The sequence below is a fragment of the Schistocerca americana genome, chromosome 4 (assembly GCF_021461395.2).
Source record: "Schistocerca americana isolate TAMUIC-IGC-003095 chromosome 4, iqSchAmer2.1, whole genome shotgun sequence".
Classification (NCBI taxonomy): domain Eukaryota; kingdom Metazoa; phylum Arthropoda; class Insecta; order Orthoptera; family Acrididae; genus Schistocerca; species Schistocerca americana.
In genome coordinates, this window is record NC_060122.1 from 708,929,080 (window position 1) to 709,001,168 (window position 72,089).

At 42.3% G+C, this 72,089-nt stretch overlaps 1 protein-coding gene across 1 annotated transcript; it reads right to left on the reverse strand.

Moving 5' to 3' along the window:
- Positions 1-4,212: 4,212 nt before the first annotated feature.
- Positions 4,213-11,006, reverse strand: LOC124613718 (synaptic vesicle membrane protein VAT-1 homolog). Its single transcript, XM_047142438.1, has 6 exons — positions 10,958-11,006; positions 10,228-10,302; positions 9,175-9,366; positions 8,893-9,103; positions 7,318-7,499; positions 4,213-4,260 (listed from the first exon to the last, which is right to left on the reverse strand). Exons 1-6 carry the CDS (start codon positions 10,994-10,996, stop codon positions 4,213-4,215), a joined length of 747 nt encoding a protein of 248 aa, XP_046998394.1. The 5' UTR covers positions 10,997-11,006.
- Between the last annotated feature and the right edge of the window lie 61,083 nt (positions 11,007-72,089).

Below are 72,089 nucleotides of genomic sequence, written 5' to 3' on the forward strand. Positions count from 1 at the left end.
CCAAGGATACAGAGGATAATGCAACTGCAGAGATTTATCTCTGGCATGCGTCCCGTGAGACCCACGTTCCCAATTTCTCGTCCCGCACTATATTCGTTGTGCCCCTGCCCATGACACTCATTACTCGCGGCTTTATCGACTCCCGTGAGAGTTAGGGCAATGTGTGTGCATCCGGCTCACCGGCCATTTGACAACCTACTGTGCGGGAAACTAATTGTGAATAATTTGGGCGAAACGGTATCAGCTTTAGAAGTGACGTGTTTGTTTTCATTGACCACTCATACATGGCATTACGTCAGTATCGCTCGGTTATTTAGTCATACAACCGTATTAAATATTACCGTGTTACGCCATACATTCACCTAAGTGCAAAGGCAATTCAAAAGCGTTTGGAGGTGTGTCATTGTAATGAAGTTTCCCTGTTCAGAATGGTTGATTGTTCTAGTGGAGGTATGTACTAGACATGGCAGATTCCAACTACAGCACATTGTTAAGGCATGTGTCAACATTTTTCAGTTTCGGTGCGCTTTTTTTAGCCAGTAAACATCGCATGATAAAGTATCAGACTTCCTTTACTACAGCACCGATCCGCTACCACGTATCGGCGCAGCGCTCGAAGACTCGGTAGACTGTTCTACCCCTTTGTAACGAGCTACGTCATACGTGTATCGATGCAAGGTTACTGCAGGTATCTGTTGACATCTGGGTTAATTTAGCAAAGATTTGCTTTGTGTGTGGGGCTTTGCTGTTGCCACGCGGCAGTCAGCGTGTTATGTATAGTTGATTATGGCTCACACTAATTGGAAGTACGTAAAAAATCGAGTAAGTAGCGGGCAACGAATGATTAAGTAACCTAAAGAATAAATGCTGTACTATATCAGGGAATGGATAGGGTCGGGAACGTTCTACTAAATAACCCTTCGAAAACCACTGCCATTAGAAGAAAAATGAGAAGTGTGGCATGCTAACATTTATGGGAAGGACTGTCCTAGCAAAGGAGAATAAAATGAAGTGCTACATCTTTAAAGATACTTCAGCTGTCAACTGTTCTAGCCGATGGACGTTATTGATTACGTCTTTCGACCTCTATCGTTCTGCTCTGCAAGAGCGTCACGACGCTAACTGAAGGACTAACCTCGTGTGGCCGCTGCAGTCCGTTGTTACACGTTATGTTGTCTTACTTTGAAATCCAGATGTCTTTTTCCCTCCATTTGTACTGAAATTAAGCAGAAGTAGACCTGAATGCCTTGTACTCCCCCATGCCTTGTACTGACGGTGAGAATTTGATAATGCCAGTATCCACCTTAAAAAGGGGTGAGTGCAACAATCTAATCAAGGTAGGTGTCCACACTTGTTCCGAGGGACCAAATTAAGGAGAAATCTCCGTGGTCGTGGAAAGAGTCAATACATGAAATTATAACACTATAGTAGAAACATAAAATGAAATATAAAAATATTCAGGCGACAAGTCTTAAGTTTAAATAAAGAAAGTCTATGTAACACTGGAACTTTCTTACTTTTTCAGCTCCTCCAGGAGCTCCTCGACAGAATAGAAGGAGTGAGCCATGAGGAAACTCCTCAGTTTAGACTTAAAAGTGCTTGGGCTACCACTAAGATTTTTTAGTTCTTGTGGTAGCTTATTGAAAATGGATGCAGCAGAATACTGCACTCCCTTCTGCACAATAGTCAAGGAAGTGCATTCCACATGCAGATTTGATTTCTGTCTAGTATTAACTCAGTGAAAGCTGGTAACTGTTTGGAATAGGCTAATACCGTTAACAAACGACATTAAAGAAAATATATACTGTGAGGGCAATGTCAGAATTCCCAGACCACTGAATAGGGGTGGACAAGAGGTTCTCGAACTTACACCACATAGCTCGAACAGCCCGTTTTTGAGCCAAAAACACCCTTTTTTTAATCAAGAATTACCCCAAAAAATACCATACTACATAAGCGTATGAAAATATGCTAAGTAGGCTACTTCTCGTGTTAAACTGTCACATTTCAGATACTGTTCTAATGGTAAATAGAGCAGCATTTAGTTTCTGAACAAGATCCTGGACATGGGCTTTCCACAAGAGCTTACTATCTATCCGAACGTCTAGGAACTTTAACTGTTCCGTCTCGCTTATAATATGCCCATTCTGTCTGATCAAAATATCGGTTCTTGTTTAATTGTGAGTTAGAAACTAAAAACTGAGTCTTACTGTGATTTAGCATCAAATTATTTTCCACAAGCCACAAACTTATTTCATGAACTACATTATTTGATAATGTTTCAATATTACACACAAGATCCTTCACTACCAAGCTGGTGTCATCAGCAAACAAATATCTTTGAATCACCTGTAATACTAGAAAGCATATCATTATATAAATATGAAACAGCAGTGGCCCCAGCACCGACCCTTGGGGAACGCACCACTTAACAGTGCCCCCTTGCGACTGAACATCACTACCACCAATCTGGAAGGAATGAGAGTAAGTGGTAGAAGATAATGGAATGTCGAATGAATAGAACAGAAACATACAAAAGGCTCAGGAAGACGCTCAAGACCACAATATGACGGAGAGCCTTCAGCTGAAATATCAGACACCACAGAGAAAGTGGGATTACATAACTGATACTGCTTTATGAACATGAACAAAGCCGCAAGAGACTTAATAGCTCTCCGCTTGAAAGTGTGTGTACACAAATATAACAGAAGGCGGAAACAATTCAGCATATTTATAGGAAAAACTGGAGTTACTTGTTTTAAGCGGTGATGAACATTTTCCGCTTAAAAACATTTTAGCAACGATAGACTACTCTGAGAAAATCTAATGTTTGCACCACGAAGTATATGCCACGCCAATGAGCTTACAATTACAGGCTCCGCGGCCTGAAATTACTATGAGTAATTACGTTTTAGAAGTAAATACCTCTCTTCTCGAACAATTAGACTTAATTGCCAAAACTTAGCTCTCTCCTCATGGAAAGGTTCGACACCCCTATATCATTGTACAAGAAAGATCGAAGAACGCTATGACGGAGTAAAGTATTCCCATTAATTTTTTTGAGACTAAACTATTTCCTGTAAGCAACGGATATACTTCTTTAACATTTCATGTGCAACCTACAGTCCACAAAGAAAGTAATGTGGGAAATCTTGCTGTATCGCAGAAAAATGTCTGGAAGATTAGTACAGGAACGGAGAGTGGCCGCAGAAAGTGGAACAGAATTACCTATGGGGTGCTATCACCACGAAAGAGATTTGCAAATTCTTGAAGTACCCAGCATTCGCATGGTGTCTTCCACTTACCAATCTTGCATACTCAAGGTGGCTGAACTGTACACACTGGTCTAGCTTTACAGGTTAAGCTTACTCTGCCTAAAGATAGACATGTTTTACCTTCGAAGAACCGATACAGATATGTACGTCATGTTCACTACATGACGTTTGTGGGGTGGGGTGTTTCACACATAGAATCAGTAACTCGCTGCTCAATTTTTGTTTATTATAAACTTCATTAAAAGTGCCTTTTGGCTTTATAAATTTACAGCACCGGATAATATGCAATTGCTACTTTTCGAAGTTTTACCACGAAGAGCCATTAAAACCTTAAAACTTTAGCTGAAGTATTTGTACTGACGGCACCATATAGCCTGAAATTCCCAACTGCGCTTTATCAAGGAGCGCTGACATCAGTTGTACCCTCTGCGACAGTCTCTTCTGCTTGTTCCAGATGAGGTTCGACCACCGTTGGTTCCGCAGAAGCCGCGGGGTCTTCCTTCTTCACTTCTGGGTCAACTTCTTTTGGCTCCTCCACTGCTCCTGGCTGTGCCACTACCGCAATTTGATCTTCCACAGCTGGTGTGTCTGCTGCCTTCTGCTTGACCTCCAGAATCACTTTTCCGAAGTTCTCACGTCTGCATAGTTGCGTCATGCCTTCAGCCACCTGCAAGTATCCAAATGTTACAGAGGAAAGTTTTTCCTATGGAGTTTATAAATATTTAGCACAGTGTACTTACTTTTTCAAAGGGCAGAACTGCGTGAATACAGGGCTGTATTTTGGCACTGCAATACAGCTTAAATATTTCATTTAGAGATCGCTGCACTGCCTCCGGATGAAGGTCTAACCATATGCCAATGTTCACTCCAGCTATGCAGTAGTTTTTACTAACTACATCCGCAGAGGACAACGATCCGATATCCCATTTAGGTCGCATTAACCCCCATGATGTATATTTTGAGTATGTAACCGTGCTGTTCGACCCTGAAAAAATGTCATTAACAAACTATGTTAGAAAAGCATACAGCATGAATGCTTGCAGCCTAACTACACCTATTTCTTAAGAAACATTGTACGCTTTCAATGTATCAAGAAGATGAAGCAGGAAAGTAAGACACGGTGCTATAAACAACTAGTTTTAAACAAGAGGACGCAGCAACGGAAAATTGTCGTGCATGAATTAACACTACGGATGAAAAGAAGACCAACAGTTATTCATTTCGTTTGGTGTTATCGCCCAGTAATGAGAGGACAACCTGTCTAGTATAGTGTCATTCAATAATTTCATTTCATGCTCCAAATTATTTTACCTTTCCCGATTCATGTTAATGCTGTTTGTATCTTTTGTAGCATTATTTTTCTATTAGCCTTTGAGTCCCAACAACACAGAAAAATTTTTCACAAAGTAACTTTTGCTATCAGTAACATCACATACAAGAAGAAATTTTCGAACGTAAACAGACATTCGTGTTAACCACCGATATTTGTCAGTGACTCAGTATTTTGCTTTATGTATTTCGAAGCAAATTTGCATTTTGCCTAGACAAGTCCACATCTCGTTGCGGTCATGAAGACGATGCTTCAAACTGATCACAATCCTGAATAAGCAAAAATGGATCTAAAATCTAATGTTTTATCAGAACTTCATGATACTCCCTTAGTCATATAGCAGAATCCTTGCGCCGTTTGGAACTTTGAACGCTGGAAGTGACTGCTACGATGCACTACGTTCGTACCTCGTGTCCATAGACGTGCCAACAGCATCAGCTGTTACACTCAATGCACAGGTATTATTCAAAAATGGTGATCAGGCGGAAACCACCGGTACTCAAAGGATCAACAAGTCCTTGGGGAAAGGGTTGCAGAGTTCTTCACACGTTTACAAAGCCCTAGTTAGACCAGTCTCACCCGTACCTGATACGACTGGTAGAAGAAAGAATATCCACAGGAAAGTAGAGCGTTTCTTTGCAGGTTCATGTGTGAAAAAGCATCAGATTCTCAATTTCCGTGGCAGACGCTGCAAGATGCTTACTGTTCAGATTCCGAGGGCAAACGTTTTTTTAGAGGAGTTAACCAGTACACTACCTCCTATGCATATATTGCTGGAAACTAAATGTAAAACTACGAAGTGGAGTTCACACAGACTTAAAAACAATTTTTCTGCCCATGAATCTTTAGCGCCTAGGACAGCATCGTAGTAAATTTAGTACCCTCAGCCACACGCGGTAAGACGGCTAGCGTAATATACTGCAAATGTTCCTGAAATATGCGGTTGCGCTGAGTCACGTAGTTGATCTCAACCTATTTAACGGTCGAAAGATATCTATTCGCTAATTTTGTCTGCGAAATAGTGGGTTTTTTATCGCCTGTACAGTAACTTTGAACTCGTCAAAATACAACAGATCCTACAAACATGTATCTCAACAGAGCCGGAATATATTCTTAGAGAATCAGGCCAAAGGGACGAACTTGCTAGTGAAACAATACGTTTGTCTTCACAAAAGGCTCTACGTGTCACGCCAAATATGACAGCCTTGCCCTGGACTGAGACATGAGTACACCGACACCGTCCTAATTTAACGCTACCAGAACTCTTCCCCCAATTTGGGAGAGGGGAGCCACACTTGCTGCACAATGGCTCCAGGAAATTATTGCTGCACTGAGCTGAAACGAATGCCGGCGTACATAATAGCAACATTTATCACGTGGTTATCGAATTTGTAACAGGTTGAGGAAGGCTAACACCGCTTTCCACCCTTACTAGCCCAACGTTTTTCCTACACTGGTCGGACTACGCCGTCGTTACCTTCGACTTCAAATTCTCTGCATATTCGACCTACAATTTTGTAGTGGATATTAGTGACTATCTGTTGCTTTTGCTGACGCCCGAACATTATCACAGTATTGCATGTCATCACATGCTCCGTGGAGGTTACGTTACCATCGTTACACTTTTGAAGCTCTTTGGCGCTAAATACAAGAGTCATAATACAAGAGTTCACAGCATTTTCTACACGAGTTGGTAGGCCACGTTATCACAGATGAATTTCCTAATGAACATTCTTACACTATTACGTCATTTTAAAACTATGGGTTGTAACAGTGCGGTAATTTTATTTCATTCTCGACGGATACATCATGTTTATGACAGGAATATTAATACATTTAAAATCAGAAATTTTGTATAACTACCGTTTAGGAACCCCTTTACCATTATAGTGTTGACTAGAGGTTAGTATGGAAATTAAACGGAGCTTCGTAAATTCAGGAAGTAGAAATTTTATGCGTTTGGAATGGAAGAACGTTTACTATTAAGGGGACAAGAGACATTGAGCAACTGAAAGCTTAGATGAAAACTAGTCGACTGCATAAACTCTTACCAGTAGAAAGCTAATGTTAAAGAGATACCGACTACGGCATCTAAGATTAGTTCACCATGCGCCCAAAGTAACAAAATTGGGGGCATCTCAAGACTATAATGCTGATATATTTGACATAGGTTACAGACATGGAGAGAATGATAGTTTCTCTTTAGACTAGTTTCATTCTATGTCCCCTTAGAGTCCGTCCTAAGTTATGGAATTTCAGCTGCTCTTTGCCTGTATTCATAACCCTTTATCATTAACACTGCACTGCCTACGTTACGCGATGCCTTGTGTCATACCAATGACACTTCACCTGTCTCTCGAAGATAATGACTAGCAACGTGTACTGTTTATGAGATCAAGACTAATTCAAGGAAGTATTTAGCCGATACTGCAAATACTAAATTGTTTTACAACGAATCTACACCACATCAGGAGTCTAAGGAAAGCGTTCTGGCACGAGAGCTATTATATTCACAAAGGCATAATGACTCCTGTTTAATTTTCAGTCTTATGACAGCACTACTGTTCATAGAATAGCTTCTAAGTGTAGCAAGAGGCAACACTATTGTTACTGCAATGCTTCTCTTTTGTACTTACCTAGCAGTACCAACTTTCCGACAGGCTGGAGAATTTTTAAACACTGCTCAAGATCGCTTCCACCATTGGTGTTTACCACTATATCAACACCTTCAGGGTAATCTTGCAATATTTCATTAACATAGTTTTCATCATGACGGAACACCCGCTTCACGCCAAGAGAACGCAGCTTTTCGTGCTTTGATTCAGAAGCTGTTCCTACAACTTCGACATTGTCCACTGCCTGAGCAAGCTGGACGAGTGCCGTGCCGACACCACCTGAAATGAGACGGGAATTTATACTGAAGTAACGAAGATACTAAAAACTGACTTCAGAGCCAGTGAGCTAAAGTAATGGAAGCAAGTATTAAGCAACGGATTCCGAGTTTGCCAGGCCTGGCCACAAGAGCTAATACCGGAGCTTGTAATTCAGTTTTGCAGCTGGTTGTAGGATTTTTATTTGTATTTAATGGGATTTACATCCAAATATTCCATACTGAAATCGCGAAACTGATGTGAATGTAATGCTGTACAATTACGAGTCCTGCGTATCTGCTTTTTTATTTTAAAGTAAAATATTTCAGTTCACCAGGTCGCTTAGTCCATTGAACGTCTTGTGATGAACTTTAATGCCTATGTTGTCGGCAACGTTTAAGACCATTTCTAAACACCACCATTAAAGTTATATTAACTATTACAGATTCTACGTACCACATTAGCGCAGTCGCCTGCATCCCGTGTATCTAGTTGTATTTTATCTACGTATACCGTTAACATCAGCTTATTAAAATTTAGGAAAGCTCTTACAGATTTTTGCTTAATACTGTTCCCACGGGTGGACGCTAATTAGCGATTTAAAATAGCTAAATAATTATCCGCAGTCAACCGCACTAAATTTTTAAGCAATTATCTTACAGTGTACTCGCGCAGCTTTTCCAAAGGACTTAACCCTAATGCTAAATCTATCACTTAAAATATTTTCCCTTAAAACGTCATACAAAACTAATTTCAATTGTTTCAATCTAATTTACCACAACGATCATTACACCATATACACGGTTTCCACTTGCTATTCCTATTCTTGTTTTTATGGGTCTACGTAAGTTAAATTTTCATAATTTGTCAGGCGGACCTATACCTTCCCAACACGTAACTCTGAACTAACATTTCCGCGTTACCAGCCTGTTTCCTCTAATTGTTGCAGCTGCTCCATCTTGAGTCATTCTGACTAATGACTGCTGCGCTTCATAAATATTTTGTGTTTATAAGTTACAGCTGCAATGTTTGTTAACTACAGGTGGTAGATTACACTACAGGTTAGGATGGAATGAAAATTTCGGTGGCAGACGAGCATAATGTTTGACAACGTGTCAAAGTCAGACATGATTTTATTTTGTGCCCTGGCAGTTTCAGCACGATCGCTGGTCACGTTTCCTACTGTGATGTCAACGAGAAAGAAAACCTGAATCCCCTATCTGTCCCAGTTAATTTATGCTCGACGTCGGACGAGACGATGTCGTTCCACTCTTACGCTACGCTAGGTGAGTACGATCAAACGCAGCGACATCACCGCAAATGCTATATATGATTACGTCATCGAAAATGAAAAAAATTTGCACTAGTATACGAGAATGAACATAGTGAAAAATTTCATCACGTAATTACAGTTTACCTGCGACCGACTGCATAAATACTTTATCCGCGTTAGCAAGGCATCCGAATTCAAACAGGCAGAAGTGGGCCACAACGAAGTTTAGACCAAGACTGACGGCATCTTTTAGGCTAATATCTTCTGGCAGCAGAAAGCAGTACTTGCGTTGGACGTGGACAACATGCCTAAACAGACCACCTTGCATTTGCAGACAGAGCACTTTCTGGCCCGCCTGTAACAAAGCATCAGAACATTAGCTTTATTCCGGAAAACTAAAGAAGTGCTGGAGAAAACGTGTCTTACCTGCAGATCGGTGACTGCTTTGCCCACACGTGTTACGATGCCGGAACATTCACTGCCCATGATAACCGGGAAGAGTCTGTTCCTTATTATACCCAAGCGCAAGTAGTGGTCTGTGAAGTTCAGGCCACAGTAATGGACTTCAACTTCGACGTGGTCGTCGCAAATATCTTTCTGCAATGGCGCCTCTGTTACCTGAAACACGAATATGCAACTGTATTTCGAGCCTATCACGATTAGACATTCGTTTAAACATTTGGAGGTTAACAGGGCCTCAAATTCAGGTTATTTGCAGAAGAAGGAAAGCTTAGTACTACCTTGGCTATAAAGACGCAGCAAATATGCTTTGTGGAAGAATCACTTTAGAGAATACCCAGGTAACGGGGATAATACTGTTACTCTGTGTTTAGTAAATAGACAAAGTTTCGTGCGTAACTTCTGAGAGTCATTTGCAATAAAGACATTAGGAAACATTCAGTAGTTTACTGTGCTTGACTGCAGGAAGATTATTGGCCAGCGGTGATGGAAATTATTGGGTTTGTGCTTTAAGCAGATTAAGCTACGGCTCATTCATCGCAGCAGCAAAGAAGTATCGCTATCTCCATTTTTTTGCAGTTGTAAATGTTAGAAAATTCACACCTGCCCGCATTTCATTTCGATACAGGAGGGTTCTCATTGTGAAAGAGTGAGAAGCTACAGCCATGAAGTGTGAATAGACAACATTTGAATAAAACTGGGGCAAACAGCACGGCAGTTTCTTGAGAAGGGAAGCTGTATCCTATCTGACTGCTAAGTCCCTGTAAAAAAATAGTTATTACCAATACAACATGTCGCGTGTTATGCCACAAAAGTATTTTGTCTGAGGACGGACTATTCTGCTCTAGTGGCTGTTTAAGCTTTTTTCTTATTCGTTGTAAGGCGACAATAAGTCGCTCAGAAGCAGAGTAGCGAGTCCATTTAGTATCTATGGTTCTCGAAAGGCAGCTAATTACGTGAATTCGTATGTAGTAGAAGAAACATTTTACCATTTAAAGGAAATACGATACGTTGGTTTACCTTTATTCTGCTGATACTGCCATGCGCTGTTAGTGTGACCGACGGTACCGGACGTGTGAGGTCAGTTGAAGGAATCTGCAAACATTTTTCGTATACCAGTATTTGCAAACAATTTAAATACATTAATTTTTTTATATTCGAACCACCTGCAACTGAACGAAGGCGGTATTTGTTCTATCAGACCTTTCTACTCCATTTATTAAGGAATCAGAGGTCGTGTATGTTCTACACAGCCACTGATGAACAATAGAACGCAAAATGCGTCGGCACAGATCAGTGATTATTTGGTGCGAACCTAAAGACGGAGGTCGATAAACAAACACTTGAGAAATTTAAGTCAGCTTCAACACAGAATCTTAACCGTAGCCTATTTCTACATCACATCTATCATTCAAAGTTCGTATGAAACTGCGTACTACCTTCGACAGTACCACACCAATAGTGGTGTTAAACGTGTTGCAGGCGGCTCGAGAAGCTGAACTCGAGAATAGCAGTGAAATGGCCCTGTAAGTTGTCTAGATACGTGCTCTACATTCTACACTTATTTTTTATTACTACGTCAGCACTACACAACGTTAAGCCATCTAAGACATGTGGAGCTGCTAAATTATCCACAACGGAATGATGTGGAAACGAGTACCATCAATAAACAACCGATATTAAACTTCTCTGGCATAGTATTTTAAGTGAAAATTAAACATTCTGTATTTTTACATTCACGATGCCTTACCACACTAGGAGCGGTAAACTGCAGAGGAAGCAGATCCATGGTTGCCGGTAATCACCTAGAAAAACAAACAAGTCAGGGTAAGGAATGGTGACGAGTCCATAATATACTGCGTATGAGCTTTGCAGCCTCATGTTTTGTGGGCATGAATGCTGTGTGTTCCACCAATTACGGTTTTATAAAGTTATGTACCATGGACCCTGTCCCAGAAAGCGGGTTGAATTTTAGGCGTCCAAAGCCGTGAAGGCGGGTTTTGAGCAGTCCCTTAATAGCAAGAGCATTACCCGCCGAAGGCACACCACGTTTGAATTGTGTATTTGTACATAAATATTCTCCAGAACCGTACGTCTACAACTAAAAAGAAACGAAATGGTGTAAAGCTCACATGGACTGTTAAAGCACCTGAAGATGAGCCCAAGGCTGAAATGCATCTTGCATTTCCTTAAATATCACGATCGGTGGCTGAAGGTGGTTGTCCTGTGTGGCTAAGAAACAGTTTCCTATATTTTACTACTATGATCCAATACACAAGTCACACACAGTGGGTATCTCGGTAACTAGGTTATTCTTTCCTATTTACTAGTTTTCCATCTCTGCGTTTCAGGCTTTTGGTGAAATGTAGTTTTCTACTAATACTAAGCGTAAACAAGATCGAGATCATGTCTCAATGCGAAACAAAGCCATTTCTTCTTCCACTCAAGGCTGTTTTATTCGTTTATCAGTCTTATTTCGTCAATACTTGCGAGTCATGAATTTTTAAAGTGGTGCCTGTGAAACATTCGTTGTCCTCATATTATTAGATGCATCATCATAGCAGCACACATACTGCAACGATGCATTGGGCTTTTTTATGATGCACTAGTGTAGGATATCTTATGTCTAAAGATGGTTCTGTACCACTTTAAAATGACCACACGATCGTAACAATGTAGTCCTCCAATTAAAGAATAAAGCAGCTTAGGGAGAAGAAAGTTTCCTCCTTTAGAAGACTTCGAGGTTCGGTAATTGTCAGGAGAATGAAGCCTGAATTCTGTGCAAAATTCCGTTACCAGATATGAATATAAACAGTTTTTATTTTTCCACCACCGAGATAATCGCATCACAATCTTTCACTGCACTGCTATTGTATCATAAAGCTGCCTAACAGAACACTGCGAGCTGAACCTGAACTCGAACTCGAACTCAGCCCCTTGCATTTAACTACCGTAGCACGTAAAGAATATACCAGAGCGAATATATCGACGCGTCACTTAAAAGAGAGAAGTAGTCTGAGAATCTTAACAACTTTGAGTTTTACACATCGTTATAGCACCCATTCAAAAGGCTGAGCAAATTGACTGATGACACGGAACATTTTGCGTTACACCTCAACGCCTATTACTATTTTCGAGTATTTTCACTATTATCAAGTCAACGCTTCCCGTAACTTTTTCTTAAGATTACAGTAAAATATAGCCCTACTTCGTCATTATACGCACTTGCAAATCAAAATCCAGTCACCTTAAAATTTCAAGGACTGGTCTATACACTCCATCATAAGAATCAATCGCAATAAAACTAAAAAATTACGTAACATCGGAAACAATACTTACAGTGGAACTGTGCACTAAGACGCAACTGCAGGAAAATGTTTCCGTGTGTGCCTTTATATGACGTGCAAACTGGGCGTGTCTGGGCTATGATGATTCGACGACGGGCAGTCACGTGACGGAAAACTGAGTTTCCTGTCAAAACAAGGCAACTGCCCTCTAGCGCAGAGGAAGTGACCCAGGGTACAGCTGGGTATGTGCTGTCAACGGCCGTGTAGATGATGACCGATTCCGCTGTGACTGAGCACGGAATTCCTACTGTATTTTTGCATCCACCTTCCATAGTGTACTGGGATGTATCTGTTGCTTTAAAGAGCAGTAATCATCAAAAAGGGATAACATCTGCCATCCTGTAATGAATATTTTTGTGCTTTTAGGATTGCAGAATAGGGTGAAAGTTCTACAAGAAATGGCAGGCTATAATGCTCAGTTTTGATGCTGATAATTAACGTTAACCTGAGTTCGACATTAAGCTGTTAGTTAGTTTCGGTAAATAATCATCTTTTGACCACACAGATCTAACACAACACTTTTTACTTTACTAAAACAGTGTACTGAGACTTTGTTGCTATTGTACAGTGCACCATATTAAGTTATATGACAGAATTTTACGTATTAGTGTAGTGCACTGTGTGTTAGGAACTGTGTCTCAATGAGAATATTCTTTATTTGAATAAAAGACCCTGTTCGATTTCTATCTGCCGAATGATGGTATGTGATCTGTTAGGCAAATGTTGTCAGTTAAACCAGGTAGCTTAAAGGTAGCCATACAGCTCATATCTTCCTTCAGCGTGTATTTAGGAAGTTCAAGTCAGATTCTTGGCACGTAGAGTGGCAAGATTAGAAAAAAAATTGAAACGGCGTATGGTTCTCTGTATAAAGACACATCGATGTGGCTTACAGATGTTTCAGATAATCCGAAGATGCAAAGATAGGGTGACGTACTGCTTACTGTATCTGCCTAGCCTTGGTACAAATTTGCATTCATCGCTTCAGTCTGCATTTAGGCCTACACATCGCAGGTGTTGGAGACTTGAAGATTTCTGGCACCATATATTTTCATTTGAGTATGGCTAATAGTTTCATAGACCAAATCGGAGTAAAGTACTGCTTATTTCCCGCTTCGGGATATTTCGAGTCTACTGCAATCAGCGACTTGCTGTTCCAACGTATTTTTTCTGAGCTATTTTGTTGAAATTGCCTGTCGCACTTCATAAATTACAGGTGTGCTGCATTTGCTTAGTAGTCTATTAGTTCACTGGCGGTACCCGTTCGATTATAATCTAGTACAAGTAACAGGTTTTATCTGCATAAAAATCATCTCTGCAGAAGAATGGGTCGTAGCGAAGTTAACAATACTAAGATCTACACTTTCAGCAGGTGACGTCACTAGGCACGCCTCTTTAATAAGTTTGTGGAGACTAGGGATGTTCCCAGGCCATCGAAGTATCTATGCCTACTCATATGAGTAGTAAAGTCGTCTTGCGCTTGTACTCATAGGAGTATTCCAGAAGTATACAGCTACCGGTGTATCGGACCTTGGGCTAAGATAAGTTTTAGCCGCTGGAAAAAATCTTCCTTCGTTTGGATTTTATGTGCAAAAAGAAAAAAAAGAGAAAACCACATTTTTGTGGGAACTTTTGAAGCGCTTCACTCCTATATTTCAAACTCGTACGAATCGGTTGAGACTTAGCACGAAGGTAGATAAAAGAAGAGCCAAACGGAATTTTTTTATTATTATCTGTGTCTGTTGTCAAGATGCGTTGGTTTAAGGTCGAACTAAATGTAGCACGTAAAACTCCTTGCGTGAACTGAATGCGTGTAAACGGTTCATAATCCATGCCGTGAAGATTTGACAGGCAATGCTCGGCGATGGCAGACTTATTAGGCTGTTGCAATCTCGTGTGCCGTAGGTGTTCACGGCATCGGTCTTCATCAGCACACCTGATGATGGCAACAAGGTCCATTGTCGAAATATTGTGTCCTTTCTACACTCACACCAGGCTGTTAACCCGAGATTTATTTCGTCATCTAGTATCATGTTACATGACTACACACGATGCGTTATATTACACCCTATTACACAAGCGCCAATATGTCAACGTATTTTGATTTAAATGTCGCTGAAGCTGCCAGATAACTCAGTCGTGCCCAGGACATATTCGCCTTTTGTTTTGTGTTATGGCAGGAGCGTTGTTCATGCTGGTGCTGGGTACATATGACATTTTACTTATTTGCTTATTTTATGTGGTCTAGTAAAACACATTACATACTTTCAATTCTTTATTAATGATGATCCTTAAACAGAAGGGTCACCTTTTGCAATGTTTCCCAAAAAGAACGATTGCAATGAATATGTAAGATGTAATTTAGTCCTATTCTTAGTCATAGTTGCTCGAGCTTTCGGAAACATACACTCTGTAGACACAGATGTTGCAACGCCAAGATGATAGTGATGAACATATTTGCAGAAACACGAAATAATCAATTTCATGTCTACCCATTCTGCACATGGGTTGCGTCTGAAAGATACTAAAGTTTTTGACAAAGAAATACTTCGTCACCTTGATGAACAGCTTTTTTTGCGGCTGTGCGCTAGCTGCTCATGATGTTTCCGAAAGTCAAAGTCGTATTCTTGTGTTACAGCAGACGAAGCACTATCTTCCTCCAATTCACTTGGTCTGCTTTGTTGCTCATAAACCATACTTTCGAAATTTGCATGCCTCGCCCGCATGCTGCTGGATCTTGAAAATGAGATTTTTTTAAACTTTGGATCCAATAGAGTAGCAATGGCTGTATGGTCATTTAATTCAATTAACCCGTACCTATTCATCAGCTCTCTCAGTAAAGTGTTCTTGCTTTCTTCGAGAATTGGTGAAACTGGTGTGATACTATTATGTTCTGTTAACTAACAATCAATTCCTGGCGTTTCTCCTGTGACATATCCAAGAGGCTTTAGTAAAGCTGTGAGTCGGTTGATAGTTTCCATCTCTACAGCATACAAGTAATCACACACTCACTAGGATAAGCGCGACAAAACGATTCGGTGCAAGTACTTCTCTTTCCGTACCAAGTATGGTAAGAATGATTCGTTACTATAAATACTCGGTACCGAAAGAAAAATATCGAATACTTCCTTCTATTTACTTGAATCCTAACGTCTCTAGGAAATGAAGAGTGGAATGAATGAGGGATTTGTGTTCATAATGTCGATGAACCTACATGCAATAGTGTAGCACCACCAAGGGCTTTTCGGAAAGACGATTAAACGTCAACGAACGAGAGCTGCTGAAGGACGTGACTGATAAGCATCATTATATGTGGCAATCCGACTAACTTTTATGCAAGCCAAACGAAGGTGCATGGGGCTTTTTAGTGCTATACCTTTCAATTTGACTGGAGAAATCATAAACTGCTTCACGAAAAAAGGTGTCCTAGATACGGAGCAAAATAGTGCAGTTATGTTCGCTGCTTATTAAGGAGATTACGCCGATGACAATAATGAGGCTGTCCCATTCACCTCAGTCACATTGTCGATGGGCTTCGCTAGTATCAAGAGACAGGTGTTTGAAACCGACGAGGTAAGTGATGAAGAGACCTGCGTTAATAATGTAATCTCGTCTTATACCACTTTGCCCCTGTCGCCTCTTGGAAGAGTGAAAAGAGGGAAACTCATTTTTCAGGAACATCGAGAGGTACTTTAAATTATTAAAATACAAATATCTGTTAAGCTGTATCCACAACTCCCTAGGACGATGAAAGCCTGGCACTTTAACATTTGGGTTTTTAATAAGCTCGTGGTTCCGGATTTTTCTGGTTTCCCACTAAGGTTTCCATGCAGCACCCCAGATAAACCCAGTGGAGTGTATTTGGACTGCTCCTGATCATCTGGAAGTGATGCGATTCCTAGGTGGCGAGAGCCAATCTTAGCAAAGAGGGATTGACTCATTTTCAAAAACTTGATGGCAAGTTCATAGACAAACCGCCTTTCGACGATGGAGAGCTGAACTCCTGTTTGATAGGATTCGCACCCTGCTTGTTCGAGGAGTTTATCTGACTGTGCACTAATGTTCCACATACATCCAATGACAAGAACGTCACACTTCTCTACAAGAGTGCTGTGGAGTGAAATAGTGGACAAAATATTTTTCAGCGGAGTATACCAACGCGAGGGATGCTCCGCAGAGAACTAGCGCATCTCCTCCTCATGCACTATCTGCCAGCTGACTCACCAGTAGTAGATATGTAAGGTGGCATTCTGGCACAGTTTGCGTCACCCATAACGTCATAGATGACGTCATCAACAACGCCATGGATGAGTCTTTGGCAGAAATTCCAATTTTGGTGGGAAATTCATAAATATCCTATCTGCATTAATGGAAGCAGGGTTGTTCTCCTACATATTAATCGCTTGGATATTTAAAAATCCCAATGGCGAAAATGCATACTGGGCAAACTCTTTGCCATCGGAATCCAAGACTTGGTACAGTGGAACTGACCCTGTGACATCACAGTCCAACTGAGACCAGTCGGGTTATTTATAATAGTGTACAATCCTTGTATACTGCTCCAGAATTGGAATGAGGACAGTGTATGGTGTCACAATCCGGCACAGGTCAGTCAGGCAATTTTTATAACAGTGTATAATTCAGGTATAAGGCAGAGTAGCGTAAGAGGCAGAGGATGTTTGTTCAGGTTCTGGCCTATCTGTTGACTTCCTTTACATGTTTCTTCCCACTCAGGCTACTATTCACTCAGAAGTGTGAGATCACTGCTTCTGCTAAGTTTGATCTCTCCACTTGCAGGAAGGGGAGGACAGTAATCTGTGTCTCGCCTTACCAAACACTGCCCCCACACATCCCTGCACCAGCGCCATCCCAAGCCAACCACACTGCCCTGACAACTACACCGTCCATGAGCGTATGCGCCGCTCCTCACTGAGCTTGGCCCTGTCCTCCCCCCCCCCCCCCTCCCATCCTACAAGTCTACTGTGTTATGATTAAGCAACTTACACACACACTCTTACATTATAATTTAAACCATTCATGCCTCCACACCAGTTACCATTAAGTTCAAAATATCGAGAGAATCCACTTACAGTATGTCTGTATGCATGGGCTCTTCATCCCATGGCGGTACATCGAAGTGTGAGTGTATAGTGTGAGAGAACTCACTGTCCTCCCCTTATTTCCACTCACAATAACTGGACGGAACAAACTGTCTGGTATAAGTGTTGATTAGAATAAACTTTGTAAAGTGCATAGGTAGTGCACCAACTGGGGCCCTTGGCTTAGTTGGGAGACGTACACGCACATCCGATACGGGGTCGTGAAGCTACCTCCCTCAGCCGTTGCAACAGATTTGTTGAGCTGCGCCAAATTCCCTTTTGATAGCATTTTGGCATTCCTGTGGAGTGAGTGACCCCAGTTATCCTGTCAGATTACTGAAGCCTAGTATTATTAGTAAGTTTTATTGAATGATGAATATTTACACAGCAGGTCATCATCGTGTCTGCCACGGCCCAGCCGCAGTGGATACACCGGTTCCTGCGAGATCACCGAAGTTAAGCACTGTTGGGCGTGGCTGGCACTTGGATGGGTGACCATCCAGCCGCCATGTGCTGTTACCATTTTTCGGGGTGCACTCAGCCTCGTGATGCCAACTGAGGAGCTACTCGACCGAATAGTAGCAGCTCTGGTCAAGAAAACCATCATAACGACCGGGAGAGCGGTGTGCTGACCACATGCCCTTCCTATCCGCATCCTCAACTGAGTATGACATGGTGGTCGGATGGTCCCGATGGGACACTGGCGGCCTGAGGACGGAGTGTGTGTGTTACTCATCATCAAGTCTAATGACCAACACCAAGGATACTTGTAACAGCTTCTGTCAGGCGCGTCTTCTACACTCAGCGGAGTGCAGATGTTGTTGTCGAGGTCGCAAGTGGATAGCCATGATTGGCCAGACCACCACAGAACAAGTGAACTCAAAGCAGCTGGATTAATACCACGTGATAAGTCGTCAGCAGGATTATCCTATGATTTGACATGTCTCCAGTTTGCAACTGAACTCAGTTCCTGGATTTCAGAGACTCTGTTGGCAACAAAGATTTTCCAGTGACCAGGACTACACTGCAGCCAACAGAGAACTATTTTGGAGTCCGTCCACAAATGAATGTTGCAACTAACCTCATTCTATGGCTTATTACGTTATTATTGGGTCGGCACAGACTCCGTGCAACTCACTTGGTTACTTCTTTCTATTAAACTACAGCATAGGCAGATGGTCGCTGCTGGCAGTCGTCGTGCGGAACCTGTGAATAAATCGTGTAACGCAGCCGTCTACTTGTAGCGTTCTGTGTAAATGCCATGAAGCGCCTTAGAGTCAACAAAGCGCAGCGCTCGAAACTGTGTCCGAATATTTAAATCAACCAGTTGCAAATGGAAATGCTTATTGATTGTGAAATTAATGTGAGAAGATTAGGGTCGCCCCCGACTCTAACCGTACAACTAGACAAAGGTTTGGCCGAGTCGGAAAATAAATTAATTTGATCACAGACCATAAAGGTGCATACGTTGTGATATCGCTCATAGGCGATGCGATGTAATTAATAGTATTACCCATGCACTGTTCATGAGAATCAAACATTTAAAATGAAATAGAACGTTCATGAACATGGTACATAAGATCAGCTCCCAGGAAGACACCTGAAAATAGGACTTAATCTAAAAGCATTTGTTTTAAAATAAAAGGGGGAAGTAATCACCGGACCTGTACGTAAGGAAACGCGTTGGATGTGCTAACGGGAAAGCTACGAGGTGAGTGGCTCAGGTGCAAAAACGTAACCTCGGAATACAAGAGAAAATTGTGAACAAATTCATTTATTCCCAAGACATGGATGTGAATCATGTACACAATTCCTGATAGGCCGGCCGAAGTGGCCGAGCGGTTAAAGGCGCTGCAGTCTGGAACCGCAAGACCGCTACGGTCGCAGGTTCGAATCCTGCATCGGGCATGGATGTTTGTGATGTCCTTAGGTTAGTTAGGTTTAACTAGTTCTAAGTTCTAGGGGACTAATGACCTCAGCAGTTGAGTCCCATAGTGCTCAGAGCCATTTGAACCATTTGAACAATTCCTGATAACATTAATTCCTAAAACATTAAAGAAAAACATCGATATATTCACCGCTATAATCTACACCTAAAATCATTCGTGTGAGTCATACATTCCACTGCGGCTGCCTGATACGTGACTGCAATGGCTCGTGAAACGGTACACGTTTCGCAGTACACTCGCGTGCCCACGTGGTTTGTGGAGACGCAATTTCTAGGTATCGTGGCCAAGTTGCAACAATATCACATCACGCAATCATGAACAGTTAACATTCTTTAAAACACACATGAGATCGGACAGTTAGTGATGATGGTAGCGCAACAAACTCTAATGTGCATACGGTACGTGGGCCCCAACGTGGTACACGCGATCGCAACGCACTCCGGCGGCAGTTTCGGGAAATTCCTTGTTCGGAAATCACACTGTTTGCTAAACTGGCTCGCGTAAAATTCCCACGTTAGCTCTATTAAAACGCACATTTCCTCCATTGTCCACGAAAAGGAAAGTACAATGTCCAATCAATAGGGACACAAGCCCATAAAAGTTCCATTACAAACAGTGCGATACAAATTTGCAATACTTCTTCACATAAGATAAACATTATTTCATCATTCCCACATTTTAGTAAAACCCCTAGGTCAGTCTTACTTGATCACTGTTCCTACCCAATAGCACAATCTTTGCAACATGTGAATTACGAAGCGTAAAAGAAAGAGGAGTAAAACAGCTTTACACAAGTAGCGCCAGGTGTCCTATAGATCAAGCCAATCGAACACCCAAAGAAAGGTGAACTTATATTTACATAACATCAAAAATTATAGTATATACTTATATTAAATTAATAATAAAGTAACAGAACCTAATCCAAACGTAAATGTTAGGAAAAAAATTATCTACTGGCGAGTCGCGAACCACCGGCCAGACATAAAAATTTCATCCCTCAATGACGCTGCTCACCAGCCTACACCATCATTATGCAACTTATTGCCATTTCTAGGATCTTCCCAATCTTATCACTTGCTGAAAGGTTTAATCGTAGCTATGTTACTAACTGAAATTTAATTATAACAAATTGTACCAAGAACAATGCGTTTTGGGTGCATCCTCAGTGTATTGCTGCCTTCAAATAGCATACTCTCATAATAAGCAAGTTAAATAATTCTTTTGCGACGAATATGATGTTTCTCACTATTTTATTGCAGCGGATTACGCAGTTAACAACGGGTTTTCCAATGATTCTCAATTTGCTGCTGCTCAGAAACGGCATATATACGTATAGGCTTGAAATGAATGCCAATACCGCACCTCACAACCTTCTGCTGAAGGGAGATGGGGTGCGTGTGACGTAGGTGGCGTTGTGCCATCTCATTGGTCAACGCTCAGACGCATGCTCAGAATATCTGTCATGCTAGATATTGCTCTGCACGTTCAGAAAGACTCCCGAACGTGCTATTCCCCGCTATGACGTCAGAAATTCGGTACGCTCAACGCTCAGCATTCGGATACACGGTCCGCGTGCCGACAGCTTAACGCAGGTAGATTTCTCACAAGTAGCACAATCCTCATTAACCTCTTTGCCTACTTGACCACTATGAGAGGTGGCTGTTCTGTACAACTGCTACTGAATCTGTGCAACTATCGCAGACCTTCTGCAGCAGAGTACGCCACCATCTAGCAACATGACACAAAACCACATTCATTCAATCAGTAATGAATAAAGACAAACAAGGAAAAGAAAGAGAAATGCTAGTAAAAGTGGGCTACCAGACTAATGAAAGGTGGCTACAGGACCCTTTCAGTGTTCCCACTAACTAAGATGTTTAAGACATTGGCCACCTTGTGAATGAGTCGAGCAAGAAGCAGAGCACCACACAATTCCAGTCGTGGAAGAGACTGTTGTTTTACAGAGACAACCCGAGATCTGGCTGCAGCCAATGAGAAACACACTGTTGTTGGGAAGAACACATCTGACGTATACACACGCACCATATGCCACCTGTGAAGTATCACAAAAACCATGAATTTCTAATTTAACATACTGGGGGCAAGGAATAATCTTCCTGTTAATTAAAAAACCATTTAGGGAAGGCAGTTGCTCACAAACAGCATTCCATTCGCAGTGAGGTTGGATGGAAGAATTTCATCCCAATCAAGGCTTAGTTGCCACAAGCACTACAAGAAAAATTTGAATTTTATGACTGCTGGTCCTAGAAGCCCCAGTGGGTCATAGATTGATGATGCTGTAGACTCGACATTGCGCTTGGTAATATTTGAGAGCCAATGACTCTTGACCTGCACATGGCACTGGAATGTGTCAGAGCCAGGATGCCATAATATCCCTAACGTTTTTATGACTTGTTCACCAGTAAGATGACAAGGCAAAGACGCTTCTCTGTCTTGCACAGGAATTTTTTCCATGACCTTCTGACTGTTGGAACACCATTTTCTCAGTGGAAACCCCCGGAAGCAAGTAGCTGAGTCAGCTGAATTGAAGTTCCTGAGCTTCAGGTTCTGTACCTGATCCACGTAAGAAGTCGTCCACATAAAAGCTAGACATCGACGCTTGCGATGCCATTGGAAATCTGTTTTGATTTTCCAAAGCCAACTGTTGAAGACATCTGGTAGCAAGAAAGGCAGCAGGAGCGGTCCCATAAGTGAGCGTACACAGTCTGTATTCTTGCATCGGTTCAGACAGTGCTTCCCGCCACACAATTCTCTGGAAGTTCCTTTCATCAGGATGGAGAGACGCTTGGCGATACATTTTTGCTACGTCCGCTGGCAGAGCCACATGAAAGGAGCGAAATCTTATAATAATGGAAAATAAATCAGGCTAGACAGTGCCACCAACCATCAAGATATCATTGAGAGATACTCCATTAGAAGTGGCAGCAGTACCATCAAATACTACTCTCAACTTAGTAGTGGAGCTGCATTCTTTGAAGACAGCATGACGTGGAAAGTAACACCTTGGACCAATAATACCATGAGAATTAGACATCTCCACGTGTCCCAGTTCGACATATTCATTCATGAGTGCAACATATACCTTCTGCAGATTCGGTTGCCTTTTAAATCTCCTCTCAAGATGCGCCAGTCTCTGTGAGGCTTGTTGTCGTGATTAACCTAAAGGTTTTCAGTCAGGTTTCACAGGTAGTCGAAACACAAATCTCCCTTCTTCATCTCGTGCTGCGTGGTGCTGAAAGTGAGCCTCACATATTTTATCCTGCTTACTCATCATTTCCGTAGACACTTCCTCTAACTCGCAAAACCTTTGCAGTTTGGAATTTGAATTGTCACCTCTAACAAAGCACGAGGTCACTGTAGAACGAGGCATGTTTCATGGAGCTGAAGGTATCCTACCGTCAAAGAAAACCTCAGCAGCAAGAATTAAATCCGCTGTTGAAATCTGGATCAGTGAGCGGAAGATTACATGGGACACTCCAGGACCTTTTTTGTGATATGCAATCTGATCGGTAGTATCCGGATATTTACTAGCAGACACTAATATAAGCTACATATACTGGTATAGTCGCACACTATATTTAAAAAGAGAAAAAATAAACGTTATAGACAAACTTGAGGTGTCTGCATGGCGTTAGCAATGCACCGAAAGTGATTCGTTTCTTCGAAATATTGTAGCATAATTCTCTCTGGGAATTAATAGTAACATTTCGATATTGTTTAACGTGTCGCTTCTTCTAAATACTCAGAAATGGAGACAATAATGTGATTACAGCAGCTTTTGCATCACATGGATGGGTGGGGTGAACACTGTGATATATTCCCACAACACTTCAAAGATACAGCAAATCCATACAAAATAAATCAAATAAGACGGCCATACGCCGTACTTGTTTGCCCTTCCTCTCTGGTATATCTGCGTGGTACGGGATCATTACTAGATGGGATTGACGAGTAGTAGATAGAACGTGTACTGCATTTCCCTGGTATGGACGCATCCCGGCTGACAGTTGCTAGAACATTCACAGTTGCCTATGCAATGTAGATTGCTCATCGAAGGAGGAGAGAAATTCGTCAATAAGACGCATGTAAATACAATTTTCGCGGTTAATATTACCGATTTTATAAAAAGCGCATGTTTCAGTGCTATTTGGACTATCGTGATGGTCACATATACAGTGTCAGACCCCTAGGTAGAGAGCCCTCTAACTAATGGAATACTAGTGTGGCAGTGAGATGCGATTTCGAGAGAATTAGCAGGGCTCCCCGATTTGACTGCAGACATCTAGATGTAGCCTTACTCGTCAAAATATCGTAGATTCATTTACATCCATACTCCGCAAGCCACCTGACGGTGTGTGCCATATATCAAAGATTGGAAGATACGTGAATGTTGAGAATATGGAGGCCAAGCGATACTCTGACAAAAGAGGGGCTGAGAGGTGACATCCATGCCTCTTCTTCGAGACGTTGTGAGCAAACGAATTACTACCTCCTACACAGTCTCACGAAGTGACTGCAATGAGAAGTTTTGGGGTAATACGAAGGTTTTTATCGAGAGACATTCAGCAACAGAAGATCTGCGTTTTGTTTTTCCAAAAATATACTAGGGTGTGATTGGAAAGAAAAAAAAGCGATATTACTATTGCGTTGTACATCTGCGTATGAACTGTTGAATTTTTATTGGGTGAATTGTTAAAGGCGGGAATATGAGAGGAAAAGTGATGTCATCCATGAAGGAGCAGCCATCATATATTAAGGTTGGTTGGTGACTCACCTTCTATTAAACTGCGATGCGAAGGGATCGAATAAAAGTTAATTTTGCTTAAATATGTCTTCATTATTTCATACAAATTGAGCAACTCATTTAGAACAACCAGTTGCTAATGAGATGACCAGTCACTTTTCTCTCTATTTTGAAGTAGGACACTGTCTGTGCTAAACCAGCAACACGTCTGTAAGCACTTTAAGTTAGGTGCAATCCATGCAGCGAGATACAACATTCTTCTGTGCGCTGTGTGTGCCAATAAATAGATGCATTTGCATTTTAATACGTATATTAAATTTACGTTGTTGACTCATTCTCGATAGCTCACAAAGACATTGTTAACTTAAATATTATCATGTGTGATTGAGTTCAGGTTAGTTTAATGATTGAAATTGTTGTAACAAAAAAAATGGTTCAAATGGCTCTGAGCACTATGGGACTCAGCTGCTGAGGTCATTAGTCCCCTAGAACTTAGAACCAGTTAAACCTAACTAACCTAAGGACATCACAAACATCCATGCCCGAGGCAGGATTCGAACCGGCGACTGTAGCGGTCTTGCGGTTCCAGACTGCAGCGCCTTTAACCGCATGGCCACTTCGGCCGGCGAAATTGTTGTAACATCTTGGGCATTTAATTGCGGAGCACTTCAACTCTGATTGTAAAGAATAAACTGCTCCATATTTGGCTCACGTGCCTGGGCCATATTTAGAGCGTGAATGTCTGTGTGAATCGGTGTTTGGAAGGGGCTCCCTGGGTACGGATGTTTGATGTAAGTGTTAGAGTTCCATATTAAGAAGGTGAAGTTGGCTACATCATAAATAATCCTTCCTCTATGAGCTGCATTTTTCAGTTGCAGTGATTTTTTTTATAGAGTGCGGCATGTGGAGTCAGTTTGCAAGATTGTTCTTGGGCGATTGACTCACTACCTTGCTCCTAAGTGAGCCAACCGGTCACCAATTACAATCTAAAATGGCGTAGGGGCCATGAGAGGTGGCAGAAGCCCCCTCTGATATTTCTATCTTACTCTGAGTAATTCGATTTTCCTCTCTAATTGCATGCGGTGAAAAGTTGCTATTCCTTCACATGCGGACTTCCCACGCAGCGTCTCTCGTCACCCAGGTGGTCCGGTGACAGGCGGGCTCTGCGGATCTTGAAAAGGTTAAGCCGCCGGGTGTGAGGGAGTCGAGTGAATGCTTTCCAGACTCCGAGATTGTCATAACAGCGGCGGAGACACGCCCGCAGGGTCCTGAAGGAGCGGCTGTGCTAGAGATTCCGCCCCTTCGCAGAAACTTTGCGAAAACACATTCTGGCGGGCTACCAGCGAGGCGTGGGAATGACTTGTGTTCCCATATAGTCTTGGCGGGCAAATTCCCGCGTTTTCTGCAAAATTGTAACTGTGATTGGCTTGCTCAGGGCATAGCTCCGTGACGTAGCAAAATCGGCCTAGAAATTGGCGCCAAGAATCTCCATTGGTGGAATCGTAGTGCTTTGGCAATAGAGTGGAATTTTCCTCCGGTTTTCGAGTTGCTGATTGGAACGTTTAACCACGACCACTGTCGTGGGGGCAGGAATGTTCGGTGTTCGATTTGTACGGGTGCTCTTGTGGTAGTCGGCTCTCGCCTTTCGGTCGGAGTAGGTTACAAGACTGAGCTCTCGCTGCTCTGGACAGCCTGCCTTCCGCTGGCTGTCTAATATACTTTTATTTAATTGTAACTGACGAAGTTGCTGAAGTTTTGACTTCAATGTAACTTTCAGAGTACAGTTGGCAACAGAGCGTTCTGCGTACGAGAGTCCTATGTTGTCTGTCTTGAGCAGTTTTGGCTAAAGTTGACTGTATCGGAGTTACTGTGTGATTTCGCTTGTCAAAATCAATCACTGTGCCGTCAGCGATTGTGTGGCGAGCCTTCTTCGTCTCCCTTAGATGCGCATTTGTATTGCTAGGAAGACTTTAGTCTGGAACAACCAGACCAGGATAATTTGTTTCGAGCTATACTCGCGACATAATCAGCACCACGACGGAAATTTACGTTGTTGACTCGTAGATAAAGTCCTGTGAATAAAGTCATGACATTGCTCTGCAGCTCAAAAATTCTAACCAACAGACAGCCATTATTTCTGCACATTATTCGCAATAAGTTAATTGTATACAATGGAGATACGCTTCGCATTGCTGTTCCCAAACCCGTCGCAACGTGACACACTGCGTCTATTCACGTGTCTATTTCTCTTTCGTATGCATTTCATCAAGCCTTTGGCATTCGCAGCCAAAGTTTTCATTGCACTAGATGTGTTGTCTTTTCATTTTGTTTGGGATTCGGAATTTCGCAACCGCATTCGCATATTCATCTGAACTGTACAAAACAGAAACTTTCTGATGCATTGAAACTGTTTTGCAGCCCTGCGCATCAGCGACCGTGATTAGACCTGGATTCAGATCAGAAAAACAGTATCTTTGCTGTCAATTGAAACGAAAACAATAACCAGTAGCATACCTTTATTCAGCTACGAAATCAACATCTACTTGTCGGTAACATCCAATACAATCCACACTGCATCACCACCACACCGTTAGTATGAACTGTACAGTCACTTTCCATACCTCGCCAAGGTGCGTGTTTCTCTGCTATGAAACCTCAGCTTTAGCATCCAACCACTTACCGGCCGGCGTAAACCGCCGCATCCAACTTTTGTACCGCAGCAGCGCGTCGTACAGGGATGCACATATACCGCTTTTAATCCTCCCATGCTCGCTGATAGCCAGGCCGAACAGCTGGCGTACAATACCAGCATATTTACCAGGTGCTTTACTCACAACCAAGCCAAGCTATGCCCGACCCAAGCAGGGCAAAGGAGTCTTATTTTCCTGACCGTGTTCCCGCTGAGCTATCCTACGTAGCGGTTTGTTCTCCACGCGTTCATTAGGACTCGGAAATTGATGGATAGCCCTTTTCTACTCGTGTATCAGAAGATGAGGCCCACAGTGGTATGTATTCATTTTGGTCGTTGTAGGCCTGAAAAGGGTGGATTTTATCTGTTTTTACTTTTACTTGTCGGCATTTTTTCTGGATTATTTATTTTAGCTATGAATGGCTTTATTAGCAACTTTGCTTTGTTTCGACTAGTTCTGGCTATCCTCAGTTCGAACCATCATAGCTCACCTCAAGTATATGTTTCCTGTAATAAGCACAATTATCTCTTAAAATCGAGATCCTCTGCACCTAAGAACCTAAAGATCACTTATATTGCTACGCCAACTAACGTAAGGTTTTTGAAGTCTTGTTCCTGTAACCTTCGTGAGTTTCGTCCAAATATGAACCCAGTTATACCAATTTTAATTACTTTTTCCAGGACGTGTATTGAAGGTTCCCTCAATTCATTCTACGTGGCCATATTCACCAAATCCATTTTAGCAAACACGAATTTCGTTTTTGATACTACGTTAGTCTAAAAAATATATGCCTGATAGAAGAAGCTTTTCGTTCGTGTTATCCTTTCTTCACACTGCGTTGCATACCATCAGAATTTTGTATTATAATTTGGTTTAATTTTCCGCCATATTTTCCAGGCTTTAGGTCCTTGTAAGAGTGTTTTACGCTATTTTTATAAGGATTTTTGGGCAACGGATAGGACTTCAGCTTCCAAACCCTAAAGTGAGACTCCCGTTGATATACAAACGTAGCAATGAAATTACACTCCGTTATGTATGTGGAAATTCACATAAAATATTGTTTATTTAAGGATCTTGTGTTCTCTATTGCTTAATCGATAGCTAATGAATATTTTATTTTCTATAACAGATCTAAGTATTTACAAAATATCCTTCACTTATGATACAGGAGTTATTTTAACCAAAGCAAATCCTAATATATATTTCACCAATTTACCAAACTTAAACAATTGCAAATGGCTTATGAAGAATAATAAATGTCGCTTGAGAGAATTTTACACAAGAAAGCCCACTGTGACTCCACCATGTAGCCAGTACTAGAATAACTTATCTAAATAACTACATGAATGCCATTCTGATTGTGTGTTACATAAGCGTTACTACACGTGTGCTTATTCAGGGGAAGCGTGTTTACCACAATCATTTTGGGGAAGCTGGAGCAGCTTTTACAGATACCATTTTGTATTTTCATTGACAGTTGCCTCTGTCCACTGATATCAAGGCAGTATTACTTTATCAGACTTATTTAGTCATACAAGCGTATTAAATATTACCATACATTAATGTAAGTGAAAAGGCAATTCAAAAGCGTTGAGGTGTATCATTGTGACGAAGTTTCCACGTTCAGAATGGTTGATTATTCTAGTGGAGAATTGTACTTAAGACCTGACAAAGTCCAACTACGTCACATGGTATCAAAGAACCAGACTTCCTTCACAGCAGCACCGATCCGCTACCACGTATCCGCACAGCGCTCCAAGACTCGGCAGCCTGTTCCGCCCCTTTGTAACGAGCTACGAGATCACCTGCATAGATGCACGGTTACTGCAGACATTTGTTGAGATCCGGGTTAGTGGCTATGGGGGCAGTTGGCGCGTCACATGCGACGGCCGGTGCAGGACACCTTGAAGTTACTGTTTTTGCTGGTTTCGCTGCCGTTACTTGCCGCAGCCTGGACGGATACGGAAGTCGTGTAGCGATAACGGGTTATTAGTGGAATTGCAGCAATAACCGAATGCTGACACCAGATACAAGGTTGGTACAGTACCCTATTTTCTTAATACCTTAGAGGAAGGACTTGTGGCTCAATATGGGCGGAACAAAAGTTGGGGTGGAGTATTACATGTGCAGATAAGCTGTCCTAGCATCTCATCTTCATGGAACAGGATAATATTTTGAATGCTTATATGAGACAGCCCAACAAATTTAACCGTGCAGGTATATGAATTTGAAAAGGAAACTACACTTCGGAAACACATCGCAGATTGACGTTTTCCTGGAAAAATGATACTGAGAGGGAAACGAAGCCTTCAGAACGGACGTATGAGGTGTATCACGTACAAAGTAATGTGAAGGGATTTAATAAAGATTTGCTTTAGGTGTGGGTTTTTGCTGTGGCCACGGGGTCGTTAGCGTGTTCTGTGTAGTTCCTTGTGGCTCAAAACAATTTCAAGGATGTAAAAAACTGAGTGGCTAGGTAGTAACGAATGCTTAACCTGAATAATAAAATCTTCTGAAGTATATCAAAGTGAATCTGGTCTAGCACGTTGTACTGTATAACTCTTCCTAAACCAGTGCCATTGAAAGAGAGTAAATGTGCGGCATGCTAACATTTATGGGAAAGACTGTCCTAGCGAAAGAGAATAAAATGTGTTACATCTTCAAAGACACTTCAGCTGTCAACAGTTCTAGCCGATGGACGTTTTTCATTATGTCTTTCGACCTCTATCGTTCTGATCTGAAAGAGCGTCACGACGCTAATTGAAGGCCTAACCTCTTGTGACCACTACAGTCCGTTGCGACACGTTATGTAGTCTTACTTTTCGACTCCAGAGGTCTTGTTTCCCTTCGCTTTCTAGTGAAATTAAGCGAAAGTAAACCTGAATGCGTTTTACTCCCGCATGCCTTGTACTGCCAGTACAAATTTGATAGTGCCAGTATCCATCTTAAAAAGGGGCGAGTCTGCAACACTGGAATCAAGGTAGATGTCCACACAATCTTATTTATCAAGGGAAACTGGAAGGAATGGGTAGAAGATACTGGAATGTCGAATGATTGGAAGAGGAACGTAACATGAAGGAAGATGTTCAAGAACATGATACGACGTAGAGCCTTCAGTTCAAACGCCAGACGCTAAGAAGTGGGACAGCATTACTGATTGTACTATATGAACACGAATAAAGCCGCAAGAGCTTTAATACCTCTCAGCTTGAGGTTTTGTTTACACAAGTAAACAAGGTGGAAAGAATTGAGAATATGAGGTAGGTAAACGAGGTTTACTTGTTTTAAGCAGTAACGGTAAATAGTTTTCGCTTAAAAATAATCATGTTAGCTGAGATTCCCAGACTCATAATTTAGTGAATCTACCAGGAAGTAGGTGCCACTGCAATGAGCTTAGAACTATAGGCTGCGCGGCCTGGAATTTTGAGTAATGACGTTGCAGAATACTCCTACTTTCTCGTTGGACTAATTGCCAAAACGGTGCTCTGTTCTCATGATAAGTTTTGACACCCCTGTGTCATTCTACAGAAAAGGCTGAAGGATGCTATGGGAAGGCGTAAAGCATTCCCATTAATTTTTTTTAAGACTAAACTTCTTTTAAAGCAACGGATATTCTTTAAATTTGTTATGTGCGACGTACAGTCCACCAAGAAAGTAATCTGAAAAATCTTGCGGTATCTCAGAAAAACGTCTGAAAGATGGAGAACAGACACGGAAATGGATGTAGTTGGACAAAGGGAGGTAGCATGATCTACATGGTTCTATCACCACGAACAAGATCTGAAAATTCTGTTGCACCCAGCATTCGCATGGTGTCATACATTTACCTCTTTTGCACACTCATGGTAACTTAGCTGGCTTTTCAGGTTAAAATTACTTTGCCTGAAGTTTGACACGTTTTACCTTCGGAGAACCGGTACAGATCTGCAGGTCATGTTCAGTACCTGAGTGGTTTGTGGGGTGGGGTGTTTCACACATTGAATGAGTAACTCGCTGCTCAACTTTTATTTATTATTTAACTTCATTAAAAATGACATTTGGCTTTATACGTTTACAGCACCGGGTAATATGCAATTGCTACTGTTAAAAGTTATACCACGGAGAGCCATTAAAATCATAAAATTTTAACTGAAGTATTTGTACTGACGGCACCATATAGCCTGAAATTCCCAGCAGCGCCATATCAAGGAGCGCTGACATCAGTCTTATCCTCTGCGACAGTCTCTTCTGATTGTTCCACATGAGGGGGTTCGACCACCGTTGGTTCTGCAGGAGACGCGCAGTCTTCCTTCTGCACTTCTGGGTCAGCTTCTTTTGCCTCCTCCACTGCTGTTGGCTGTGGCTCTACCGCAGTTTGAACTTCCACAGCTGGTGTCTCAGCTGCCTTCTGCTTGACCTCCAGAATCACTTTCCCGAAGTTCTCACGGCTGCATAGTTGCGTTATGCCTTCAGCCACCTGGAAGTATCCAAAGGTTACAGACGAGACCTCTTTTCCTATGAAGTTTATAAATACTTAGCACAGTGTACTCACATCTTCGAATGGCAGAACAGCGTGAATACAGGGCTGTATTTTGGCACTGGAATACAGCTTAAATATTTCATTGAGAGATCGCTGCACTGCTTCCAGATGAAGGTCTAGCCATATGCCAATGTTCACTCCTGCTATGCAGTAGTTTTTACTAACTACATCCGCAGAGGACACCGATCCGCTATCCCATTTAGGTCGTATTAACCCCCATGATGTATATTTTGAGTATGTAGCTGTGCTGTTCGACCCTGAAAAGAAGTCATTAACGAACTACGTTAGAAAAGCATACAGCATGAATGCTTGCAGCCTAACTACATCTAATTTTTAAGCAACAGCGCACGCTTTCACCTTATCACGCCGGCGATGAAGCAGGAAACCCAAACCCGGGGCTACCAACAACTAGTTCCAAACAAGTTGCCAAAGCAACGGAAAGAATCCTTGCACATAGCCGTAGAAGGACACTAGGGATAAAGGGCAGGCCAACAGCAATTAATTTGGCTTCGTCCTAGCGACCAACTAGTGAATGAGAAACTTGCCGAGTAATCTCGTCAGTACTTCATTTCATGCTCGAAACTACTTTTTGTTCCCCAGTTTGAGGTTTATCTCTTGTACGATAATTTTTCCTTTACCCTTTGGATCTCAACAATACAGAAGAATTTTTTCACGAAGTACCTTTTCGTATCGGTAACATCGTATACAAGAACGAACTGCGAAACGTGAAGAGACACTTGGGTGAACGACTGATAGTCGTCAATCACCCAGAATTATTACAGGATATATTTCAAACCAAATTCGCATTTTGCTTAGACAGTTCCACTTCTCGTTACTGCCATGAAAACGCTTTAAGCAGATTATAGTCCTTAATAAGCAGAAATGCATCTAAAATCGGTTAGTATTTTATTTTGCTTGCTACTCCAGAGGTAGCATTTCAGAATCAAAGCAGTAGTACGTATTCAGATTTGCATTTAAAGAAATTTTAGACTTACTTCATTCAGTGTCGGCCTCAGGATGATCACCATAAGAAACGACAATGTTGCTGTCGCATAGCAAAATATTCGCGCACCCTGTATATCGGAACGCTGTAAGTGACTGCTACAATGTACTACGTTCGTAAAAGTACTTCATTGTGCCCTTAACTGTCTCGTACAACAGCATCGGCTGTTTCGCTCTAAAAGTACTGGTACTACGAAAGACGGTGATCAAGCGGAAACCACTGGTACTCCAAGGGTTACCGAGTCTTTGGGAGAAGGGTTGCCGAGTTGTTGGTTGGCTTGGGAGGAGTGGACCAAGCAGTGAGGGTATGGGTCCCACCGGATAACGGAAGGGTGGGGAAAGAGGGGGGGGGGGGAGACCCTTGTCCTTTCGAAGGCACCATCCTGACATTTGCCTGAAGCTGTTTAGGGAAATGGATAACTTGAATCAGGATGGCCGGACGGGGGTCTGAACCGTCGTCCTGCGCCACTTCGGCCGACCTCTTGTTGGGAAATTTTGGTAGCCGAGTCTTCATGTCCGAAACAAAAGACATAGTGCTCCCAAACAATTTGAAGTTAACTATATTTAGTAAGGCCTAGTCAACCAATACTTTAGTGACTAGGTCTGACCCATACCTCATACGCCTGGCAGAGTAAAGAGAAATTCCAAAGGAAAACAGCGCTTCTTTGCACGTTCATATAAGACGAAGCCATCAGATTCTCAGTCGACTCCGGTGGCAGATGCTGCAGGATAAAATATTTCTTGTGCAGATTTAAAGGGCGAACGCTTTTAAACGAGTCAACCAATATACTGCTTCCTAATGTGTATCTCTCGCTGAAAATTACAAATGTAAAATTAGGGAGTCGCGTCCACACAGGCTTACCAGCCATGCTGCTCACTAATCATTCGCGGCTACGACAGCCAAAGGATAAAGTTAGTGCCCTCCGCCACACACAGCAAGACTGCTAGCAGAATATAGGTCTTCCTTGAATATGTTACAGTGAGTTACATAGTTTAACCCGACCCATCTAATTATTAAATGATTAATATCTACACACTAGTTTTGCAGGTAGTTTTTTCCGACTGCAAATTAACTTTGAACTCAGTTTGGTGTGGAACGTTATATCCTGCGAAGAGCCTGCAAACACATGGATCTCAACAGAGCCAAAATATATTCCTCGAGAATTGGGCTAGATGAACGAACATTTCTGCATTTTTCTTTAGCAAAGGCTTCCACGTATCACGCCAAATGTGGCTGAGCCTTGTCCTGGATTGCGGCATGATCTGGACAGTACTTCGTACCGGCACCGTCCTGGTGTATCAGTATCAGAACTCTTCCCCAATTATTGGGGAGTGGGTGCCGCAACCTGGGCACGATGGTTCCAGCGTATTATTGCTGCAGTAGGAGGAAATTAATGCCAGCGGACACGGTAGCAGCATATATCACGTACTTCCAATTTAGAACAGGCTGAGGAAGGTTCACACTGCTTTCCACCGCCATTGGACCACCATCTTTCTATACCGGCCAGACTACTCTTGTTGCCTTCGACTATTCACCAGTACACTTTCGACCTGTAGTCATTTTATGGTTTAACGTAGTAACTTTACCACGCTTCAGCCCACGTCAGAACAATATTAGAGTTAGGCAAGTCATCACATGCCCCGTGGAGGCTACGTTACCATTGTCACACTGTTTTAAAGACTTTTCGGCGCTGTCTATGTCGTAACTGAGGAGTACACAGCACCCTTCTCTAGACGAGTTGCTACGTCACGCTATCACAAACCAATTTCTGAATGAACATTATCACATTTTAACTATTTCACCAGGTGGTACGTGCCCTACTCAGTAGGGCAAGATTTTCCATTCGTATCTAGTACGAGCGCCCATAACAAAATCATCTATTTGACACGTTCCCTGTTTCGCATATTTGGTCTACGATTAATTACATAAATATGGACGCATCCGAATGGATGTACCTAAACCACTCTTCCTGGTATTTCAATTTTCACCGAAGTTTTGTTCTAAAGCGATGGGTTGTAACAATACGTTAATTTTAATTATTTCATCCTGGCCGGACTTTAAAAATCAAATTTGGGAGCACTTTCTACAGTTTAAAAACCCCTTTATAATTACGCCTGACTAGATATTAGTCGCCGACTGGCCTAGACAAAGGTTTTTGTGAAAGAGCTGTGGATCTATTTATGCGAGCTTCGTAAGTAGGGAAAAAATTTTAGGCGTTTGAAATCTGTTACTGCCCGAGAATGTTGGCAAGTGGACAGGAAACACGAAGCATCTAAAAACGTAGATGCAAGTCCATGGATACCCCTTATCAGACGGAAAGGGGAGGAGTAGTCACGACAGAGCCGAGAGGTACGGAATTTATAAATCAGGGGCAGTTTAAGACAAACACCAACAGGCCATAGAGAGTCGAGGTACGTTATGCAGAGACGGAAAGACTAAAATAGCAGCATCAAACCAGTCTAAGGAGAAACTGTCCCCGTAGCTTCCGTCCTAATTTATGGAATTTCAGCTGCTCTCTGGCTGCATCGATATCCCTTTATCGCTATTACAGCACAGCCAACGTCATACCAGTGGCAGTTCACTGGCCTCTCAACGACAATAAGGACTAGCGACGTGTGTTACTTATTAAATTAAGACTAATGCAAGAAAGCATTTCACCGATATTGTAAATAAGTTTTTCCACAGCAGACCTGCACCATACCAGGAGATCGAGTAAAGCATTCTGGCATGTGAGCTACTATTCATGGAATAGCTTCTAAATGTAGCAAGAGGCAACACGATTGTTACTGCAATGTTTCTTTTTACTTACCTAGCAGTACCAACTTCCCGACAGGTTTGAGAATTTTTAGGCACTTCTCAAAATCGCTTCCACCATCGGTGTTTACCACGATATCAACACCTTCAGGGTAATCTTGCAATATTTCGGTTTCATAGTTGTCATGACGAAATACCCGCTTCACGCCAAGAGAACGGAGCTTTTCGTGCTTTGATTCAGAAGCTGTTCCTACAACTTCGACATTGTCCACTGTCCGAGCAAGCTGGACGAGTGCCGTGCCTACACCACCTGAAATGAGAGGGGAATTTATACTGAAGTAACGAAGATACTAGAAACTGACTTCAGCGCCAGTGAGCTGAAGTAATTCAAGTAAGTATTGAGTAACAAATTTTGAGTATGCCAGACCTGGCCCCAAGAGCACCAGAGGTTCTAATTTTGTTTTGCAGCTGGTTGTAGGATTCTTATTTGTCTTACCGCTATTTACATCCGAATATTCCATACTGAAGTCGCTAAGCTGATGTGTGGGTGCAATGCTGGACAAGTGCGAGTCCTGCATACCTGCCTTAGGACTCAAGGCAGGTACTTCAGCACATCCTGTCGCTCAGTCCATTAAACCGTGTGTGTGCTTAATGTCAATCCCATGTTGCCGGCAGCGTCCAAGACCATATTCAATCAGTGTTATTAACGTTATTTGATTTATCAGAAATGCTACACACATTACACCCAGTTTCCTACATCCAGTGCACCTAATTTTAGTTAAAGCATATCGTTAACATCAGCTCACCCAAATTTAGAAAATAAACCTCTTCCACAATTTTCGCGTAACCGTGCACCCATGTGTGGATGCTAGTTAGCTAAAATCCGAGACAATTATACGAAGAGAACAGTACTAAATTTCTAAGCAGTGTGTTTACATGGTACTCGTGCCTTGTCAAAAGGACAGTGATCCCTAATCTCAAATTTACCACTTTCTAAAATGCTCTTGAAATGGTAGTTACAAAACTTTTCAGTAGTCTTAATTCACCACCCAACGATCATTACACCAGATACACTGTCTCCATTTGATATTCCTTGTTCTTGCAGTTTTTGTAATTTGGTGGACCTATACATTTTCAACACGTAAGTGAACTGATTAACATTTTGGCACTACCAGTGTGTTTGCTCAAATTGTTTTGACCGAGCAACTACTGCCACGCGCCGTCTCTAGTCCTTTTACCTGACGACTGCTGCAGTATATGAATATTAGTCCGTATAAATTACAGCTGAAATTCTCGGTGGCTACAGGTGGTAGGTTTCTTACACTACCGGTTAGGATGGAATCAAAATTTCGGTGGCAGGCGAACGCAATGTTCGACAACGTGTGAAATTCCCACATTGAAGTTTTATTTTGTGCCCTGGCAGTTTCATCGTGGTCGGTAGTCCAGTTTTCTGTTGTGATGTCAACGAGGACGCAAAACGAATACCTGGATCCCTCTTTGTCCCAGTTAATTTATGTTCGACATCCTACGATAATGTCTCGTTCTGTTACGCCACGGCAGGTGTTTGTCAACATCCACACGGTTACTCTGCTATTCACACTGAAGTGCCTGGCAGAGGATTCATCAAATCATTTTCATACTACTTCTCTACCACTCCACTCTCGAATGGCGCGCGGGAAAAGGAACACCAACCGAGGACGGACGGCCCGACGAGTTTAATGTATGCAGTCTCTTGGATCTTCTATGTGTTCTGCCAACAAAGCGCATTCTTTGTTTCGCCTTCTCCACAGTATTATCTACGTGGTCTTTCCAATTTTAGTTGCTTGTAATTTTAATTCCTAGGTGTTTAGTCGAACTGACAGCCCTTAGATTCGTGCGATTTATCGTATACCCTAAATTTATTGGATTTCCTTTAGTACCCATGTGGATGACCTCGCACTTTTCTTTGTTTAGTGCTAATTGTCACTTAGCACCGTACAGAGATTCTCTAGTTTATTTTTAATTGGAACTGATCGTCTGATTTTACTAGACGGTAAATTACAGCGTCTGCTAAAAGTTTAAGGGGGCTGCTCAGATTATCACCGAGATCATTTATATAAAGCAGGAACAGCAGAGGGCCTGTGACACTGCCTTACAGAACGCTATGAATCACTTCTGTTCTACTCCACGATCTACCGTCTATCACTACGAACTGACCTCAGAGGAGATCACGAATCGAGTCACAACTGAGACGATACTCCATATGCACGCAATTTTATAAATAGTCGTTTGTGGGGAACGGTATCAAAAACTTTCTGGACAGCTAGGAATATGGAATCGATCTGAGATCCCTTGTCAACAGCACTCATTACTTCACAGGAATAAAGAGCTAGCTGTGTTGCTCAAGAATGGTATTTTCTGAATCCGTGTTTGTTATGTATCAAGAGATTTTCTTCAAGGTGATTCATGATGTTCGAGTACAGTATAAGCTCCAAAATCCTACTGCGAATTGAGGTCAGTGATATGGGTCTGTAATTCAATGGGCTACTCCTCTTTCCATTCTTGAATATTGGTGTGACCCATGCTACTTTCCAGTCTTTAGGAACAGACCTTTCGTCAAGTGAGCGGTTGTATATGATTGCTAAGAAAGGCGCTATTGTGTCTGCATACTCTGAACGAAACCTGACTGGTATACCATCTGGATCGGAAGACTTGCCTTTGTTAAGTGATATGAGTAGTTTCGCAACACCTACGATATCTACTTTGGTCACATGTCAACATTGGTTCTGGTTTCGAATTGTGGAATATTTAATTAGTGTTCTTCGTGAAGAAACCACGGTAAACTATTTAATAACTCCGCTTTAGTGGCACCATCATCCGAAACATTTCCTTCGCTGTCGCGCGGTGACGGTAGCGACTTTTGCCACTGGTGTTCTTTACATACGACCAGAATCTCTAGGTTTCCTACAATATTTTGAGACCATGTTTCGTTGTGGAAACTATTGAAAGAATCTCGCGTGGACGCCCGCACTAAATTTCGAGCTTCCGTGAAACTCAGCTAGTCTTGGGGATTCTGCGTTTTTCTGGATTTGGCATGCTTTTTTCATTGCTTCTGCAACAGTTTCCTGACGTTTTGTGTACCACGGTGTATCAGTCCCGTCGCTTATTAACTTATGCAATATGAATATATTGCTGTCGATACTGTATCTTTGAGGTTGAGCGATACCTGGTCTACGGTGACATAATTAGCTTAGAAGGAATGGAGACTCATTCTTAGGAATGCATCAAGCGAATTTTTATCTGCTGTTTTAAATGGATATATTTTGCGTTTATTTTTAGTGGTTTTGAGTTGATACGCTTCTACGCCTCTACAATGACCTTGTGTTCACTAATCCCTGTATCCGTCAGGACGCTCTATTACATCAGGATTATTTGTGGCTAAGAGGTGAAGCGTGTTTTCGCTACCATTTACAATTCGTGGGGGCCCAGGAAGTATTTAGTACGGTTTCGGAAAATATTTTGTCTACCATCGGCTTCGAACATGTATTTTCGCCAACAAATCGAGAGCAGATTGCAGTCTCCAGCAATTATAACTGCTTGAGTGGGGTACTTATTTGTAACGAGGTTCGAGATTTCTTTGAACTTTTCAGCTACTGTATCATCTGAGCTGGCGTGAGGGGGGGGGGGGGGGGGCGGCGGGTCGGTACAAGGAGCCAATTATTATTTTGGTACGGCTGTTGAGGATAACCTATACCCGTAGTAATTCGCAGGAGATACCTACTACCGTGAGAGACAAACAAAATCACCTACTTTGTTTAATCCACCTTCTCTGAAGACTGTTTGCGCCTCTAAAAATTTCGGCATAATTTACCTCCAGCTTTCTGTTCGTATAACAATTTCAGCTTCACTGCTTTCTATCAGCGCTTAAAGCTCTGATACGTTTTCATCACAGCTACGACAATTTACAACTACAATCCCGACTACTGGTAGGCCGATCCTCGTCGAAACGAGACTGTCTAACCTAGACAACCGCCCAGTCCACGCCACAGCCCTTGCTACCAGTGTAGCCACCTCCTGTGCGTAGTGGACACCTGACCTATTTAGCGCGACCCGAAACCCCACGGTGAAACGTATCCACACCATCGCAAATGCTACATGGAAGAGATACACTTTCCACATTACGTTACCGAAAATAGAATAAAAATTTGCGCTGGTGTACGAGAATGAGCATAGTGAAAATTCCATCACGTAATTACAGTTTACCTGCGATCGACTGCATAAATACATTCTCCGCGTTCGCAAGGCATCCGAATTTATACAGGCAGAAGTGGGCCACAACGAAGTTTAGACCAAGACTGACGGCATCTTTTAGGCCAATATCTTCCGGCAGCAGAAAGCAGTACTTGCGTTGGACGTGGACAACATGCCTAAACAGACCACCTTGCATTTGCAGACAGCACTTTCTGGCCCGCCTGTAACAAAGCATCAGAACATTAGCTTTATTCCGGAAAACTAAAGAAGTGCTGGAGAAAACGTGTCTTACCTGCAGATCGGTGACTGCTTTGCCCACACGTGTTACGATGCCGGAACATTCACTGCCCATGATAACCGGGAAGAGTCTGTTCCTTATTATACCCAAGCGCAAGTAGTGGTCTGTGAAGTTCAGGCCACAGTAATGGACTTCAACTTCGACGTGGTCGTCGCAAATATCTTTCTGCAATGGCGCCTCTGTTACCTGAAACACGAATATGCAACTGTATTTCGAGCCTATCACGATTAGACATTCGTTTAAACATTTGGAGGTTAACAGGGCCTCAAATTCAGGTTATTTGCAGAAGTAGGAAAGCTTAGTACTACCTTGTCTATAAAGACGTAGCAAATGTTTTGTGGAAGAATCAGCCAAGAAAATACGCAGGTAACAGGGTTAATACTGTTACTCTGTGTTTAGTGGACAGACAAAGTTTCGTGCTTAGCTCCTGGGAGTCATTTTCTATGAAGACATTCGGAAACAGTAATTTACTGTGCCCGAATACAAGGCGATTACGGGCAAGCGGCGATGGAAATTAGTGGGTTTGTGCTTCAAGCAGATTAAGCTACGGCTCATTCATCGCAGCAGCAAACAGACAACTATCGCCATCTCACTTTTACTGTGCAGTTGTAAAGTTGGAAAATTCACACACTTGCCCGCATTTCATTTCGATACAGGAGGGTTCTCATTTTGAAGGTTAGTGAGAGGCTACAGTGATGAGGTCTGAACAGGCAACATTTGAATAAAACTGGTGTAAACAGCACGGCAGCTCATTGAGAAGCGAAGCTGTATCCTATCTGAGTGGTAAGTCCCCGTAAAAAATACAAGTTATTACTAATACAACATGTTGAAAACTATACCATAATTGAAGCATTGCGTCTGAGGACAAACTGTTTTGCCACAGCGCTGATTTACGCTTTTTCCTATTCGTTTTAAGGAGACAGTAACTCGTTGAGGAGCAGAGTGTAGAGTCCATTTAGTATCTACGGTTCTTGAGAGGCAGCTCATTACATAAACTCGTATGTGGCAGAAGGAACATTTTACTATTTAAAGGAAATACGATACGTTGGTTTACCTTTATTCTGCTGATACTGCCATGCGCTGTTAGTGTGACTGACGGTACCGGACGTGTGAGGTCAGTTGAAGGAATCTGCCAACATTTTTCTTATATCACTATTTGTAAACAATTTAAATACATTAAAAATTTTTATATTCGAACCGCCTGCAACTGAACGAAGGTGGTATTTGTTCGATCAGACGTTTCGGCTGCATTTATGATGGCATCAGAGGTCGTGTATGTTCTACACAGCCACTGATGAAAAATGAAACACCAAATGCGTCAGCAAAGCTAATACTGATTATTCGGTCCGAACCTAAGGACTGACGTCCATAAACAAACATTTAAGAAATTCAAGTCAGCTTCAACACAGAGTCTATACCGTAGCCTATTTCTACATTACATCTATTTCTACATTACGTCTATTATGAAATGTTTGTATGAGGCAGTGAACTACCTACGACAGTACCACACCAACAACGTGTTGCAGGCGGCTCGATAAGCATGTAACACCTGAACATCTGAACAGCAGTTAAATGGCCGTTTAGGTTGTCTAGACACGAGCTCTAGATTCTACACTATCATTTTTGACTAGTACGTCAGTATTACACAACGTTAAGCCATCCAACACATGTGGAGCTGCTAAATTGAATTATCCACAACGGAATGTTGTGGAAACAAATACCATCAATAAATAACCGATGTTAATCTTCTGTGGCGTATTTTAAGTGAAAATTAAATATTCTATATTGTTAAAGTCACGGTGCCTTACCACAGTAGGCGCGGTAAACTGCAGAGGAAGCAGATCCATGGTTGCTGGTAATCACCTAGAAAAACAAAAGTCAGGGTAAGGAATGGTGAAGAGTCCATTATATACTGCGTATGAGCTTTGCAGCCTCATGGTTTGTGGGCATTAACGCTGTGTATTCCACCAATTACGGGTTTATGAAGTTGTGTACCACGCACGCTGTTCCAGAAAGTGGGTTGATGTTTGGCCATCCAAAGCCTTGAAGGCGGGTTTTGAACAGCCCCTTAATAGCAAGAGCATTACCCGTCGAAGGAACACCACGTTTGAATTGTTGATTTGTACATGAACATTCTCCAGAACCATACGTCTACAACTAAAAATAATGATGTAATGTTGACATGGACTGTCAAAGCACCTGAAGATGAGTCCAATGGCTGAAATACATCGTGCATTTCCATAATTAGGGGAAAAAAAAGAACACGATTTGTGTCTGAAGGTGGTCGTTCCGTCTGAGAAACAGTTTCCTGTATTTTAGTACTATGATCCAATACACAAGTCACACACAGTGGGTTCTGGTTAACTAGGTTATTCTTTCAGTTACAGAAATACCTACTTTATTTGTATTTAGTAGTTTTCCTTCTACGTTTCAGGTTTTTGGTAGAATGTCATTTTCCACTAATACTAAGCGTAAACAAGATCGAGATCGCGTCTCAGTGGGAAGCATAAAGCCATTTCTTCTTCCACTCAAGGCTGTTTTATTCTTATGTCAGTCATATTTCGTCATGACTTGCTAGTGCGAGTCATGAATTTTTAAAGTAGTGCCTGTGAAACATTCGTTGTTTTCATATTGTAAAATACATCATAGCAGCACACATTCTGCAATGATGCAATGGGCTTTTGTATGATGTAATAGTGTAGGATATTTTATGTTATGTCCAAAGATTGTTCTGTATCACTTTAAAATGGCCACACGATCGTAGCAACGTAGTCCTCCAATTAAAGAATAAAGCAGCCTAGGGAGAATATAGTTTCCTCCTTTAGAAGACTTTGAGGTTCGGTAATTGTCAGGAAAACGAAGCCACGAGTAGTGTGGCACTATTCCGTTATCAGAGATGAATATAACCAATTTTTCCATTATCGAGGTAATCGCGTCACTGAAACTTTCACATCACAGCTACGGTATCATAAAGCTGCCTAACAGAACACTACGAGCTGAACCTAAATTCACACGCAGCCCCTTGCATTTAACTAAAGTAGCACGTAAAGAATTTACCAGAGAGAATATATCGACGCGTCATTTACAAAAAAGTCTAAGAATATTAACAAATTCGTGTTTGAACATCGTATTAGCACGATTTCAAAAGACTGAGCAATTTGATTAATGACCCGGAACATTTACCGTTACACCGCAACGCCTATTACTATATTTGAGTATTTTCACTATTAACAACAAGTGATCGCTTTCAGCAACTTTTTCTTACGGCTGTATTAAGATTACAGTAAAATATAGCCCTACTTCGTCATTTTACGCGCTTCCAACCCAAAATACCTCTAATCCAGTTTCTTAAGGCACCTTAAAATTTCAAGGACTGGTCTATACACTCCATCATAAGAGTCAATCGCAATAAATCTCAGAAATTATGTCACATCGGAAACAATACTTACAGAGGAACTGTGCACTAAGACGCAACTGCAGAAAAATGTTTTTTTTTTTTTTTTTTTTTTTTTTTTTTTACTTTATTGTTATTTTAAAACCTGTACAACTCAGGTAGGCTGGCAGCGGCACACTACGCCGCTCTTCAGCCATAGCGTTTTACAAGAGTATAAAACATGGTGAATGACAAAGAACAAAGTGACGGGCAAAAGAGAGAGACATAAAAAACACGGAGTCGTTCACATGTGACGATAACAACACGGAAAACACGTCGGCACGGCGCACAAAACACTGATGAGTCCGACGGCACAAGTGAACGTAGGAGTGGGACGGCGGACACCAAAAACACTATACGACGTCACACACACGAGACACAAAAGGCGACGATCTCCGGCGCGCGAATGTTCACTATACGTGTGCGAGTCCGGGGACCTGCCAAGAGAGGAAGAGGAGGAAGGGGAGTGGGAGAGCGAGAGGGGAGAGCAGAGATGCCACGGGCAGGGGAGATAGGGGGGAGGAAGGAAGGGGAAGAGGAAGCCCGGGGGAAGAGGGGGAAGGGAGGGGACAGGGAGACGGAAAAAGAAGGGAAGAGAAGAGAAGGGAGGGAGGGTGCCGAAAGGAAAGGACACGGGAAGTGGGGGGCGGGGCAGGGTCAAAGTTGATAGGAGGGGTAGATGGAGGGGACGAGGACATCATCAGGGAGAGGGAGCTGGCGGAAGCCACCTTGGGAGAGGGTATGGAGGGTGGAGAGATGGAGACCGGGCGGGACGTGAGAATACAGGCGCGGCAGCGGGCGGGGGTGGGAGAGGATCGGGGAAATGAGCGGGTGAGGAGGATCAAGTTTACGTGAGGTGTACAGGATACGTATCCTTTCAAGGAAAAGGAGGAGGTGGGGGAAGGGGATGAGATCATACAGGATCCGCGTGGGGGAGGGGAGACGGATGCGATAGGCAAGGCGGAGAGCATGGCGTTCAAGGATTTGGAGGGATTTATAGAAGGTAGGGGGGGCGGAGAGCCAGGCTGGATGGGCGTAACAAAGGATAGGGCGGATGAGGGATTTATAGGTGTGGAGGATTGTGGAGGGGTCCAGACCCCACGTGCGGCCGGAAAGGAGCTTGAGGAGACGGAGTCGGGAACGTGCCTTGGCTTGGATTGTCTGGAGATGGGGAGTCCAGGAGAGGCGACGGTCGAGGGTGACGCCAAGGTACTTAAGGGTGGGAGTGAGGGCGATAGGACGGCCATAGACGGTGAGATAGAAATCAAGGAGGCGGAAGGAAGGGGTGGTTTTGCCTACAATGATCGCCTGGGTTTTGGAGGGATTGACCTTGAGCAACCACTGGTTGCACCAAGCGGTGAACCGGTCAAGATGGGATTGGAGAAGGCGTTGGGAGCGTTGCAGGGTGGGGGCAAGGGCGAGGAAGGCGGTGTCATCGGCAAACTGGAGGAGGTGGACGGGGGGCGACGGCGGCGGCATGTCCGCCGTGTACAAAAGGTACAGAAGGGTGGAGAGGACGGAGCCTTGGGGCACACCGGCGGAGGGGAAAAAGGTGTAGGAATCGGTGTTATGGATGGTGACATAGGAAGGACGGCGGGAGAGAAAGGAACCGATCAGGCGGACGTAGTTAATGGGAAGGGCAAAGGTTTGGAGCTTGAAGAGGAGACCGGAATGCCAGACGCGGTCATAAGCGCGTTCGAGGTCAAGTGAGAGGAATTAAGCCTCTAGATCAAATATGGCATCCTAAAATGGCTTAAGAAATCTCGTAGGGTGGCCGGTTATAAGGTGGTCTTAATCTTTCAGTTTATCAGAGACGCCTTCGTTACCTAAAACACCCCGCCCATACTGAATATGAGAATGTACTGACTGGGCATGTCAGATTAACTATTCCAACGAGTTGAAAAACACTGATTTAAGAATCTTGAAAAGGGATCTTTTTAAGTACAAAACCACAGCCCTAACTGAGTTAAGAGTAGCTAATACATGTGGCACATCGTATTCCAAATGCTGTTGGCTCAGAACATGCTTCAGGACGGTGTTTACAGTATGAGCCACATATGTATTTATATATGTTGAGAGCCTTAACAATATTACAATCCTTTTCTGCAACAAACACCTACAGTTTCTTAATGACCTTCCAATTTTATAGAATTTTTGTCCCAGCTTTTGGGCAGTCGGGAACGCCTAGTACATTAATACATTTATTCGAACGCCAGTCTGAATTTATGTAGCGCACTGTAGTAGGTTCAAATGTACCTCTTTGTATTTTTCTGACCATAAATATATTGTACTTGCATAGATAAGATGCTTGCTCTATGTCGGGGAGCATTTTCCTATGCACTTTATTAGCTAACATTGGACTTCCCTAGCTACTGTCACTCGAGCGGGCATAAGTCTTGTAATATCCACTGAGCTATATTTTTCCTATTTTACTAAATATATGCCCTAAATTTAGAAAGCTGCCTCTCTCTATACTGCCAAATGGCTTCAAGTTCTTGGCGCACATTTCCATACCGTTGTCAACCACTAAGTCTTTGTCCTCCTTCAAAACATTTATCGAGTGGGGAAGCTGTTGGTCAGATTTACAAACATGTCAATGTACTCAGGGTCCCGAATGAGTTCTCAGTAACTTTTTACACAATCTGCATTGCGAGACACCTAACGATTTATCTGAAGCTGTCTCATAAACACACGAAACTTTTCTCATGCTGGACTTGAGCTCTATTTATTTACTTTATTTTATTTATTTACACGTCAAGTTCCGTAGTACCAAATTGAGGAGCAAACCTCAAAGGTCATGGAATGTGCCAGTACATGAAATTACAACATAAAAGTAATAACAGAAAAAAAATGTTCATGAACCTGAAAAAAGTCAGTCCATAAGTTTAAGTAAGCGCTATCAGAAATACAATAAGAATCAGCTTAATTTTTAAAGGAACTCCTCAACAGAATAGAAGGAGTGACCCATGAGGAAACTCTTCACTGTCGATCTGAAAGCGCGTGGATTAGTGCTAAGATTTTTGAATTCGAGTAGCAGCTTATTGAAAATGGATGCAGCACACCTTTCTGCTCAAGAGTTAAGGAAGCCCTATCCAAATGCCGGTTTGATTTCTGCCGAGTATTAATCGAGTGAAAGCTGCTTATTCATGGGAATAAACTAATATTGGTAACAAGAAACGACAATAAGGAATATACATATTGAGAGACCAATGTCAAAATACCCAGACTCGTGAACAGAGGTCGGCAATAGGTTCGTGAACTCACACCACTTATTGTCCGAACCGCCACTTACTGAGCCAAAAATATCCTTGTAGAATGGGAAGAGTTACCCCAAAATATAACACCATACGACATAAGAGAATGAAAATAAGCAAAGTAGACTAATTTTCGTGTCGACGTATCACTCACTTTTGATACCGTTCGAATAGTAAAAATGGCATTATTAAGTCTTTGAACAAGATCCTGAACGTGGGCTTTCCACGACAGCTCACTATCTATCTGAACACCTAGAAATGTGAACTGTTCAGTTTCACTAATCATATGCCCGTTCTGTGAGATTAAAACGTGAAGTTTTGTTGAATCGTGTGTTAGAAACTGTAAAAACTGAGTCTAACTGTGATATAACGTTAGTTTATTTCCTACAAGCCATGAACTGAGGTCATGTACTGCACTATTTGAAACCGAGTCAATGTTGCACACAGCATCCTTTACTACCAAGCTAGAGTCATCATCAAACAGAAATATTTTAGAGTTACCCGTAATACTAGAGGGCATATCATTTATATAAATAAGGAAAAGGAGCGGCCCCAACACTGATCTCTGGGGCACCCCCCACTTGACAGTACCCCACTCAGATCCCACATCACAGCCGTTATCAAAACATTGTGAATAATGACCTTTTGCTGCCTGTTGCTAAAGTAAGAGGTGAACCAATTGTGAGCTACTTCCCGTATTCCGTCATGGTCCAACTTCTGGACCAATATTTTGTGATCAACACAATCGAATGCTTTATTTGAATCCAAAAATACGCCAAGCGTTCGATACTTTTTGTTTAGCTCATCCAGTATCTCACAGAGAAAAGAGAATATAGCATTTTCAGTTGTTAAAAGACTTCTAAAGTCGAACAGTACATTTGATAGCAAATCGTATGATATAAAATGATCAATTATCCTTACATACACAGCCTTTTCAATAACATTTGCAAACACTGATGGCATAGAAATAGGTCTGAAATTATCTACATTATCCCTTAGGGGACTGCCTATAGGGGCGATATACAGCGGGGACTTCGTGTGCCCCAGGACCGCTACGGTAGCTGGGAAGGCCCTATGGGAACCCTGAAACGTGACGGCTAACGTGGCTCTGGTGAAGCTGCGATAGGCCTAGCAAGCCAGTAGTGGATAAATCAACTGCTTTTAAAAATGGAACATGCCTCGGATCACGGAACGGATTTAAAGGAAACCGACCAAGCAATGGAAAAGGATTACGAGATGGTTTACGACTGGGCACCTTAAACGTAAGGACTCTAACTGGGAAGTTAGAAGAAATTGTAGAAATGATGGAAAGGAGGAAATTGGACATCTTGGGACTTGCTGAGACTAGGTGGAGAGGAGTTGGTGAGAAACCACTAAGTAAAGGATGTAAACTGTACTGGATAGGGAATGAGAGGGGAAGAAATGGAGTGGCAATAGTGGTCAGAGAGGGTCTGCAGGAGGAGGTGGAAGGTATCAATGATCGAATGATAAAAGCCAGAGTACGTGTGAAAGGAAAAAGCATTGAAATCATCCAAGCATATGCCCCACAGGTGGGGTGTACAAAAAAGGAGAAGGAGGAATTTGAAGATGACATGCAAAAGCAGCTAAATGGAGGTAATCAGATTATAATAGGGGACCTCAATGCACATGTTGGCACAGACAGGAAAGGATTCGAGGAGATAATGGGACCAGAGGGCTGGGGGAACCGAAATAGAGAAGGAAAATTGTTGCTGGAATTCTGCAAGAGGAATGGGGTGGCGATCGCAAATTCCTGGTACAAGAAGAGAAGTAGCCATAAAATAACTTGGTACAGTGGAGACTGGTCCCAAACTTCAGTAGTAGACTATGTACTGGTGGATAGGCAGATGATGAGCAGCCTCATCTGAGGCCTTAGACAGTGACCATCGGCTGTTGGTAGCCATCCTGAGAGAGAAAAAAGATAGGAGGGCAACAGATATACAGGAGAAAAGGTTGAAGACATGGATGCTGAAAGAGGATGAACGGAGGACCCAGTACCAGACACTGATCAGGAAGAAGCTGCCAAAGGAAGATCAGAGAACAGTGGAAGAAGAATGGGGAGATTTTAAGAGGGCTCTAGTTGAGGCAGCTGAGACTGTGTGCGGAAGAACTAGCACAAAGAGGAGAAGTAAGGAAACCCCATGGTGGAACAACATATGTAAAGAGGCAGTACTTCGAAAGAACAAAGCCTTCAGAGAATGGTTCCAGACCCGAACAGAGGAAGCTAGGGTAAAATATAAGGAAAGCAAGAAAGCGGCACAGACCATAGTAAGGGCGGAGAAGAAGAAGTGGATGGATAAATGAACAAGAATGTTAGAAGAGGACAGTGAAGGGAACAAAAAAGTACTTTACACCATGGTAAGAAATAAGAGGAACGACAGAAGCGAGTGCCTGAGGATCATGGATAATAATGGAAGAGTTGTGAAGGAAATGCATGAGCTCAAAAAGATTTGGAAGGAGTACTTTAAAGATCTGTTGAATGCCGCTAAGCGGGTAACTAACGGCGTTGGAGAGCCTAAGGCAGCAGACGATTATAATAGTGGGGAAATTGATGATCTAACTTGGAATGAAATGGAAGAAGCCATAAAGAGGATGAAAGGGGGCAAGGCACCAGGTTGGGACGAAGTAACAGTGGATATGATACGAGCAGCAGGAGAAGTAGGAACCCAGTGGCTATACAGAGTGCTGAGGGTGGTGTGGAAGGAGAACAGAATTCCTGAGGATTGGAAGAAAGGAATTATAGTCCCGATCTTCGAGAAAGGGGATAAAAGGAGATGAGGGAACTACAGAGGAATCACCCTGCTATGCCACTGTGGAAAAATCTATGAAAAGATCCTGGAGAAGAGAATAAGAAGCAGTATTGAAAGTAGACTGCAAGAGGAGCAGTATGGTTTCAGACCGGGAAGATCAACAACGGACCTCATATTTGCGGTAAGGCAACTGCAGGAAAGGCACTATGAGTACGGGAAGGACTTAATCATGGCCTTTTTAGATATTGAGAAGGCGTATGACAGTATCTGGTTGGACAAGCTCTGGGATGTGCTGAACGCAAAAGGGATAGATGAAGAGATAACACGAAAAGTCAGAAAAATGTGTGAGGGAAGTGAGAGTTGTGTGAAAGTGGGGAGGGAACGTACTGCATGGTTCAAGCTGGAAAATGGGCTGCGACAGGGAAGTGCACTATCGCCTTTATTGTTTATTATTGTTATGGATGAAATCCTACAGCAAGTATCAGATGCAATTGGAGATCATAAAATGAAAGCAGTGCTTTTTGCCGATGACCTGATGTTATGGGGAAATTGCGAGAAGGAGGTGCAAGAGCAGTTAGATGTATGGGAGGCAACGGCAGCTCAATATGGATTGCATTTCTCTGCAAAGAAAAGTGAAATAATTGTCACAACAAGGAAGAAGAATAGGCCAAATGTGGATATAACTTGTGGAGGGGAAAAACTACAAGTGGTAGAGAACTTCAAGTACCTGGGAAGCATGATTGAAAGTAAGGGGGGAAACGCAATGGAAATAAATGAAAGGTGCAGAAAAGCAGGGCAGTTCTACAAATGCATTAGGGGGCTTATTTGGAGCAAGGAGGTGCCACAGAAATCCAAGGGAATTATATACCGAACCTACTTTGTCCCCATATTGGCATACGGAAGTGAGACATGGGTAATGCACAAAAGCGACAAAAGTAGAATACAGGCTAGTGAAATGAAGTTCCAGAGGAGCAGGTTGAGTGTAACAAGACGAGACAGGTTGCGAAATGTGTATGTGAGGGAAAGACTAAAGGAGGAACCAGTACAGGACAGGATAGAAAAATCAAGACTGCAGTGGTATGGACACATGAAGAGAATGGATGAGGGAAGAATTCCAAAGAGGATGTTTGATCTGCAACTGGAGGGGAAGAGGCCCAGAGGAAGACCAAGAGATAGATGGGTGAAGGGAGTGAAGGAATGTGTGACGAGAAGAGGAGAGAACTGGACGAAGGTGGAAGAGGGGGAATGGTGGAAAGACAGAACACGATGGAGAGGCTTGTGTTCCCGACAGACCCAGCCAGTGGCTGGAAACTGTCCAAGATGATGATGATGATGATGATCCCTTTCTCTCTTTTTATAAAGCGGCTTTACAACTGAGTACTTTAATCGCTCAGGAAACTGATCATTCCTAAAGGAAAAATTACAAATATTGCTAAATACAGGGCTAACATGTGCAGCACAGTACTTTAGTATTCTACTAGACACTCCATCATAACCATGAGAGTCCTTAGTCTTCAGTGATTTAATTACTGACTCAATCTCCCTCTTGTCTCTAACACAGATGAGTATTTCCGACGCCAACCTCAGAAAGGCATTTGCGAAGAAAGTTGTATGATTTCCTGTAGAAACTAAATTTTTATTTAATTCATCACCAATGCTTCAGAAAATGATTGTTAAATACTGACCATATGGTTTCAATTTTATCCTGTGAATTAGCTATTCTATTTGCATACCACATACTCTTTGATTTCGCCGGCCGGGGTGGCTGAGTTGTTCTAGGCGCTTCAGTCTGGAACCGCGCGACCGCTACGGTCGCAGGTTTGAATGCTGCCTCGGGCATGAATGTTTGTGATGTCCTTATGTAGTTAGGTTTAAGTAGTTCTACGTTCTAGGGACTTATGACCTCAGTAGTTGAGTCCCATAGTGCTCAGAGCCATATGAACTCTTTGCTTTCCTAATTACATTTTTAAGCACCTTACAATACTGTTTGCAATGGGCTACTGTAGCTTGATTGTGACTACTTCTAACATTTTGATATAATTCTCTCTTTGTTCTACATGATATCCGTATCCCACTAGTCAGCCACCCAGGCTGCCCATTGCTGCTAGAATGTTCTAATGGAAAGCAACTCTCAAAGAGCATGAGAAATGTGTTATGGAAAGCATTGTATTTATCATTTATATTATCGGCACTATAAACATCTTGCCACTCTTGTTCCTTGAAAAGTTTTAAAATACTCTATGTTGCTGTTGGATTAACTTTCCTACATAGTTTGTAATTAAACATGACATTGGTTTGAGTAGAAAAGCCTTTTAGTGTTAAAATTTGAGCATCATGGTCTGAAAGGCCATTCACGCATTTACTAACAGTATACCCATGTAGTAATGAAGAATGAATAATTATTCTGCGACTAACATAAATTTCTAGATACTTAATTTCTTGCCGCGTGCGGTAGCCGCGTGGTTTGAGGCGCTTTGCCACGGTTCGCGCGGTTCACACGTCGGAGATTCGAGTCCTCCCTTGGGCGTGTGTGTGTGTGTGTGTGTGTGTGTGTGTGTGTGTGTGTGTGTGTGTGTGTGTCGTAAAAAAATCTCAATTTCTCCTCGATCTCCCTCGAGTTTGGTATGTTCTTTTAGTTGGTCCCACCTTTAAGATAACTGAGCTCTAGTGAAACTGCCTACGCAAACAAATGATTGTATGGCACGGTGGCCGAGAGACCCCACCTGGGGTATTTGGGCCGCCGATTTCAAGTCTTTTCAGATGACGACACATTGTGTGACTTTCTTGTAGATGTAGTTAAAATGATGATGACGATAACACCAGTCGAGTGGAGAAAATCTTCGATCCGGCCGGTTATCGAACCCGAGCCCTTATGTAAACATACATCTGGGTGTTGGTGAATGACACGACCAGCCACAAATATGTTTTAAACTTTTTATTTTAGTGCCATAACCGATTTCGGGCTACCTCGCCCATCTTCAGACGGCTAATACTTTCAGGTGCATGGAGGTTTTTTTCGCCAGCATGCCATCTGCTTCGTTCCAGTAGATGGCGGTTTGTTTTGTTGTGGTCCGTGTCGTTTTCCAGGTCACTATATACTTGTTTTGGTTACAGTGCAAAGATTATCAGTAAGGAAAAATACAAATCTGCTATAGACCAAGGATGTAAAAAGAGGAAACATGATACGCAAGATGTTAACAATAGGAAAATGTTTGGATTCTACGTATAAGTTTATTACTAAAAGACAATAGGACAAAGTTTTCAGGTTTTTTTTCCAGTGTTGTGACTGTAAGGGTCACATTTGTGTTTGATTTCTGTGAAGAGCCCAAGCAAATTATTTGGAAACTTTTTATTGCCTTCCTCCAGCTGCTCGTTTAGAATGTATTGAAGTGAACTGTTTCTAGTTACTCTAAGGGATCCGTTTTCCTGCCTTTGTTAGTGGTACGTAATATCCGCAAGTCGTGATTAATGAGGGTCCATATTGTAAAATATAAACTTTCAATCGGAAATGTCACAGTTAATAAAATTTTCCATCTACGTGAGTGGCTATTGCAGATTTATTTAAATTTATAGTTTTAATGCGTTAATTTGTTCACAGTATCTTATAACGAAGCGTCTGTCAGTCTGTCAAATATAAAAGCTGTTCAGTTGTCACAAATCTTTTAAATTCCTGATTTTTTCTAGGCCTAGTCTGGTGGTTTTGTTGCTGTGGATAATGTATTGTTGCACAGTGCTATTGCTGTGAAAACTTATTTATACTCTTGTGCTCTTGAAAAGATTGCCATTTTGGTGTGAGGTACTTCCTAGGAAGGGAATACATGCATACAGTTCCTTTTGTGCAGCTGACTGAATTATGTAGGTGGTCAATTATGTGTAGGTAATAGCCATTATTTTTACCTACAATTTGTCCGACTTCGGCTTCCGCAAGCTGGTCTGCTTTACCCACCTTATTTCGGTACCCATTTCTCTCGGGTTTCCGTTGCGACAGGTTGAGCTGTTGGACTGGCTGCAGCGAAGACAGCGTCCGGGAGGGAAGGAAGGAAGGAAGGAAGGAAGGAAGGAACAGTTTGTACACTTCTGGCGTCCCTCGGTCCACAATTTGACTGCGGGCTCGTCTCACAGCTACAAAGGGGGCTTACTGGCTACTTTGCAGCATTAGCTACCAATATGAAAGTTGATGTTCGATATTAGTCGTTTATTATCTATGGCGGAGAGTGTGTTCAGAATACGCCACGGCAAACCTATATTTCACTATGTCCTATCGACCTGAATTTAACACATCAGTACAATTACTTGTATGCGTATTAAGGAATGGCAGGAAAGTGCTCATGGCATGCCTAGATACTGTGACACCTACATATGGAATTTTTAATGCTCGTCTCTTTACATTACAGCTACCGATAGATGCAGCTGCCTTTAGATAAACAACCATGTGGCACGTGTATGTTATCAGCCTTTTCTTTTTAAGTTAAATCAGTACAGAAGTTGGATGACTGACAAGGTACGAAGGCACACGAGGTGGTAATATGAGACTGGCTGTGACGGACATTTATCCCCCTAACAAACTAACAACGTACTTTTGTACATCATTAACTTTATTTATATAGAAATGAATTCAATCTACTCTTCAAATATGTCGTGTTCTGTGCAAGTCTATGTAGTTTTAACGTAAAACAGTATTTTGGTCCAGAAGAAGAGACAAATCTGTAAATTTTAGTTGAGAGGGAAAGTGACAAATGTAAAGGAACAGTTGCAGCTGAAACATGACAGTGAAGACAGGAGGATCGCGCGTGGCGTTTCTTTCGAGGAAAACAGTGATAATTTTGCGGAAAAGAAAAACTCGGTATGTGAAATGTGGAGAATATAATACGGAGACAGTGAAAGCAATCTGAGCCTGCAGAAACGGGCGAAATGAAGAAGTAGCCGGCAAATTATGGCATCACTGTTGTACTAAAATACCAGAATTTAAGAAGATGCTATTAAAAAAAAACATAATAAAGCAGAAGAGAAGACAGAAGCGACAAGATTCAAGTACTGCTTATTCAATAGAAGATCAATGAAGAAGATATATCAAGGCGACGAAATGAGACATCAAAAGCACGAGAGGAGTCCAGTAGTCATCGCAAAACTCTAATATAAACTGAATATTCGAAATACGAAGAAACGAATTATTTTGACAAGGAGAAATAGGTCGTATTGAATTACAGTGGTTGTACAGACTGTATTTATAAAAAGTGACTGGACTTCCATGTTTGTGGACTTGGACTGAACAGAATGAGTTTTTATTAAAAGCAATTACTTCGAGGATCGAAGCGTACGTTAGATTTAATAGTAAAACAGTAATAACCCGACGCCAGTCATTTAGAGCTCATCGTTATCTGAGCGTACATTATTGCGCTCCAAGCTGTGGCCGTATTTCAGTCCGGCATATGCCATACATTTTTCCTCTACAGAGTTTCAAAAAGTTTTGTCGGCAAAGTTTACACAGCAAGACGGCTCCCGCCCTGAGCGGCAGTGGTAATTGACAGCTCTTTTAGAATTAATTTGATCATTTTCGCGACTACTCATCGTCATCTTAGCAACTTCCTGTTGACCACAGAATAACTGATCAACAGCTCCTCTGATAGCTGAAGGTGGTGAGGAAGCTGTTAACATCTCTGGTGGCATCCGTTATTTTCGGCGCAGCGGGGTCTGTTAACAATGGAACAAAAATTTTCCGCAGCAGACTTTATATAAAGATAAATGTCAGTGAAGAACAGTGAAGCCGAATCAGAACAGAACAGTAATAATTGATCCAAATACGACGGTCTTTCAATAAACAATGCAACACTTTATCCCCTCGGCCATTTTAGGTCCAAAAATGCTGAATGTTGTGGGACATCGTGGAATGTTCCCGCTTCAGTCCCTATAGTGTCAAGTTTCGATAGCTGACGGCACTATACGCCGCCCTCAAAACTACATCTGTAACGGAGGTGTATTCCGAACAGAGCTGTCACTGACTATTCTGGCAGAAAATCAGAGCGTCGCAGATATTCATAGGCGCTTGCAGAATGTCTACGGAGACCTGGCAGTTAAAAGCATGAAGAGTCGTGAGAGGGTTCTGTCATCGCAACAACGTCACGCAATCTTGTCTGATTTCCCGCAAACAGTCTGCCCGCACGTACCTGTGACCTCTGAAATGCTGGAACGTGTGTACACACGCGTTCGAGATGACTCATCACGATCAAACATCTCACTACTTAACTGGACGTCTCTGTTGGTACTAACACTCGTCCACCAGTTTGAGCACTCTAAGGTTGTGCTCATTGGATTCCTTGCCGCCTAACATTAGACCTTTAGCAAAGGAGGACCATATGTGCGGAATTACTTGGACATTATGAGGCTGATGGTGACAGTTTTTGTCGCACATCGTCACAGACGATGAAACGGGTTCTTCAACTCAAACAGGAAAACAAAATGGCAGTCATTTCAGAGGTGCCAAAGCACGTCTTCTCCGAAGAAAAAGTTGAAGCTGCTGCCTCAGCCGATAAAATCATGGCGACGGTCTCGGGGGACTAAAGATGATGTTCTCTATGCTGCAACTATCGGCACAAGTATATTGTGCTACACTCAGGAAATTGAAGAAACGGCTTCAGCGTGTTTGTCGCCACAAAAAATGCAAACTAACTTGGCTTCGACGTCGATTCCAGCAAAGAAGCCCTGCAGTAAGCTGGCATAATGCTGCCACACTGAGCGGAGACTACGTTGAAAAATATGTTTTTGTAGTCAAAAGATTGCGAATAACATGGTGTGTTTGAATCCTGAATAAAAGCAACCTGCTTTCAGAAAACCATTGGATTACTTATTGAACGCCCATCATATATTCGACTTTATTCTCCATTTCAGAAATTTCTCCAGGTGGAATGTTTTGTTCCAGCGTAATCTAACTTGACAGCAAAGTAGTAAGTGGAATATTTACTTCAACGCCCATCTGCAACTATGCTATTTAAATTTTTTTATGGAGATAAGATTTCAAGTCAACATTAACAAAAATTGACTGACACGATTGCATACCCGAAAAGGGAATCTTTCATAGTCATTACTTTACACGATCTCTGCTGATCCACTGTGGACGCGGGATAGCGGTTTGTCAAATAACTTAACAAGGAAAAACGCCAAACAGCAGAAAAATAATGGTTCAAATGGCTCTGAGCAATATGGGACTAAACCTAGCTAACCTAAGGACATCACACACATCCATGGCCCGAGGCAGGATTCGAACCTGCGATCGTAGCAGTCGCGTGGTTCCGGACTGAAGCGCCTAGAACCGCTCGGCCACCGCGGCCGGCCAAACAGCACCGCAATTTGAAAAGTGATTAAAATATCACAACCAGTTTCGGCAATTCAGTGTGGCATCTTCAGGCCGTATATGCACCTCATTTATGCACCAGTTACTAGCAACCTTGACTTCATATTTCAAATGCTTCCTTGGAAGACTTGACAACTACTCTTCGTAGGCACCTGAAACACAACCTCACGACTTCCAGAAACTGATGTATAAATGTGGTGCATATGCGGCCTGCAGATTGCACACGGAATCGCCGAAACTGGTTGCGAAAATAAAAATCTCAGTTTTTATGGCTGTTTGGTTATTTCCCAGTTAAAACACTTTCTACAAAAAACTGAAAAACTAACTGTACAGACGCCAACATGTTTAACGTGTTTAAAGGAGCTAAAACATTCTTAATTTTACACAAGAAAGCCCACTGTGACTCCACCATGTAGCCAGTACTAGAATAACTTATCTAAATAACTACATGAATGCCATTGTGATTGTGTGTTACATAAGCGTTACTACACGTGTGCTTATTCAGGGGAAGTGTGTTTACCACAATCATTTTGGGGAAGCAGGAGCAGCTTTTACAGATACCATTTTGTATTTTCATTGACACTTGCCTCTGTCCACTGATATCAAGGCAGTATTACTTTATCAGACTTATTTAGTCATACAAGCGTATTAAATATTACCATACATTAACGTAAGTGAAAAGCCAACAGTTGAGGTGTATCATTGTAACCAAGTTTCCACGTTCAGAATGGTTGATTATTCTAGTGGAGAATTGTACTTAAGACCTGACAAAGTCCAACTACGTCACATGGTATCAAAGAATCAGACTTCCTTTACAGCAGCACCGATCAGCTACCACGTATCCGCACAGCGCTCCAAGACTCGGCAGCCTGTTCCGCCCCTTTGTAACGAGCTACGAAATCACATGCATCGATGCACGGTTACTGCAGACATTTGTTGAGATCCGGGTTAGTGGCTATGGGGGCAGTTGGCGCGTCACATGCGACGGCCGGTGCAGGACACCTACAAGTTACTGTTTCTGCTGCCGTTACTTGCCGCAGCCTGGACGGATACGGAAGTCGTGTGGCGATAACGGGTTATTAGTGGAATTTCACCAATAACCGAATGCTGACTCCAGATACAAGGTTGGTACAGTACCCTATTTTCTTAATACCTTAGAGGAAGGACTTGCGGCTCAAACAATGTGGGCGGAACAAAAGATGGGGTGGAGTATTACATGTGCAGATAAGCTGTCCTAGCATCTCATCTTCATGGAACAGGATATTATTTTGAATGCTTATATGAGACAGCCCAACAAATTTAACCGTGCAGGTATATGAATTCGAAAAGGAAACTACACTTCGGAAACATATCGCAGATTGAAGTTTTCCTGGAAAAATGATACTGAGAGGGAAACGAAGCCTTCAGAACGGACGTATGAGGTTTATCACGTACAAAGTAATATGAAGAGATTTAATAAAGATTTGCTTTAGGTGTGGGGTTTTGCTGTGGCCACGCGGTTGTCAGCGTGTTCTGTGTAGTTCCTTATGGCTCAAAATAATTTCAAGGATGTAAAAAACTGAATGGCTAGGCAGTAACGAATGATTAACCTGAATAATAAAATCTTCCGTAGTATATCAAAGTGAATCTGGTCTAGCACGTTGTACTGTATAACTCTTCCTAAACCAGTGCCATTAAAAGAGAGTAAATGCGTGGCATGCTAACATTTATGGGAAAGACTGCCCGAGCAAAAGAGAATAAAATGACGTGTTACATCTTCAAAGACACTTCAGCTGTCAACAGTTCTAGCCGATGGAAGTTTTTCATTATGTCTTTCGACCTCTATCGTTCTGCTCTGAAAGAGCGTCACGACGCTCATTGAAGGCCTAACCTCTCGTGACCACTACAGTCCGTTGCGACACGTTATGTAGTCTTACTTTTCGACTCCAGAGGTCTTGTTTCCCTTCGCTTTCTAGTGAAATTAAGCGAAAGTAAATCTGAATGCGTTTTACTCCCGCATGCCTTGTACTGCCAGTACAAATTTGATAGTGCCAATATCCATCTTAAAAAGGGGCGAGTCTGCAACACTGGAATCGAAGTAGATGTCCACACAATCTTATTTATCAAGGGAAACTGGAAGGAATGAGAGGAATGGGTAGAAGAAAGCTGGAATGTCGAATGATTGGAAGAGAAACGTAACATGAAGGAAGATGTTCAAGAACATGATACGACGTAGAGCCTTCAGTTCAAATGCCAGACACTAAGACGTGGGACAGCATTACTGATTGTACTATATGAACACAAATAAAGCCGCAAGAGCTTTAATACCTCTCAGCTTGATGTTTTGTTTACACAAGTAAACAAGGTGAAAAATTGAGAATATGAGGTAGGTAAACGAGGTTTACTTGTTTTAAGCAGTAACGGTAAATATTTTTCGCTTAAAAATAATCATTTTAGCTAAGATTCCCAGACTCATAATTTAGTGAATCTACCAGGAAGTAGGTGCCTCTCCAATGAGCTTAGAACTATAGCCTGCGCGGCCTGAAATTTTCAGTAATGACGTTGCAGAATACTCTTACTTTCTCGTTAGACTAATTGCCAAAACGGTGCTATATTCCCGTAAGTTTTGACACCCCTGTATCATTGTACAGGAAAGGTTGAAGGATGCTATGGGAAGGCGTAAAGCATTCCCATTAATTTTTTTTTTAAGACTAAACTTTTAAAGCAACGGATATTCTTTAAAATTTATGTGCAACGTACAGTCCACCAAGAACGTAATCCGAAAAATCTTGCGGTATCTCAGAAGAATGTATGAAAGATGGAGAACAGACACGGAAATGGATGTAGTTGGACAAAGGGAGGTAGCATGATCTACATGGTTCTATCACCACGAACTAGATCTGAAAATTCTGAAGCACCCAGCATTCACATGGTGTCATCCATTTACCAGTTTCGCACACTCAAGGTAACTTAGCTGGCTTTACAGGTTAAAATTACTTTGCCTAAAGTTTGACACGTTTTACCTTCGGAGAACCGGTACAGATCTGCAGGTCATGTTCAGTACCTTAGAGGTTTGTGGGGTGTTTCACACATTGAATGAGTAACTCGCTGCTCAATTTTTGTTTATTGTTTAACTCCATTAAAAATGACATTTGGCTTTGTAAGTTTACAGCACCGGGTAACATGCAATTGCTACTGTTAAAAGTTTTGCCACGGAGAGCCATTAAAACCACAAAATTTTAGCTGAAGTATTTGTACTGACGGCACCATATAGCCTGAAATTCCCAGCAGCGCCATATCAAGTAGCGCTGACATCAGTCTTATCCTCTGCGACAGTCTCTTCTGCTTGTTCCACATGAGGGGGTTCGACCACCGTTGGTTCCGCAGGAGACGCGGAGTCTTCCTTGTTCACTTCTGGGTCAGCTTCTTTTGCCTCCTCCACTGCTGTTGTTGGCTGTGGCTCTACCGCAGTTTGAACTTACACAGCTGGTGTCTCCGCTGCCTTCTGTTTGACCTCCAGAATCACTTTCCCGAAGTTCTCACGTCTACATAGTTGCGTTATGCCTTCAGCCACCTGCAAGTATCCGAAGGTTACAGAGGAGACCTCTTTTCCTATGAAGTTTATAAATACTTAGCGCAGTGTACTCACATTTTCGAAGGGCAGAACAGCGTGAATACAGGGCTGTATTTTGGCACTGGAATACAGCTTAAATATTTCATTGAGAGATCGCTGCACTGCCTCCGGATGAAGGTCTAGCCATATGCCAATGTTCACTCCTGCTATGCAGTAGTTTTTACTAACTACATCCGCAGAGGACACCGATCCGCTATCCCATTTAGGTCGTATTAACCCCCATGATGTATATTTTGAGTATGTAGCTGTGCTGTTCGACCCTGAAAAGAAGTCATTAACGAACTACGTTAGAAAAGCATACAGCATGAATGCTTGCAGCCTAACTACATCTAATTTTTAAGCAACAGCGCACGCTTTCAACTTATCACGCCGGCGATGAAGCAGGAAAGCCAAACACGGGGCTACAAACAACTAGTTCCAAACAAGTTGCCAAAGCAACGGAAAGAATCCATGCACGTAGTCGTAGAAGGACGCTAGGGATAAAGGGCAGGCCAACAGCTATTAATTTGGCTTGGTCCTAGCGACCAACTAGTGGAAGAGAAACTTGCCGAGTAGTCTTTTCAGTACTTCATTTCATGCTCGGAACTACTTTTTGTTCCCCAGTTTGAGGTTTCTCTGTTGTACGGTTATTTTTCCTTTACCCTTTGGATCTCAACGATACAGAAGAATTTTTTCACGAAGTACCTTTTCGTATCGGTAACATCGTATACAAGAAGGAACTGCGAACGTGAAGAAACACTTGGGTGAACGACTGATAGTCGTCAATCACCCAGAATTTTTACAGGATATATTTCAAACCAAATTCGCATTTTGCTTCGACAATTCCACTTCTCGTTACTGCCATGAAAACGTTTTAAGCAGATTATAGTCCTGAATAAGCAGAAATGCATCTAAAATCTGTTGGTATTTTATTTTGCTTGCTACTCCAGAGGTAGCATTTCAGAATCAAAGCTGTAGTACGTACTCAGATTTGCATTACAGCTATTTTAGACCTACTTCCATTCCGTGTCGACCTCAGGATGATCACCATAAGAAACGACTATGTTGCTGTCGCATAGCAAAATATTCGCGCACCCTGTATATCGGAACGCTGTAAGTGACTGCTACGGTGTACTACGTTCGTAGAAGTACTTCATTGTGCCCTCAACTGTCTCGTACAACAGCATCGGCTGTTTCGCCCTAAAAGTACTGGTACTACGAAAGATGGTGATCAAGCGGAAACCACTGGTACTCCAAGGGTTACCGAGTCTTTGGGAGAAGGGTTGCCGAGTTGTTGGTTGGCTTGGGAGGAGTGGACCAAGCAGTGAGGGTATGGGTCCCACCAGATAACGGAAGGGTGGGGAAAGGGGGGGGGGGGGGGAGACCCTTGTCCTTTCGAAGGCACCATCCTGACATTTGCCTGAAGCTGTTTAGGGAAATGGAGAACTTGAATCAGGATGGCCGGACGGGGGTCTGAACCGTCGTCCTGCGCCACTTCGGCCGACCTCTTGTTGGGAAATTTTGGTAGCCGAGTCTTCATGTCCGAAATAAAAGACATAGTGCTCCCGAACAATTTGAAGTTACTATATTTAGTAAGGCCTAATCAACCAATACTTTAGTGACTAGGTCTGACCCATACCTCATACGCCTGGCAGAGTAAAGAGAAAATCCAAAGGAAAACAGCGTTTCTTTGCAGGTTCATGTAAGACAAAGCCATCAGATTCTCAGTCGACTCCGGTGGCAGATGCTGCAGGATAAAATATTTCCTTGTGCAGATTTAGAGGGCGAACGCTTTTCAAAGAGTCAACCAATATACTGCTTCCTAATGTGTATCTCGCTGAAAATTATGAATGTAAAATTAGAGAGTCGCATCCACACAGGCTTACCAGCCATGCTTCTCACTAATCATTCGCGGCTACGACAGCCAAACGATAAATTTAGTGCCCTCCGCCACACACAGTAAGATTGTTAGCAGAATATAGGTCTTCCTTGAATATGTTACAGTGCGCTACATAGTTTAACCCGACCCATCTAATCACTCAATGATTAATATCTACACACTAGCTTTGCAGGTAGTTTTTTCCGACTGCAAATTAACTTTGAACTCAGTTTGGTGTGGAACGTTAGATCCTGCGAAGAGCCTGCACACACATGGATCTCAACGGAGCCAAAATATATTCCTCGAGAATTGGGCTAGATGAACGAACATTTCTGCATTTTTCTTCAGCAATGGCTTCCACGTATCACGCCAAATGTGGCTGAGCCTTTTCCTGGATTGTTGCATGATCTGGACAGTACTTCGTACCGGCACCGTCCTGGTGTATCAGTATCAGAACTCTTCCCCAATTATTGGGGAGTGGGTGCCGCAACCTGGGCAGGATGGTTCCAGCGTACTATTGCCGCAGGAGGAGGAAATTAATGCCAGCGGACACGGTACCAGCATCTATCACGTACTTCTAATTTAGAACAGGCTGAGGAAGGTTCACACTGCTTTCCACCGCCATTGGACCACCATCTTTCTATACTGGCCAGACTACTCTTGTTGCCTTCGACTATTCACCAGTACACTTTCGACCTGTAGTCATTTTATGGTTTAACTTAGTAAAGTTACCACGCTTCAGCCCACGTCAGAATAATATTAGAGTTAGGCAAGTCATCACATGCCCCGTGGAGGCTACGTTACCATCGTCACGCTGTTTTAAAGACTTTTCGGCGCTGTCTATGTCGTAACTGAAGAGTACACAGCACCCTTCTCTAGACGAGTTGCTACGTCACGCTATCACAAACCAGTTTCCGAATGAACATTATCACATTTTAACTATTTCACCAGGTGGTACGTGCCCTACTCAGTAGGGCAAGATGTTCCATTCCTATCTAGTACGAGCGCCCTTAACAAAATCATCTATTTGACACGTTCCCTGTTCGCATATTTGGTCTACGATTATTTACATAAATATGGACGCATCCGAATGGATGTAACGAAACCACTCTTCCTGGTATTTCAATTTTCACCGAAGTTTTGTTCTAAAGCGATGGGTTGTAACAATACGTTAATTTTAATTATTTCATCCTGGCCGGACTTTAAAAATCAAATTTGGGAGCACTTTCTACAGTTTAAAAACCCCTTTATAATTACGCCTGACTAGATATTAGTCGCCGACTGGCCTAGACAAAGCCTTTTGTGACAGAGCTGTGGATCTATTTATGCGAGCTTCGTAAGTAGGGAAAAATTTTTGGCATTTGAAATGTGTTACTGCCCGAGAATGTTGGCAAGTGGACAGGAAACACGAAGCATCTAAAAGCATAGATGCAAGTCCATGGATACCCCTTATCAGACGGAAAGGCGAGGAGCTGTCACGACAGAGCCGAAAGGTACGGAATTTATAAATCAGGGGCAGTTTAAGACAAACACGAACAGGCCATAGAGAGTTGAGCTACGTTACGCAGAGATGGAAAGACTAAAATAGTAGCATGAAACCAGTCTAAGGAGAAACTGTCCCCGTAGCTTCCGTCCTAATTTATGAAATTTCAGCTGCTCTCTGGCTGCATCGATATCCCTTTATCGCTATTACAGCACAGCCAACGTCATACCAGTGGCAGTTCACTGGCCTCTCAACGACAATAAGGACTAGCGACGTGTGTTACTTATTAAATTAAGACTAATGCAAGAAAGCATTTCACCGATACTGTAAATATGTGTTTCTACAGCAGACCTGCACCATACCAGGAGATGGAGTGAAGCATTCTGGCATGTGAGCTACTATTCATAGAATAGCTTCTAAATGTAGCAAGAGGCAACACGATTGTTACTGCAATGTTTCTTTTTACTTACCTAGCAGTACCAACTTCCCGACAGGTTTGAGAATTTTTAGGCACTTCTCAAGATCGCTTCCACCATCGGTGTTTACCACGATATCAACACCTTCAGGGTAATCTTGCAATATTTCATTTTCATAGTTTTCATCATGACGGAATACCCGCTTCACGCCAAGAGAACGGAGCTTTTCGTGCTTTGATTCAGAAGCTGTTCCTACAACTTCGACATTGTCCACTGTCCGAGCAAGCTGGACGAGTGCCGTGCCTACACCACCTGAAATGAGAGGGGAATTTATACTGAAGTAACGAAGATACTAGAAACTGACTTCAGCGCCAGTGAGCTGAAGTAATACAAGTAAGTATTGAGTAACAAATTTTGAGTATGCCAGACCTGGCCCCAAGAGCACCAGAGGTTCTAATTTTGTTTTGGAGCTGGTTGTAGGATTCTTATTTGTCTTACCGCTATTTACATCCGAATATTCCATACTGAAGTCGCTAAGCTGATGTGTGGGTGCAATACTGGACAAGTGCGAGTCCTGCATACCTGCCTTAGGACTCAAGGCAGGTACTTCAGCACATCCTGTCGCTCAGTCCATTAAACCGTGTGTGTGCTTAATGTCAATCCCATGTTGCCGGCAGCGTCTAAGACCATTTTCAATCAGTGTCATTAACGTTATTTGAATTATCAAAAATGATACGTTCATTACACGCAGTTTCCTACATCCAGTGCACCTAATTTTACTTAAAGCATATCGTTAACATCAGCTCACCCAAATTTAGAAAATAAAGCTCTCCCACAATTTTCGCGTAACCGTGCACCCATGTGTGGATGCTAGTTAGCTAAAATCTTAGACAATTATACGAAGAGAACAGTACTAAATTTCTAAGCAGTGTGTTTACATGGTACTCTTGCCTTGTCAAAAGGACAGTGATCCCTAATCTCAAATTTACCACTTTCTACAATGCTCTAGAAATGGTAGTTACAAAACTTTTCAGTAGTCCTAATTCACCACCCAACGATCATTACACCAGAAACACTGTCTCCATTTGATATTCCGTTTCTTGTAATTTGGTGCACCTATACATTTTCAACACGTAAGTGAACTGATTAACATTTTGGCACTACCAGCCTGTTTGCTCAAATTATTGCGACCGAGCAACTACTGCCATGCGCAGTCTCTAGTCCTTTTACCTGACGACTGCTGCAGTCTGAATATTTAGTCCGTATACATTACAGCTGAAATTCTCGGTGGCTTCAGGTGGTAGGTTTGTGACACTACCTGTTATGATGGACTGAAAATTTCGGTGGCAGTCTAACGTAATGTTTGACAACGTGTCAAATTCCCACATAGAAGTTGTATTTTGTGAGCTGGCAGCTTCATCGTGGTTGCTAGTCCAGTTTTCTGTTGTGATGTCAACGAGGACGGAAAAGAATACCCGTATCCTCTTTGTCCCAGTTAATTTATGTTCGACGTCATACGAGAATGTCGTTCTACTGTTACGCTACGGCAGGTATTTGGGTGTGACTACATCCACACGGTTGCTCTGCAATCCACACGTAAGTGCCTGGCAGAGGGTTCATCAAATCATTTTCATACTACTTCTCTTCCACTCCTCTCGAATGGCGCGAGGGAAAAGGAACACCTTAATCTTTCCGCTCGAGCTCCGATTTCTTATTTTGTGATCATTTCTCCCTATGTAGGCGGCTGTCAAAATATTTTCGCATTCGGAAAAGAAAGCTGGTAATTGAAATTTCGCAATTAGATTGCGTCGCGAAGGAAACCGCCTTCGTTGCAGTGACTGCCACCGCAACTAGCGTATCATATTAGTGACACTCACCCCTCTTGCGCGATAACACGAAACGGACTGCGCTTCTGTGCACTTTTTCGATTTCCTCCGTCAATCCAACCCGTTAAGGATCCCATACCGCGCAGTAGTATTCCAACAGAGGACGGACGGACAAGTTTAATGTATGCTGTTTCTTGCATCTAAGTGTTCTGCCAACAAAGCGCAGTCTGTTTCGCCTTCCCCACACTATTATCTACGTCGTCTTTCCAGTTGAAGTTGCTCGTAATTGTAATTCCTAGGTATTTAGTCGAACTGACAGCCCTTAGATTCGTGAGATTTATCGTATACTCCAAATTTATCGGATTTCTTTTAGTACCCATGTGGATGACCCCGAACGTTCGTTTAGTGCTAATTGCCACTTTTCGCACCATACAGAGATTGTCTAGTTCATTTTTAATTGGAACCGATCGTCTGATTTTACTAGACGGTAAATTACAGCGTCATCTGGTAAAAGTATAAGGGGGCTGCTCAGATTACCAACTAGATCATTTATGTAAATCAGGAACAGCAGAGGGCCTATGACACCTTACGGAACGCCAGATATCACTTCTGATCTACTGGATTTACCGTCTATCACTACGAACTGTGACCTCTCTGATAGGAAATCACGAATCCAGTCACAACTGAAACCATACTCCATATGCACGCTATTTTATTAATAGTCGCTTGTGGGGAACGGTATCAAAAGCTTTCTCTGAGTAAGAAATCGATCTGAGATGCCTTGTCGACAGCAGTAATTACTTCATGGGAATCAACACAGCTACGACAATTTACAACTACAATCCCGACTATTGCTAGGTCGATCCTCGTCGAAACGAGACTGCAACCTAAACAACCGCCCAGTCCACGCCACACAGCCCTTGCTACCAGTGTAGCCACCTCCTGTGCGTAGTGGACACCTGACCTATTCAGCGCGACCCGAAACCCCACGGTGAAACGTAGCCACACCATCGCAAATGCTACATGGAAGAGATACACTTTCCACATTACGTTATCGAAAATAGAATAAAAATTTGCGCTAGTGTACGAGAATGAGCATAGTGAAAATTATATCATGTAATTACAGTTTACCTGCGACCGACTGCATAAATACTTTCTCCGCGTTCGCAAGGTATCCGAATTTATACAGGCAGAAGTGGGCCACAACGAAGTTTAGACCAAGACTGACGGCATCTTTTAGGCCAATATCTTCCGGCAGCAGAAAGCAGTACTTGCGTTGGACGTGGACAACATGCCTAAACAGACCACCTTGCATTTGCAGACAGAGCACTTTCTGGCCCTCCTGTAACAAAGTATCAGAACATTAGCTTTATTCCGGAAAACTAAAGAAGTGCTGAAGAAAACGTGTCTTACCTGCAGATCGGTGACTGCTTTGCCCACACGTGTTACGATGCCGGAACATTCACTGCCCATGATAACCGGGAAGAGTCTGTTCCTTATTATACCCAAGCGCAAGTAATGGTCTGTGAAGTTCAGGCCACAGTAATGGACTTCAACTTCGACGTGGTCGTCGCAAATATCTTTCTGCAGTGGCGCCTCTGTTACCTGCAACACGAATATGCAACTGTATTTCGAGCCTATCACGATTAGACATTCGTTTAAACATTTGGAGGTTAACAGGGCCTCAAATTCAGGTTATTTGCAGAAGAAGGAAAGCTTAGTACTACCTTGGCTATAAAGACGCAGCAAATATGTTTTGTGGAAGAATCAGCCAAGGAAACACGCAGGTAACAGGGTTAATACTGTTACTCTAGTGGGCAGGCACAGTTTCGTGCTTAGCTCCTGGGAGTCATTTTCTATGAAGACATTCGGAAACTAATTTACTGTGCCCGAACACAAGGCGATTACGGGCAAGCGGCGATGGAAATTATTTGGTTTGTGCTTCAAGCAGATTAAGCTACGGCTCATTCATCGCAGCAGCAATCAGACAACTATCGCCATCTCACTTTCACTGTGCAGTTGTAAAGTTGGAAAATTCACACACTTGCCCGCATTTCGTTTCGATACAGGAGGGTTCTCATTTTGAAGGTTAGTGAGAGGCTACAGTGATGAGGTCTGAACAGGAAACATTTGAATAAAACTGGGGTAAACACCACGGCAGCTCCTTGAGAAGCGAAGCTGTATCCTATGAGTGGTAAGTCCCTGTAAAAAATACAAGTTATTACCAACACAACATGTCGCCAATTATGCCACAATTGAAGTATTGCGTCTGAGGACAAACTGTTTTGCCACAGCGCCGATTTACGCTTTTTCCTATTCGTTTTAAGGTAACAGTAACTCGTTCAGGAGCAGAGGTATCTACGGTTCTTGAAAGGCAGCTAATTACATAAACTCGTATGTGGCAGAGGGAACATTTTACTATGTAAAGTAAATACGATACGTTGGTTTACCTTTATTCTGCTGATACTGCCATGCGCTGTTAGTGTGACTGACGGTACAGGACGTGTGAGGTCAGTTGAAGGAATCTGCCAACATTTTTCTTATATCACTATTTGCAAACAACAATTTAAATACATTAAATATTTTTATATTCGAACCGCCTGCAACTGAACGAAGGTGGTATTTGTTCGATCAGACGTTTCGCCTGCATTTATGATGGCATCGTAGGTCGTGTATGTTCTACACAGCCACTGAAAAGTAAAACGCAAATTGCGTCGGCAAAGCTAATACTGATTATTCGGTCCGAACCTAAGGACTGATGTCCATAAACAAACATTTAAGAAATTCAAGTCAGCTTCAACACAGAGTCTATACCGGAGCCTATTTCTACATTACATCTATTTCTACATTACGTCTATTATGAAATGTTTGTATGAGGCAGTGAACTACCTACGACAGTACCACACCAACAACGTGTTGCAGGCGGCTCGATAAGCATGTAACACCTGAACATCTGAACAGCAGTTAAATGGCCGTTTAGGTTGTCTAGACACGAGCTCTAGATTCTACACTATCATTTTTGACTAGTACGTCAGTATTACACAACGTTAAGCCATCCAACACGTGGAGCTGCTAAATTGAATTATCCACAACGGAATGCTGTGGAAACAAATTCAATCAATAAATAACCGATGTTAATCTTCTGTGGCATAGTATTTTAAGTGAAAATAGAATATTCTGTATTGTTACATTCACTGTGCCTTACCACACTAGGCGCGGTAAACTGCAGAGGAAGCAGATCCATGGTTGCCGGTAATCACCTAGAAAAACAAACAAGTCAGGGTAAGGAATGGCGAAGAGTCCATTATATACTGCCTATGAGCTTTGCACCCTCATGGTTTGTGGGCATGAACGCTGTGTATATCACCAATTACGGGTTTATAAAGTTGTGTACCACGCACGCTGTTCCAGAAAGCGGGTTGATGTTTGGCCATCCAAAGCCTTGAAGGCGGGTTTTGGACAGCCCCTTAATAGCAAGAGCATTACCCGTCGAAGGCACACCACGTTTGAATTGTTGATTTGTACATGAACATTCTCCAGAACCATACGTCTACAACTAAAAATAAACGAAGTGATGTAATGTTGACATGGACTGTCAAAGCACCTGAAGATGAGTCCAATGGCTGAAATACATCGTGCATTTCCATAATTAAGGAAAAAAAAAAAAACGATTTGTGTGTTAAGGTCGTTGTTCCGTCTGAGAAACAGTTTCCTATATTTTAGTACTATGATCCAACACACAAGTCACACACAGTGGGATCTGGTTAACTAGGTTATTCTGTCAGTTACAGATATACCTACTTCATTTGTATTTAGTAGTTTTCCTTCTACGTTTCAGGTTTTTGGTAAAATGTCATTTTCTACTAATACTAAGCATAAACAAGATCGAGATCGTGTCTCAGTGGGAAGCATAAAGCCATTTCTTCTTCCACTCAAGGCTGTTTTATTCTTATGTCAGTCATATTTCGTCACGACTTGCTAGTGCGAGTCATGAATTTTTAAAGTAGTGCCTGTGAAACATTCGTTGTTTTCATATTGTAAAATACATCATAGCAGCACATATTCTGCAATGATGCAGAATCACGTCATGAATCTTTCACTGCACAGCTACGGTATCATAAAGCTGCCTAACAGAACACTACGAGCTGAACCTAAATTCACACGCAGCCCCTTGCATTTAACTAAAGTAGCACGTAAGGAATTTACCAAAGAGAATATATCGACGCGTCATTTACAAAAAAAGTCTAAGAATATTAACAAATTCGTGTTTGAACAGCGTATTAGCACGATTACAAAAGACTGAGCAATTTGATTAATGACTCGGAACATTTACCGTTACACCGCAACGCCTATTACTATTTTTGAGTAATTTCACTATTAACAACAAGTGATCGCTTTCAGCAACTTTTTCTTACGGCTGTATTAAGAATACAGTAAAATATAGCCCTACTCCGTCATTTTACGCCCTTCCAAACCAAAATACCACTAATCCAGTTTCTTCAGGCACCTTAAAATTTCAGGAACTGGTCTATACGCTCCATCATAAGAGTCAATCACAATAAATCTCAGAAATTATGTCACATCGGAAACAATACTTACAGAGGAACTGTGCACTAAGACGCAACTGCAGAAAAATGTTTCCGTGTGTGCCTTTATATGACGAGCAAACTGGGCGTGTCCGGACTACGATGATTCGACGACGGGCAGTCATGTGACGGAAAACTGAGTTTCCTGTCAAAGCAAGGCAACTGCCCTCTAGCGCAGAGGAAGTTACCCAGGGTAGAGCAGGGTATGTGCTGTCAACGGCCGTGTAGAAGCAGCACCAATTCAGATGTGGTTGCTCACGGAATTCCTACTATATTTTTGCATCCACCTTCCATTGTGTACTGGGATGTATCTGTTGCTTTAAAGAGCAGTAATCATCAAAAATGGATAACATCTGCAATCCTGTAATGAATATGTTTGTGCTTTTTCGATTGCTGAATTCAACGGGAGCACTACGTTTAGAAATTTAATAATCATAAGGAGAAAGTTCTACAAGAAATGGCAGGCTATATTTCACAGTTTTGATAGCGATAATAAATGTTAACCTGAATTCGACATTAAGCTGTTAGTTTCAGTAAATAGTCTTCTTTTGGCTACTAGGATCTAAAACAACACTTTTTAGTTTACTAAAACAGTTTATTGAGACTTTTTTGCCACCGTACAGTGCATCATATTAAGCTAGATGAGAGAATTTTACGTACCTGTGTAGTGCACTGTGTGTTAGGAACTGTGTCTCAATGAGAATATTCATTATTTGAATAAACGATCCTGTTCGATTTCAGTCTGCCGAATAATTGTATGTTATCTGTTAGCCAAATGAAGTTGTCAGTTAAACCAGGTAGCTTAAAGGTTGCCATACAGCTCATATCTTCCTTCAGCGTATATTTAGGAAGTTCAAGTCAGATACATGGGACGTAGAGTAGCAAGATTAGGAAAAAACTGAAACGGCGAATGATTCTCTATATAAAGACACATCGATGTGGCTTGCAGATGTTTCAGATTATTCGAAGATGCAAAGATAGGGTGACGTACTGCTTACTGTATCTGAGCAGGAGTCTCGGGTTCGAATCCCAGCCTTGGTACAAATTTGCATTCATCGCTTCAGTCTGCATTTAGGCCTACACATCGTAGGTGTTGGGGACTTGAAGGTTTCTGGAACCATATATTTTCATTTGAGTATGGCTAATAGTTTCGTGGACCAAATCGGCCTAAAGTACTGTTTATTGCCCGCTTCGGGATATTTCCAGTCTACCGAAATCAGCGACTTGCAGTTGGAACGTTTTTTTTCTGAACTTTTTTTTTTTGAAATTGCCTGCCGCACTTTATAAATTACAGGTGTGCTGCATTTGCGTAATAGTCTATTATTTCACTGGCGGTACCCGTTCGATTATAATAAGCAGCAGGTTTTATATGCATAAAATCGTCTCTGCAGATGAATGGGTTGTAGCGAAGTTAGCTATACTAAGATCTGCTTCTTCAGCAGGTGACGTCACTGGGAACACCGCTTTAATAAGTTGGTGGAGACTAGGGATGCTCCCACGCCATAAAAGTATCGATGCCTACCATATGAGCAGTAAAGTTGTACACATAGGAGTATTCCAGAAGTATACAGCTACCGGTGCATCGGATCTTGGGCTAAGATAAGTTTTAGCCGCTAGAAAAAAATCTTCCTTCGTTTGGATTTCAC

Bases quoted from the DNA above. Each gene is read 5' to 3' on its own strand.
- LOC124613718 (XM_047142438.1), bottom strand. From the start codon at position 10,996: ATGGATCTGCTTCCTCTGCAGTTTACCGCTCCTAGTGTG. The intron at 7,500-8,892 runs GTAAACTGTAAT...GTCTCATTTCAG, and splicing joins ATTTATGCAGTCGGTCGCAG to GTGGTGTCGGCACGGCACTC. The intron at 4,261-7,317 runs GTAAACACCAAT...ACATTTTTTCAG, and splicing joins CTGAAGGTGTTGATATAGTG to GGTCGAACAGCACGGTTACA.